Here is a 72,089-nt window from a genome sequence, read left to right on the forward strand (position 1 = left end):
CATCAAAAAATTATCGTTTTTGCCAAAAATCAAGTTTTCACGATTATATCGTAACAGCATCGAAACACCATCGATTTTGCATCGAAAAAGCATCGTTTCGGCCAAAAAATAATTTTTCATGATTGCATCACAAGAACATCTAAACACCATCGATTTTGCATCGAAATTGCATCGAAAAAGCATTGTTTTGGCCAAAAATCAAGTTTTCATGATTACATTTGTTGACAATGAGAACTCGTCTACGATGTTAGGTCGGAAAACTCGAAGTTCAGTAAGAAGATAAGTAAATAAGAACTTAGAATATACTTGAGGAAAACTTAATGCAGATCAACAATGGTATAAACATTAGTATATTGCTTAATAGCCTGAGTATACAATCAATTTTTCCAACCCTCTTATCTGAGTGGTGGAGGTTTATTTATAGCTAGGCTCTAATGGCCCCTGATACATGGTGGTCCCTAAGGACAAAATAGTACACGGGTACACTGTCAGGGTAGTGCCACAGGTCGTGGTGGAGCAGGTGGTTGTGGTGTCGATGTAGGTACGTGGTCAGAGACATGCAGGTCATGCCACCACTTCTCGTACTAACTCGTACCACCACTACTTGTTGGATACGGATATGAAAGTCACGCCTTTGTCCTCCTCAAGGTCGTACATCTCGTACCTGTATACATACCCGTATGCGTGCCTCATATCTAATGGTCCTTCTTACATTTCCAAGATACGTCTTTTCTCCATGCTTCCTTGTTGTAACGCCCTGGTTACCCCATGACAGTTACAGTGAACGGTGAACCGGAAATTTGACCCGCTACCCGAGTCCTTTGGTTAAAAACGTGTTCTAAGTGTTATTAACATGTTAAGGTTGAAAACAATAAAAAGGACAGGATATGTTTCATTAAGTATATAAACTGCTCATGAGCTATTCAAAACATTTACAAGTTGTTTACAGTACAAAATGGTCACTACTGTTTCAAATTTACAACCCCGTCGACCTAAGCGGCAAAAATTAGGGTAAACCCCTTAGTTCCTCTGAGAACTCCTTGGCCGTGGTGGTCAAGCGGCCGCATATGTACACAACACAACCTAAGCTCTCCACTCAAGGTTGGGTGAGCTTCTCTTTCCCTTTACCTGCACCACATAGCACCCATGAGCCAAGGCCCAGCAAGAAAACACAATATAGCATGATATAATATCAACGATGATCATAATAACCAATCAGGATGATCGGTCCAAAACAAATAGGTGACAGTCGCAAAAGTCACTAAAATGGGGATAGTTCCCTTTAGCCATGTGGCGATAGGATCACCAGGGCTTAAGAGATAAGTAAATATTTCACTAGCTTAAACAGGATAGATGCATGGTGATTAGTCACCAACATAACCCTCCTCATGACTTTAGAGTCATAACTATGGAACATCGTTCCCTAGCCATGTGACAAACGGTCATCTAGGCCTTTGGCCCTAGCTCTCAGTAACTAGTCCTAGACTAGCCAAGCGCTTATAAGTTCATCGACCTTAGGGTCGGTCCAGTGCTAATGCCATAGAGTCATCCAACACTGATATCAATTAGATCTAATCTTCATTCGGCCCTGCGTTCAGAACGCTTATGCCGTTTCTGACTCTTAGGTCAGTGCCCCTGACTAGTCAGTACCATATACAAGTAAACAACATTCACTAGCATTTATTATGCAATCCATGTCCACATTTATCAACCAGCATGCCTCAACAACTATCATACATGGCACATACACGAGGTGCAGTTTTCTTACCTCTGGTTCGAGTGAAAATTAATATAAGAACGACCCTTGAGAACGATCAATCTTTTAATTCCTTGACGGTCACCTGGTCATAACCAAAATATAGGATTCATCAACAAAATGAATAACAAAGGTTCCCAAACCAAGACCTAGCCTCCGAGACATCGAATCCTACTAAACCGGGTAGTAGGATCGATCCTGAGGCCTAAGGCTTGAATCCCAAAGCTAAAAACTCATTTCTGGCCAAAATGCCTCTAAGGGCCGCGACCCTCCCTAGCCGCGCCGCAGCTCGCCCCTCAGACAGAGGCAACTCTTCCCATCAACCAGCGCGGGCCGCGGCTCACCATAGCCGTGCCGCGACTCTTTACTGCAAAACAGCAAGAAACCAGCTTTCCTCCCCTGCGTTTTTCTTTGAAACTAACCCTTCAAACCAATCCCAAACATCACCCTAACACCCAATTCAACCCCTAAACTTCATCTACATCTCACCCTCATCAAAACCCAAGCCAAACACCAACCAAACTTCCATTAATTCTAACTATCCACAAAGAAATCACAAGCTGAAAACTTAAACCAAAATAGAGTAAAACCAGAAAACTAATGGCTGAAACTCACCTCAAACTCGAGATTAAACCCTTCTCAATGGATGAACCAAATCTATGAACTCAAATTCTTGATTTCCTAGCTTGATTCCTCAATTTGGACTCAAAAACTCCAAAGGAGAAAGGAGAGAAAATGAGGTATGGGAAAGAGAAACCTTGCTCTGTTTTTGTTTTGTTCTTCTACAGCCAACCAATACCTCATATAACCCAAGCCAAATGACTTTAATGCCCCTAGGTCATTTAAGGTTTCTAAAGTCACCCCAAGGGTACAATTGGTATTTCTCACCTATCTCGTTAATCATAATTAATGCTCTCCAATTCCCGCTAGTTTCCATATTCTCAAATACCAAATAGTCTTATCCCATTACCTTCTAAATCCTGATAACGCTTTAATCACCAAAACACCCCGAGACTCACCCCGAGCACCGAGCTTAAGCCCATTATGACCAAACCAATAATTTATATTTAAAGACCGTCTCATGCCGAATAACTTGAACCAATCCACATTATAATGTGGCCTCACAATATATCATTAACATGCACCCAAAATATACAAATATGCTCTCAATGAGCCAAATTACCAAAATACCCCTGTCATAAAATGTGAACCCACATGCATGCATATAACATCATATTATAATATAATTCACATAAACATGCATATATTCATTTAATGGCATAATTAAATAGTTATGGCCCTCCCGACCCACTAATCCAGCCATTAAAACACATCGGAGAATTCGGGGCATTACAACTATCCCCTCCTTACAGAAATTTCGTCCTCGAAATTTACCTGAACAGCTCGGGATACTGACTCCGCATATCTGACTCCAGCCCCCAGGTCGCTTCCTCGACCTTGTTGTTCCTCCACAATACCTTAACCAAAGGTATCGTCTTATTTCTGAGGACCTTATCCTTTTTGTTAAGAATCTGGATTGGTTGTTCCTCAAAGGAGAGATCTGCCTCAAACTCCACATCTTCATAGCTCAAAATATGACTCTCATCAGATACATACTTCTGAAGAGCTGATACATGGAATACATTATGCACGGCCGACAATGCCGGAGGCAAGGCTAGCCTGTAAGCCACCTGACCAATCCTCTCCAGGATCTCAAATGGACCTACAAACCTAGGACTCAACTTGCCTTTCTTCCCAAACCTTCTCACCCCTTTCCATGGCGAGACTCTAAGGAAGACATAGTCTCCCACCTCGAACTCCACGTTCCTGCGCTTAGGATCTGCGTAGCTCTTCTGCTTACTCTGAGAAGTGAGCATCCTAGCTCTAATCTTCTCAATGGCCTCACTGGTCCTCTGAACTGCCTCAGGACCTAAGTATCTATTTTCACCTGTCTCATCCCAATGAATGGGAGATCTACACTTCCTACCATACAACATCTCATAAGGTGCAACTCCAATGGTAGACTGATAACTGTTATTGTAGGAAAACTCTATCAAAGGCAGATACTTATTCCAAGATCCACCAAAGTCCAACACACATGCCCGCAGCATGTATTCCAATATCTGGATCGTCCTTTCAGATTGCCCATCTGTCTGAGGATGATAAGCAGTACTGAACTTTAGTCGTATACCCATGGCCTTCTGTAAACTCCCCTAGAACTTGGAAGTAAAAGTAGGGTCCCAATCTGACACGACCGACCTAGGCGCTCCATGGAGGTGCACGATCTCTCTCACATAGAGATCCGCATACTAGTCAACTGTATAAGTAGTCCACACTGGCAAGAAGTGAGCTGACTTGGTGTAGCGATCCACTATCACCCAAATAGAATCATGCTGACCAACAGTCCTGGGTAAGCCCACCACAAAATCCATCGTGATGTCTTCCCACTTCCATTATGGGATATCCAGAGGCTGCAATAACCCTGCTGGCCTCTGATGCTCATCCTTGACCTGTTGACATGTCAAGCACTTAGCCACATACTCCACTACATCTCTCTTCATCCCTGGCCACCAATACAATGATCTCACATCCTGATACTGTAACGTCCCAAACTCCAGGGACCGTTACGGTGTGCCTTGTAAACAGTGCTAAACTCGCTAATCGAGTCATTTGGGCAAAATCGTGAACTAAGTATGATTAGCAGTTTAGGGTTTAAAACTTTGGTTAGGATGTAACGTTTCACTAGAACGTTTAATTTATACATTGGGATCCCGGAAATATAATTTCAGAGTTTATTACAGAAAGTATATACAACAGGCCGTTCTAAGCGGCAAAACAGGGTTCAACCCTAGTTCCACTTTAAACCTCGGTCGTGGCGGACGAGCAGCTGCATATGTACACGTCATCACCTAAGCTCTCCAGCTCAAGGATGGTCCAGCTTCCTCTTGCCTTTCCCTGCACCACGTAGCACCCGTGAGCCGAAGCCCAGCAAGAAAACACAATAAAGCATGATATAATATCAACAACGATCATAATAACCATTCAGGACTATCAGTCCAAGCAAATAGGTGACAATAGCCAAGAGTCACAATAATGAGCATCGCTCCTTCTAACCATATGACGATAGGGTCACCAGGGCTTAACTGACAAGTGATCCTTTCATAAGTTGGATTAGGACAGGTGCATGGTGAATGGTCACCAACATAACCTTCCTCCCGACTCTAGAGTCGTGCAATGGACAACGTCCCTTGGCCATGTGACAACAGTCACCGGGGTCATATACCTTGGCCATAAACATCTGGTCGTAGACCAGGCAAGCGCTTAATAGTTCTTCGACCTTAGGGTCGGCCTGGCATTAATGCCATAGAGCCATTCAATGCGTGATTCTCGACTTAAGCTTGATTAGGACAGGTGCAAGGTGATTAGTCACCAACATAACCTTCCTCACGACTCTAGAGTCGAAACTATGGACAACGTCCCTTAGCCATGTGACAAACAGTCACCGGGGTCATGTACCTTGGCTATATTCATCTGGTTGTAAGCCAGGCAAGCGCTTATAAGTTCCTCGACCTTAGGGTCGGTCTGGCATTAATGCTATAAAGCCATTCAATGCATAATCATCGACCTTAGGGTCGGTCTAGCATTAATGCCATAGAGCCATTCAATGCGAAATTCTCGACTTTAGAGTCGGTCCCTGACTGGTCAGTGTCAATCACAAGTAAGACATGCCACCAATCACATATTTCATGTTCCATATCCATAAACGAGGCATTTAGCATGCTTACTAAACAGGTATTAGTGCTATTAGGGCCATGCATAAACACAGAGGCTCAAGCTCTGTACAATATCATACTCAGTATATACAGCATGTCCCAACCACATGTTTCTCATGCATCATACGCCATATATCCAGCAATCCAACATGCACCAATAACAGCCATGCATGTCACGTTTCATAGTCAACCAACATGCATCAAGTATAGCCATGCATGTCATACATAATAATCAACCGACATGCATCAATGATAACCACACATGTCATACTCATTAATCAACTAACATGCATCATAATAGCCATGCATGTCACATATACACAGGGTGCAGTTTTCTTACCTCAAAGCCGAGCTAGAACGATTAAAAGAACGACCCTTGAGAACGATCAACTTTTAGTCCTTTAGCGGTCACCTAGTCATAACCAAATATAAGGTATCATTAATAAAAATGATAACTGAGGGTTCCCAACCAAATCCTAGCCCCCGAGACCTCAAATACTACCCAACCGGGTACTAGGTCCAACCCCGAGGCCTATGGTAAGAATCCCTAAGCTAAAAACCACTTTTTAGAAAATTTGGCCTTATGGGCCACGGCCCCCGAAAGTCGTGCCGCGGCACGCCCTCAAGCCCCATCTGCCAGACGCGCATGGGCCGCGGCACACAAAAGCTGTGCCGCGGCACCCAGCCCAATTCAGCCTAAAACCAGCACGCGAACTCAAAATTGCCCCTGCGTTTTCCCTTAGAACCAACCCCTCAAACTAGTCCAAAACCCCTTCCAATCACTTATTCAAACCTCTAGACACCACCCATAACCTCCCCTCATCAAAACCCAATCTAATCACCCATCAAAACCCCTTTGAATCCAACTTCCAACAAGAAATCAAAGCTGCAAACCAAAACTTGAAAACAGAGTATCACCTGAGTTCAAAGGCTAAAACTCACCTCAAACACAGCTTTGAATCCCCTTTGATGGTTGTTACAGGTTCCCTAGCTGCCACCTTTGATTTCCAAGCTTAACTTCTTGATTTGGGCTCTCAAAATTCAAAGAAAAGAGAAGGGAGAAAGCTTGTACGGGATGGAAGAGAGAAAGAGAAGATATACTCTGTTTTACTCTGCCTTCTACAGCCTTCTAATCCCCATGCATATCCAAGCCAAATGACCTAAATGCCCCTAGGTCATTTAAAGGCTTCTAAGCACTCCCAAGGGTAAAATCGTCCTTTTCAACCTATACCGTTAATCATAATTAACGCTCTCCAATTCCCGCTATTCTCAATATCCTCAAACACCAATAAATCATATCCCATTACCCTTAAATTCCCGGTAATGCTCTAATCATTAAATTCACCCCGAGACTCACCCCGAGCCCCGAACTTAAACTCGTTATGACTAGACCGAACACTTACATCTCATGATCGTCTCATGTCGAAAAGCTCGAACCAATCCACCTTATAATGTGGCTGTATTAATTAATCACATTCATGCACCCAAAATGTACAATTACGCCCACAGTGGCCAAATTACCAAATTACCCTCATAATTAACATATGAGCCCATATGCATGCATTCACCATCATGTAATAATATAATTCACATAAACATGCATATAATCATTAGATACTATAATAAATCAATTATGGCCCTCCCAGCCTCCTAATCAAGGTCTTAAACCTTATTAAGAAATTTGGGGCATTACAGATACATCTTCGTGGTGCCTGGATGAAAAGAGTAAGGTGTAGTATGAAATTCATCCAGAATCTCTCGCCTTAAAGCAGTGTCTAACGGGACACATATCTGCCTCTTGTATCTCAACAACCCCAAATCAGACACTGTATAATCTCTGGATTCTCCAGCCAGAACATCCTCTCTGATCTTGATCAGCTATGGATCACTCAACTGACCCTCCTTGATTATCTCTAACAGTGTAGACTGTAGCGTAATATTGGCCAACTGGCCCACCAGCAACTCTATACCAGCTCTGGTCATCTCATCTGCTAACTCCCTGGCTATCAGCCTCATACCATGAATCTGTCCCGGACCCTTCCGGCTTAAAGCATCAGCTACCACGTTGGCTTTTCCTGGGTGATACAAAATCTCACAATCATAATCTTTTACTAACTCCAGCCAACGCCTTTGTCTCATATTCACGTCTTTCTGGGTGAAGAAGTATTTCAGGCTCTTGTGATCTATATAAATCTCACACTTCTCTCCATAGAGATAATGCCTCGATATCTTTAAAGCAAAAACCACAGCCGCTAACTCTAAATCATGAGTAGGATATCTCTTTTCATACTCCTTCAACTTACGAGAAGCATAGGCAATTACCTTCTCTGATTGCATCAGAACACAACCTAAACCTTGATGATAAGCATCGCAATAAATCACAAACTTCTCCTGATTTTTCGGAAGACTCAGAATTAGAGTTGTAATCAATCTCTGCTTCAGTTCCTGGAAGCTGTTCTCACACTTATCTAACCACACAAATTTCTAGCTCTTGCGTGTTAGCTCAGTCAACGAAGTAGCAATCTTTGAGAACCCTTCCACGAAACGCCTATAATAACCTGCCAATCCAAGGAAACTTCTAACCTTAGAAGCATTCTTTGGCCTTGGCCAATCTCTGACCACTTCAATCTTTGCTGGATCTACCTTAATCCCTTCCTTACTGACAATGTGCCCAAGAAAGGATACCTGAGATAACCAGAACTCACACTTCTTGAACTTTGCAAACAGCCTGTGTTCCCTCAATCTCTGTAGAACCAACCTCAGATGCTGCTCATGTTCTGACTCAGACTGAGAATATACCAAAATATCATCGATGAAGACGATCACAAACTGGTCCAAATAATCCTTGAACACTCTATTCATCATATCCATGAAAGCAGCAGGGGCATTAGTTAATCCAAATGACATAACTAAGAACTCATAATTCCCATACCTGGTACGAAAAGCAGTCTTCAGTATGTCTCCCTCCTTGATCCTCAACTGATGATAACCAGAACGAAGGTCGATCTTAGAGAATACCGTCTTACCTTGCAACTGATCAAACAGATCATCTATCCTTGGCAAAGGATACCAGTTCTTAATTGTCAACTTATTCAGTTCTCTGTAATCAATACACATCCTCAGAGAACCATCCTTCTTCTTTACAAACAGAACTGGCGCACCCCAAGGTGAGAAAATAGGTCTGATAAAACCCAAATCTAGCAGCTCTTGCAATTGTACTTTTAATTCTTTCAACTCAGCTGGGGCCATTCTGTATGGTGCTTTAGACACTGGCTCCGTCCCTGGTGTCAGTTCTATAACGAACTCAATTTCTCTGTGTGGTGGCAACCCTGGAAAATCTTCTGGAAACACATCTAGAAACTCACAAACAAGTTTGGTCTCTTCTAGTCTCACTGGCACGACCTGAGTGGTATCAACCACACTGGATAAGAATCCAATGCAACCTCCTTGCAATAAATCCATAGCCCTCAATACAGAAATCAATGGTATGCGAGGTCCATGCACAACACCAACAAACACAAAAGGATCCTTACCTTCAGGCTCAAAGGTGACCATCTTCATTCTGCAGTCAATGGTTGCCCCATACTTTGCCAACCAATCCATACCCAATATCATATCGAAGTCAGTCATAACCAACTCTATCAAATCCACTGACAACTCTCTGCCCTCTACTGTCATTGGCAAAGATTTGACCCATCTCCTAGATACCACTAACTCTCCGGTGGGTAGCAAAGTACCAAACCCCACAACATAGAAATCACAGGGTCTACACAGTCTATCAATAACACTACTAGCAACAAAAGAATGTGTAGCACCAGAATCAATCAATACATTATAAGCGGTTCTAGCACTAAGAAGCTGACCTGTAACAACTGAGGGAGAAGCCTCAGCTTCTGCTTGTGTCAATGCGAACACTCGAGCTAGGGCCGAGCTGTTCGCCTTCCTGGGTTCTTCTCTTCTTGCCTTAGGGCAATCCTTTTTAAGATGACCCACTGCTCCACATGAGAAGCAGACCCTTGCCCTACACTCTCCCAAATGATGCCTCTTGCATCTAGGGCATTCAGGATAAGACTTCCAAGCTTCACTACCACCTGGACGACCCATTGAGATACCACGGGGCCGCCTATCAGGACCTGGAACTGGGAAGGTGTCAGGAACCTTCCTCTTCTGCTCACTGGGGCCTCCACCCCTACCAGAACCCACAAATGGAGGACATGGCCTCCTGAATTCCTTTCTGGCGGCACTGTCACGCCAGATCTTGTTCTCTGCACTCTCAGTTGTGAGTGCCTTCTCAACCACCTGTGCATAGGTAGTAACCCTAGCCACAGTGGTGATACGTACATCACGGGCTAATCTGGGCTGTAGCCCTTGCAAGAATCTCTCTCTCCTGGTCCCATCAGTGGGCACCAGCTCCATGGCAAACTTTGCCAAACGATCAAATTTCAAGGCATACTCAGTGACTGATAAACCTCCCTGAAGTAGCCTGATAAATTCCTCAGCTTTTGTCGCCCTGATAGCATCATTGTAGTATTTCTCATTAAACAGAGTCTGAAACTCTTCCCAACTCAGGGCATTTACATTTCTGGTCTGGGTAATAACTTCCCACCAAATTCGGGCATCCTCCCGAAACATATAAGTGGCACAGGCCACCCTCTCATTACCAACCACCCTCATGAAGTCAAGGATAGTGGTAATCATGCTCATCCATTGTTCAGCCTTGGCAGGATCTGCACTGCCCTTAAATACTGGAGGTTGCTGCTTCCTGAACCTTTCATAAAGAGGCTCCTATTTGTTCCCAACCTCAGGCAGCTGCTGGCACCAACACAGGAGGTGCCTCTGATACACTGGCCACTACAGGCACTTGCTGTTAGGGGTGAGCATCTAAACCGACCGCACCGCACCATACTACACCGCAAACCGCGGTGTCTAAAGTGTAATGGTTCGGTATGGCTTGTATTTTAGCTAAACCGCGCGGTGCGGTGCGCGGTTTGGCGGTGTGAAATTTTGGTTTGCACCGCACCGCACCGCATACTTACAAATATATTTAAAAAAAATAATCTTTACATATATACCATTTTTTATAGTTACCCAATATGAGAGACTTGTATATTTTTTTTGTGTTTCACTGAACTTAATTGATAACTTGTGATGTTGTTTAGAACTTATTAAGGATTTGTTATGAACTAAGGATTTAGTATTTTTTACAAAATTTAAATTTTGTTATGACATATTTTTTTACACAAACCGTGGAAAACCGCCCAAACCACACCGCAAAAAATGGTTTGGTTTGGTCGGTTTGGTGCAACCAAATCACACCGCATGGTGTGTTCTAGTTACTAAAACGCACTTGTGGCGTGGTGTATTAAAAAGTGTTCAAACCGCCCAAACCACACCGTGCTCACCCCTACTTGCTATTGCTTAAGGAGACGAAGCTCTTCTCCCTGTCTCAACACTGTTGCCTGCAAATCACTGATTATCTGCTGCCAGTTTACAGGAGCTGGCTGTGGAATCTGTGACTGGTCATTCTCTTGACCCTGATTATTATTATTCTGGCTTAGATCACTCTGGCCAGCTGACATGTCTGTCTGCCCTAGATTCATTCTTATCTGTTACCTTGCTGAAACAATGATTAATACGGCCACTCAGATAGTAATAACTAAACCTCTTGCCGCCATACGGTCCAAGAACAAGTAGACAATTATCATATTCCACAGTCATATAATTCTTCAGGCAGATACATGTTTATAACATTTAGCACTCAGCATGTATCACATAATAACTCATAAACAACCACACTAATAAGTATGTTCCAGCAATCTCAGTACTAATTAGCACACATTTGCTGAGAATATAATATTTCAGGGCACAGGTTTAACATGGTGTCTCATACACACAGGTAAAGCATATATACTATATTTAAGCAGTTATACATATAACCACATAAATAGTTACCAAACCATGAGTCGAGCTTGACTTTAGTGATGTGTGTACATGCCCAGCCAGTCTACAGGAACCTTAACCTTGGCATGCTCTGATACCAAGTTGTAACGCCCTGGTTACCCTAGGACAGTTACGGTGAACGGTGAACCGGAAATTTGACCCGCTACCCGAGTCCTTTGGTTAAAAACGTGTTCTAAGTGTTATTAACATGTTAAGGTTGAAAACAATAAAAAGGAAATGATATGTTTCATTAAGTATATAAACTGCTCATGAGCTATTCAAAACATTTACAAGTTGTTTACAGTATAAAATGGTCACTACTGTTTCAAATTTACAACCCCGCCGACCTAAGCGGCAAAAATTAGGGTAAACCCCCTAGTTCCTCTAAGAACTCCTTGGCCGTGGTGGTCAAGCGGTCGCATATGTACACAACACCACCTAAGCTCTCCACTCAAGGTTGGGTGAGCTTCTCTTTCCCTTTACCTGCACCACATAGCACCCATGAGCCAAGGCCCAGCAAGAAAACACAATATAGCATGATATAATATCAACGATGATCATAATAACCAATCAGGATGATTGGTCCAAAACAAATAGGTGACAGTCGCAAAAGTCACTAAAATGGGGATAGTTCCCTTTAGCCATGTGACGATAGGATCACCAGGGCTTAAGAGATAAGTGAATATTTCACTAGCTTAAACAGGATAGATGCATGGTGATTAGTCACTAACATAACCCTCCTCATGACTTTAGAGTCATAACTATGGAACATCGTTCCCTAGCCATGTGACAAACGGTCACCTAGGCCTTTGGCCCTAGCTCTCAGTAACTAGTCTTAGACTAGCCAAGCGCTTATAAGTTCATCGACCTTAGGGTCGGTCCAGTGCTAATGCCTTAGAGTCATCCAATACTGATATCGATTAGATCTAATCTTCATTCGGCCCTGCGTTCAGGACGCTTATGCCGTTTCTGACTCTTAGGTCAGTGCCCCTGACTAGTCAGTACCATATACAAGTAAACAACATTCACTAGCATTTATTATGCAATCCATGTCCACATTTATCAACCAGCATGCCTCAATAACTATCATACATGGCACATACATGGGGTGCAGTTTTCTTACCTCTGGTTCGAGTGAAAATTAATATAAGAACGACCCTTGAGAACGATCAATCTTTTAATTCCTTGACGGTCACCTGGTCATAACCAAAATATAGGATTCATCAACAAAATGAATAACAAAGGTTCCCAAACCAAAACCTAGCCTCCGAGACATCGAATCCTACTAAACCGGGTAGTAGGATCGATCCTGAGGCCTAAGGCTTAAATCCCTAAGCTAAAAACTCATTTCTGGCCAAAATGCCTCTATGGGCCACGACCCTCCCTAGCCGCGTCGCAGCTCGCCCCTCAGACAGAGGTGGCTCTTCCCATCAACCAGCGTGGGCCGCGGCTCACCATAGCCGTGTCACGGCTCTTTACTGCAAAACAGCAAGAAACCAGCTTTCCTCCCCTGCATTTTTCCTTGAAACTAACCCTTAAACCAATCCCAAACATCACCCTAACACCCAATTCAACCCCTAAACTTCATCTACATCTCACCCTCATCAAAACCCAAGCCAAACACCAACCAAACTTCCATTAATTCTAACTATCCACAAAGAAATCACAAGTTGAAAACTTAAACCAAAATAGAGTAAAACCAGAAAACTAATGGCTGAAACTCACCTCAAACTCGAGATTAAACCCTTCTCAATGGATGAACCAAATCTATGAACTCAAATCCTTGATTTCCTAGCTTGATTCCTCAATTTGGGCTCAAAAACTCCAAAGGAGAAAGGAGAGAAAATGATGTACGGGAAAGAGAAACCTTGCTCTGTTTTTGTTTTGTTCTTCTACAGCCAACCAATACCTCATATAACCCAAGCCAAATGACCTTAATGCCCCTAGGTCATTTAAGGTTTCTAAAGTCACCCCAAGGGTACAATTGGTATTTCTCACCTATCTCGTTAATCATAATTAACGCTCTCCAATTCCCGCTAGTTTCCATATTCTCAAATACCAAATATTCTTATCCCATTACCTTCTAAATCCCGGTAATGCTTTAATCACCAAAACACCCCGAGACTCACTCCGAGCCCCGAGTTTAAGCCCATTATGACCAAACCGATAATTTATATTTAAAGACCGTCTCATGCCGAATAACTCAAACCAATCCACATTATAATGTGGCCTCACAATATATCATTAACATGCACCCAAAATATACAAATATGCTCTCATTAAGCCAAATTATCAAAATACCCCTATCATAAAATGTAGACCCACATGCATGCATATAACATCATATTATAATATAATTCACATAAACATGCATATTTCATTTAATGGCATAATTAAATAGTTATGGCCCTCCCGGCCCACTAATCCAGCCATTAAAACACATCGGAGAATTCGGGGCATTACACTTGTATTTTGCTAAGTGTGGGAAAGCTTGCGAGTTATCGTGAGTGACATTTTCAGTTGTCTTCACCGCTTATGACTTGGCACCATATGATGATTAGGTATTTTACTGGTGTTCCTCGTACATACATCCGAGGGGTTTTGTACGTTCATGTTGTAAGAAGTTGAGATGTGTGGGTGCCTCGCTGGTGGCACCTACTTCAGGAAGGGAAGTAGTGTCTCTTCAACAAGGTATGGAGTGCTTTAGACAAGGCAAGGTTTCTTGTGTGGATGCTAGGCTGAGGACCGCGACTTGCACATGAGACCTAGTGAGGGCCTCACTATACCAAAGGCCTTCTGGCATGAGACCCTCGCGCAGGGGCGAGCGTAAGTCTTGGGTGCCCTTGACAACTCTTGGCATCAAGGCAGGGAGGGCCTCGCTATGCGAGGCTCCCTTTGCACGGTGGTGGTCGTAAGTCTCGGGTGCCCTCGACAACTCTTGGCGTCAAGGCATGTAGGGCCTCACTATGCGAGGCTCCCCTTGCACGGAGGTGGGCATAAGTCTCGGGTGTCCTCGACAACTCTTGGCATCAAGGCATGTAGGGCCCCGCTATGCGTGGCTCCCCTTGCACGGAGGTGGGCGTAAGTCTCGGGTGCCTTTGACAACCCTTGGCGTCAAGGCATTGCACGGAGGTGGGCGTAAGTCTCGGGTGCCTTTGACAACCCTTGGCGTCAAGGCATATAGGGCTTCGCTATGCGAGGCTCCCTTTGCACGGAGGTGGCCGTAAGTCATATGTATCGAGGCCCCTTATCCATGTGAATGCATCTCGACCCTTGGGCACGTCAACCTCGCGTAGGCATGTCGGACCTCGCTATGCGAGGGCCTTGTGCACCCGTCCTCTTGCAACATTTTGTTGGCCCCTAAGCTTAGCAAGGCCAAACTTCATGGCTCATAATGTGATGTTTTTCTAGGGACAATTTCCTGTATTCACAGCATCACAAGAGCATCGAAACACCATCAATTCTGCATCGAAATCGCATCGAAAAAGCATCGTTTTGGCTAAAAATCAAGTTTTCATGACTGCATCGCACTAGCATTGAAATACCATAAACTTTGCATTAAAACACTATTGATTTTCCATTGATAAATCATCGTTTTGGCCAAAACGATGCTTTTTCGATGCAAATCGATGGTGGTTTAATGCAAAATCGATGGTGTTTCGATGCTGGTGCAATGCAATCATGAAAACTTTTGTTTTGGCCAAAACGATGCTTTTTCGATGCAAAATCGATGGTGTTTTGATGCAAAGTCAATGGTATTTCGATGCTATCATGAAAACTTGATTTTTTGGCCACAATGATGCTTTTTTGATGCAATTTCAATACAATTTCGATGCTCTACACTGAAATTTGACGAAAATTTTGGAGATTCATATTTTTTCACTTAAATGTCTATTTCAAATGCTTTTTTTTAAGTTTTGGTATTTTTTCGAGATCTACAATATTAGAATGAAAGAGAGTGTAAAAGAATGAGAGATGTTAGAAACAGAGAATTCAGATTGAAAGAGAAAATAAATGTTTGAATATTAGAGATATTTTTGTCTAAAAATTAAAATTATCATATATTTAATATTAAATTTTTGTACTAAGCTATAAGGATATAAAATCAAATTTCCCAAATGTTATTTATTATAAAAAAAATCAGGGTGTAAAGTGTTATTAACCCACAATTCATTTTCTTCCCGCCGTTTCCAAAACTAATAAAAAGAAAAATTTGACCTTCATCTCTTCTAAAGTTATCCCGCCGGAAATTCCCAAAGATGGTTACTGCGATTCCGTCCACAGCAAACCCTAACCTCAAAGCAGCCAAGAATGTGTACCACATCGGAGGCGTTCCAGTCGAGTTTCCGTACAAGCCATACGGAACGCAGCTTGCCTTCATGGGTAGGGTCATCTCAACTCTCGATCGGGCTCAGAGGGAAGGCCATTGCCATGCGCTCCTCGAATCTCCTACCGGAACTGGTAAATCTCTTTCTCTTCTTTGCTCCACACTTGCTTGGCAGCAAAGTTGTAAGCTCAAGTATCAGAATGAGTCGAAACCTGACCCGCAAGCTATGGCTGATCCTTTGGCTCATGGCGGTGGATTTGTTCCCGATGATGAACCTTCAAGTAAGAAAATCCAGAATTCGATTTTTTTTCTTAACATTCTCTATTCCTTATTGTGATTTTGATATATATATATATATGTGTGTGTGTGTGTGTGTGTGTGTGTATAAGGTGGGATAGAATCAGAAGAGTCAGGACCAGCACAGTCCACTGCAAATAAAAAGAACAAGAAGAAAAAGGCACCAACCATTTATTACACATCGTAAGTTCTATACATTAGTATATTCATTTCAATCATATATTCGCTGTGTATTTGTACAGCTGTTCGATTCACTAGTATTTGATTTTATTTTTGCTTGAAAAGGAGGACACATTCACAAATTTCTCAAGTGATCCGTGAATACAAGAAAACTGGTTACCGAGTACCAATGGCTGTTTTGGTAAGCTCTTTGCTTTCTTCTAGTATTTACTCTTAGTTTTAGATGTTTTTCTAATAATTTGTCGAGAAATAAAAAATATATAGAAGAGTTCGTCTAACTGGCATTCACAATCAGATTTTATATACCTACGGCAAACCAAAAACATATTGCCTAAATCTACACGTAGCTTATAGTGGGAAAAATAAATAATTAAAAGCTACTGAATTGTGCTGAACATTTGCTTAGTTATCAAATGGTTATTATTTGTTCAATGTACTCTTTAGTATCTTGATTATTGTAGTTCTTGATGGTAACATCTTTAATTGCTTGATTTCCTCATTGATGGCACAGGCATCACGAAAGCATTACTGCACTAATCCATATATGCGTGGGAAGGATAATCTTGATGAAGAATGGTGTCTTTTTTACACCCACAAGTCCTTTCATTTCTTTTTACTACCTCCCTTTTCTAATGTTTGGTTTGTTAATTTGAATTTCCAGCAAGCTGCTTTTGGGAAAAGGAGGCACAGGATGCCCAGAATTTGAGTGAGTTGATTTTTTGCTTGTTCAGTTCTAATCATCTTATTTCTATATTTAGTAAGCAAGCATAAACAATTAGTTTATCTTGTATACAGAAATGAAAGGAAAGTACAATTCCATCCATCCCTTCAAAAAGGAGGTTGTCATGAGGCTCATGACATTGAAGATCTTGTCAAAGTTGGGCAGGTTGTGAAAGGTTTGCATTCAGTTGTAGTTCACCCTCTTTCTCTGACTAGTTTTAAATCTATCATCCACCTACTTTTGCTATTCAATTGTTTTGCTCTGATTTTCATCTTTTTATTTCCTAGGTTGCTCCTATTATGCAGCACGTGCCATGGCAGTTTCTGCAGAGCTGGTTTTTTGTCCGTATAATTACATTATCAATCCGGTCATTCGAGGTGCAATGGACGTAGATATTAAAGGAGCTATTTTAGTTCTTGATGAGGCTCAGTATGTTTACATAGCTTCATCTGTTTTTCATTTTTAATTCAAAATTGTGTACTTTATAATTTCATTTTCTTACTAACATGTGAAGTTCTTGTTTTAAAATTAAAATACGACTTCAATATCTTTTGGAAGATGCTCAGTTTAATACTTTAATTTCCTTTTAATGCGAGAATCAAAGTGAGGGATCAATGAAGTATGTTCTCAAAACTTCTTTTCTCATATAAAACACTGTACATGACATGAGCACAAAAAGTTGTTATATGCATAAAAGATTTTACTGAAGAGATTTCTTTTCCTTTCAAGATTATGTTATTAAAATTTCTTGCACTTGTTTGCAGCAATATGGAGGATATTGCCCGTGATGCTGGTAGTGTGGATATTGATGAAGAAGCTTTGCATAGTAAGTTACTAGATACTGATTCTGCTTTTCAGTTAAATTTTATGATTCTTACAGTCACTCTACTTCTATAAAGAATTGAAAGCAGAATTGGGAGACCTCTGCCAAGCTAATGCCTTGGTGTACCAACCTTTGTATGAAGTGACGCAGGTATTGTTTCACAGATTTTAAGCACTATTATCTACTGTAAAATGTATATATCATTAAATGATGCAAATATTACATAGGACCTCCTAAGTTGGATCGGCCACAAGAAAGATACATTGGAAAAGCGTGAATTTCAACATTATTTCTCCTGGTTAGTTGGAGATTTTCAACCATCATTAGTTGGATTTATAAATTATGAGTATATGCAGTCAATTCATGATACTATTGTTTGTTCTTATTAGAAATGATCATGGGCATTCCCTTGCTGAAGTTGAATTGTTTCTTTTAAGTATTTAAAGCTTCTTATTTTCAGAAATAATAAGCTCTCTCTCTCACACACACATACACACATACTGATGTCAATCTATATGAAACTGGTATGTAGTCTTTAATTATGTTGAAACTCATGAACTGTTGTTTGCTGCTCTTCAAGCTGCAAAACACAACTGCAGGCAAATATAATGTGTCCAAATATGTAGTCTTGGATGTCTTGATTAAACTACTTGAATTGTCGTGGATTGGTTACTTTCTCTTTTTCATTTCGCGTATAAGCTCAATATTCCCGTTATTCTCTTAAGCATCAAGATAATATCAATAGTTTTTTGGTGTCCGTCGCTCAAAGTAAGATTTTTTGTGACTCATCTATTTTTTTGTTTCTAAATGATACATCCTGAAGACATTAATGTTATTTTACTTAAGAGAATTTGTAGTGGGAAAACTGTAGCACATTGTATTCTCAATCCTTTCCTTTTCATTTTTTTCTCTCCTGGCTGGAATCGGCGGTCCTTACCTGCAATAGTTGGACTGGTGACAAGGCATTGAGAGAGCTTCAAGAAGCTAATATTTCTCAGCAATCTTTTCCAACCTTGCTTGAATTTGCCACAAAGGTATTTTTAGTATAGAATTTTTAGATATATTTTTTCTTCCCAATGGCATGGTGTCAATCTCTATATTTTTTTGCAGGCAATCAGAGACGCATCAGATACAAAAAGTGATGTAGAACATTTATCTGGCATGTCTGTGATTACTTTAGAAGGTAAAAAGGGTCTTATTTTAATGAGTTCAGTGACCTTATTTTTCTTTGATGTTCCAATCTAATATCATTCTTATGCCATACATACAGGATTGTTTTCTTCTTTGACTTATTTTTTCTCAAGATCCGGGTCTCATATGTCAGATTTTCAACTTGCCTTACAAAAATATGTGAAAAGAGATGCTGGTAAGCAATCAATAAAGTTTTTTTTTGTCATGTTATGCTATTTATAATTGTTTTATTGTAGTTATTTCATTTGTTTTACATTATTGTGTTAATCCTGACCCATGTCAATGAAATTTTGGTAAAACCTTTTTCAAGTTTTAGAATTTCTGTCGTGGTATTTTTACTATAGATAATAGACATTGAGGTTTAATCTTCTCTCTCTAGTTTCCCATGTAATTTAGTAGTAAGTGCAACTGTGCAAGTAGACAACTAATTAATGATCATAAAAAGTTTCAACTGCATTATGTTTATTTCTTTGCTGTTTTACTCATTGCCACTGTGTGCTTGGTTGTGCAAATATTTTAAAGCTGTTTGTTAAATTCTCTATGGAATGATTGTCTTGCTGGTGTTTCTTAGGAAAAGCTTTTGGTGACTGGACACATACATTAAGTTTATGGTGCTTGAATCCAGCCGTTGTTTTCAGAGACATTACTGATCTTTCTTTATCTGTCATCTTGACATCAGGGTAAGTATAGCACGCTGATATGTTAAAACTACTAGTTGTGCATCCAACTTTGCTTATTATTTTTTTTAATTTCCTTCATTTTTGCTTGTATCTTTTGTGTTTAGGACACTGTCACCAATGAATTCATTTTCATCTGAGCTTGGACTTCAGTTTGGAGCTAGTCTAGAAGCTCCACATGTAGTTAATATTGAATCACAGGTACAGTGCTGTTTTTTCTTTGTTTACATTTTTTACTTGTTATTTAGCTGTTCTACTTACACAAGTTATCAACTCTATCGCTTAGGTATGGTCTGCTATAATAGCTAGTGGTCAAAGTAATTTCCCATTGAATGCAAGTTATAAAACAGCAGATGGATGTATATTCCAGGTAATTCTTTATTTTTTTCTTTTGCTAAATAGTGGGATTGTATCTTTCGTGTATTAACTTTGGTACGATATTTTAAAGGATGAACTTGGTAAATCCTTGGAGGAAATTTTTAAAATTGTGCCGGGCGGCTGTCTTGTGTTTTTCCCGAGTTATAAGCTTTTGGAGAAACTACGTAAGCGTTGGTGTGAAACGGGGCAATGGTCTCAATTAAATGCAAAAAAGACTCTCTTTATGGGTAATGTTTCCCCCCCTACTTATGCTAAATCATATGGGAGAGTGTTCCTTTGAGAAGTTTTCATTGAGGAACTTAAACTTATGCTAGCCTAAATGAGTGTTGGATATTTTGCTTTTTGTAAAAGGGATAAAACCCAGTTTCAACTTTTTTTTTATCATGATTAGAGGATTTTAATTCGTTCACAATTATTTACGTCTAACTTGATTTTGCATTATTGGCTAGTGCAGAGCCAAGAGGAGGAAGCCAAGAGGATTTTGACTCTGTCTTGAAAGGTTATTATGATGCAATTCATGGTGCATCTAAACCTATTTCTGGGAGAAAGAAAAGACCTAAGAAATTGGATTCTAAAAGCTTCACTGCAATCCAGAGTGCAGACAATGCTAATAGGGAAGGAGCTGCTCTTTTGGCTGTGTGCCGTGGAAAGGTCTATTTTTTATCCTAAAATCCTTAGACAGTTTTAAAAACAAACATGCATATGGCACTCTTGTTAAGTGAACTATGATGCAGTCAACATAGTGTCAAACATGTTTTTAGGTGAAATTTTGACTCACTAAATTGGAGTTCCATAGCCTCCCTCACTAGAGTGGAGAAAGGGAAAAAAGTAAATAAGAATAAAGTGGAAATGGCTTACTATTTTGTTACTGGAAAAATAAGGCCTTATGTGAGCATTTTCTCAAGTGCTTTAACATCGATGCAGGTTTCAGAAGGAATTGATTTCTCAGATGACAATGCTCGAGCTGTTGTATCCTTATTTGTTGCTATTGCTTTTTTTTTTGTTGCATTCTCTTATGTTGCTGTTAGTATTATTTTTATGCTTTTGGGGTAGGAGTTCAATTATGTTTTTGACAGAAGTCTAGTATTGAAAATAGCATTTTTGGTATTGATCTCATTTGCAAAATGCAGTGGATATTTTTGTCATTTCAAAATATAGAGGGATAAGATGGTAATTTTGTTAAAACCAGTTGGTATTTATGTTGTTTTCTCATTTAAGTAAGCTTATAAATGTATGGAATTCAATTTAGAATTGCCTATTTTGGAACTTTAAATAAGATGATCTCTGACTAAGTAATTAACTTAACTAATCTTTAGATAATTGTGGGCATTCCATTTCCTAACATGTAAGAATTTTTTTTCTTGTCTTTTTTGGAAAGATTATTTATGCAAAATACATTTGCTGATTGTTATCATTTTTTGTCAGCAATGATATTCAAGTTGGGCTAAAAATGAAATATAATGATGCATATAAATCATCCAAAAACCTTCTGAGTGGTAGTGACTGGTACAGCCACCAAGCATTCAGAGCTTTAAATCAAGCCGCGGGTACACCACACTATCATAGCATTTTATTTCACTTTCTTTTTAAATCCAGTGAATGCATTACAGGATTAACAGAAGTTTACAGCAATGTGATAATTTTTTTTCTTTTTGTGAAATGGCTGATAAAGTTTGTGATGTTAACTCTCCATCTTGTTTATTTTTTCTTTTATTTAGGACGTTGTATCCGACACCGGTTTGATTATGGTGCCATTATCTTCTTAGGTAAATGTTTCAAACCTGACATTATTTTCCTGAATAATTAAGAGTTCTTTTTACAAGTTTCTCCATTGTGAAATAATATTACCGGGGCGTTTGGGGGATATTATTGATGAGAAACATAGGAAGATTTCTTCTAAAATGGTCTTTTATTAACTCCTTAGGCCATACATTTGTGAAATAGCAACTTTGGTAACCCATTTTACCAGCTTCATATTCAAGTTCAGAATATCTTTTCAACTCTTGACGTCATATAAGATATTATTTATGCTGTCATTTTTATGTAGCTATACACTACTAAATGTCTAAACATTTTGCTTCGAAATTTTGTACTTTGGAATCTTGACGTTGTTTGAATTCTGTATGCTTCACATCTTTGATCAAGCAATTTCTTCACTGTGTAACTAGATGAGCGTTATCAGAGAGAAAGGAATACAGCATCCATGTCAAAATGGCTGAAGAAATCTTTTAGAGAGTATGACAATTTTGGCTCGTCATTAGAAGGATTAAGATCCTTTTTCAGTGATGCCAAGGTTGATACATGTTCCCATTTTTTAGCCTTATTATAACTTTGTTTCTTTTTTCTTTTACAATGGATGAGAATATTAAAAACTGATTTACTTCTTTGCAGGAACGAGTGAGCAAGAGTATGGTCAATGTTGCGGAGAATTCTGATACTAATTTGGAAAATACACCTACTGCAGTTCAAAGTAAAGGCTCTACAAGGAAGCAAGATCAGAAATCAGACAAATTTGATCACTTAAATCAGAAAAAGACTAATTTGACAAAGTTCAGTACTTTTTTTCCCTCTCTGAAGTCTAAGGATGACGTTGAACCTCAGGCATCTGCACGAATGGATGAAGATGCTGACAACAGCTTGGAAGTTATTGATCTCTCTAGTCCTCAGAAAGAGTCAAGGTAAATTTGAATGTCTTTGACTCTTTGTTGTGTTTAGGCATTGGGCCTAATGATGGAGGTATTTGCATTTGGACAAAAAAATTTCAAATTGGTTTGACAGCATTCTGTTGAAAGGGGTTTTTGATGGTTAAGCATTTTATGGAACTACTTGAATTCAGTAAACTTGTAGAATACCAAGTTGGTCGGTTACAGGAAGGTGGAATGATAGGTCTTAGAATATGATTAGTCTTAGATTAGAGCTTTATCCATTAACTAGTATTTACTCTATTTCAGTTGCTAGGGATTTGTAGTCTTTTATTTGTTTCAGCTTGTGTACAAATACCTTGCATTCGTTTCTATTAAATATACAGCAAAAAGGAGAATGTTCCTTCACTCTAGCTTCAAAACTGATATAACTTATACTAAAAGTTGAGAGCTAACTTGCAGGCACTCTACAGCTTTATCCATGGAATTTCTTCATGATGATCCAGAATTATCAATTGTCAAGGAAACCCCATGTTTGGATGGAAGTACTATAACACAAAGTCCATGGTCATTTTCCAAGTACGAGACTTCAGCTTCAACTGTATATCATGACTCTTCTGGTATTCAAGGTCAATTATCTTCTCATCCCTTGTCCTTGACTAATCATAACAAATATTCTTCGAAAGCAAAGTGTTTCACTATAAATATACCTCAGAAGAACGCTTATATGAACACAAGCAGCTCAATGCTGGAAATGGAATCGTCTCTCAATTTGAGTGTCAATTCTTGCTGTTTAAAACGGAGAAAGTCCATTTGCTCTTCACCTGTGATTTGCCTCATTGAAGAAGAGCATGATTCGGTTGATGCCAACACTTCTGATTGTACTACTACCTTTAATGAAAGTTCTATAGCCAATGGAGATACAATTCGAAGAATTGATTTCGCTGTTGAGACTCCTAATTCAATAGAAGGACATTCTGAGTCAAGTGTTCCCCAACTGCTCACAATGAATAATTCTACCGAGACTTCTGAACTCATAGTAATGAACAAGAGGCTGCTTGTCTATTGCTCACACTGCAAAAATGCTTTGGGTCTTCCTGAGAATCATCAACATGTCACCTGCTGTTTAACTTTATTGTCAAAAATTCAGTTGGAATCTCTTCACAGAAAGACAATGAAAATTGAGTCTGCAAGTAAATCAAAAGGTGTACATGTTCTTGTAACTGACACATCATCAGTTCATCAACTCTGCAATAGTAGTATTGAAGGTGGTTCTGAGCAGCAGGGTGTATGGTGTGAAAAAGATGGATGTGTATTCAAAACCATCTTCTGCCCCTTGTGTAGTACGGACAACAATTGCCTTGGTGTACAGGTCCTGGCAACAAATGAATCTAATATTCATCTACTTAACAAGGTAGGCCTTCTATACATCTTTATACTTGCCTATATAGGCATCTCTTTACTATATGTTGCTCCCAATTATAACCATGTGGTAGATCCCATTTTTGGTTCTGTATTATAAAAATAAATAAAAAGCAAACATGGAAATAAAATTAAAGAAAATAAATGGATCCAATATTTGTTTAGCGCATAGTTAGTTTTCTTAAAATATATTTCACCCCTTGTTATAATGAAAGAGAACTGTCATAAATGAGAGCATACTTCCATCATTGAGAAGGTGATGACTCTCTAAGCAATTAGGAACAAAAGAACTAAGAGAATGTATGAGCTCTTTCAATTTTGGTGCTATTTTCCCAGCTAATTTGTTTCTTTGGTGGCCTATGATTCTTGCAGGTCTTGCTTTATGTTGATCAGTTAGAAATTAAAATCTTTGAAGCATCCATGCACAAGGATTCAAATGCCAAGGTAAATTATTTGTATGGTGGTTCATGAGATGATTAAATTTTTAATATGAGTAATTTATGACTCTCGAAGAGTTTTTGACTTTTTTCAGCATATTTTGTAGGATGCGTCGCCCATTAGAGGCTCGAGCATGGAGAAAGGTGCAACTCAGAACTCTTTCGACAAATTCGCATATATTCCTAATTCATCAGGAGGGTGGAGAACCACCAAATCCAAGGTCAGAAGTTAATCAAACATATATATAAAACTCTTTTGAAGAGTAGTACCATAGACTTCTTTGTTTCATTCATGTAATTAGTTTTTGACAAGCAAAGTGCTTTTGGTGCAGTTGAAACTTCCAAGGAAAAGGACATCCTCTAATGCAGATGATGAGGATTCATGATAGCTTTAGCTTATTGTTTCATTCATGTAATGTGTTGAAATGTAATAATTTATAATGTATATATAGAGCACATGACCCGATAGGCAAGATCTTGGCTTTATTGTCTTCTTGCTTAGTCAGCAAGCAACTGTTCTTTGTTTCATTCTTGCTTATTAGTCAGCAATAGCGCCATTATTTTGGTAGTGTTTGTACATTAATAATCAATTACTTTTGAGTTTTGATTATTGTGTAGAAAGTGACAGCAGACCAGTCAACACTAGTCATTGATTTTACAAGGAAAACAATTAAGATATACTATAGGGCATGGATAATGTGTTAGGGATGGAAATAGGGCGGGTGATTAGTGGGGCTTCTTCCGCCCTCATACACATTAGCCATTTTAATTCCTGTCCCTAACCTCATCTTGCATATTCTCTGTCGGGGTGGGGCGGAGAATCTCTATAGGTATCCATTTATTAAAAAGTAAACTAAAAAAAAAGTTAGTTACCTAAAATTAATATATATTATACTATATTAATAGCTCAAAGTATTAAATATTGTCAAAAATAAATTTAAAATATTTGAAAATTTTCAATATGCTACAAAATTACATTAATAAATATGTAAAATAAATAATAAATATTATAAAATAAATAAAAAATTAATGGGGTTCTGTTGGGGCGGGGAGTTTTATCCCCTTCCCCACCTTATTTAATATTCGAGAATAGAAAATGGCTCTCGTCCCCACCCCATTACCCGTATAAGTGGGGAATCCTTGCCCCATCCTCGCGGGAAAAATTTCCATCTCTACTCTTTGTAGCCATCACACCCATTCTTCTTGTAATCTTGATTTCCCATTAATTTGATAATACACAAAATATTAAAAAAAAAAAAAAGGTGCATTTATAGCCATTAATGGCTATGGCGACACCCATCCCGCCTTCGTACAGTGCAAGATGGAATTAATTCCCTATACTATATCGTTTATATATTATATATATGAGAGTTAGGTCACAATAGAGCAAAAAGTAAGAGTATTACTATAAGATACTATGGTATCCAATACTACTTTAATGTGAATGATGCAATTTGTGTTGGATTTCACACATTTTAATTTAAATTATAATGTGTGAATCCATATTAAATTACACAAATAACATTATGTTACGTCAAGTAGTATTGAATACCATAGAATACCTCATAGCAATAATTTGTCGATAAATGTTGAGTACTTGAGAATAATTACATTTCGACAGAGTTGAACTAAAATCTAATAACAACTTGTAACTATATCTTACTAACTAATAACAACCTTACTTAACTAATTGCTTTATAGTATTCATTGTATTTTAATACATTTGGCGTCAAAATCCATTCCAGAATCCAAACAATAATTCCATATATATAAACCACCACTATTCACTTCTCTCTACCTCATATTCTCTAGGTTTTTCTTATCATAGTTTCTTGAATTACATACAAACAAGTATGGAGAATTAGTGCGTGGCATTCGTGACTTCGATCTTCTCTTAAAAGTTCTTAATAATGATTTTCTGACCAATATATGAATTACCATAATCTGATTGACCGGAAACAACCATGAAGACATTATGACTTTTCCTCCTCTACCACAACTTCATCTTCTTTGTTAGTCGTTTCTGTGTGTAGTATAGAACTTAACTAGGCCAATATTACTATTGGACTTAAACTGACCAAAGAAATGATTAGAATCATTTAGACTAATTAATCATCAAAATATTAAGAGTCGTGGTTTTGAGATTGAAGTGCTTGACTTGTTACTTCAGTTTCCCTCTTACATGCCCTTGTTGTTGTTGTTGTCTATCGGCGATAGTGTGTACTTGATACTAGTGTCGGTTCATTTCTAATCGTTACCTTTTCCACTACTACAAAAAGGAGAATTTGCGTCACTCCTTAGCATAGGTCAAAGAAATTGACCGATGCTTTATATATGAGGAAATTTTAGGTATAGACTCAGTCAATCATAGACTGTCGCCTATTGTCAATAATTTTTTTAAGCCCATCTTTTCCTAACATCTCCTTAACCCCAACATCATTTTTTATTCTCTCTCATGCCCTCCACCCCTACCCCCAAACTCACCATCTCTGTCGTTCTACTTCTCTTCTTATTCTTCTTCTTCACTTATATTTGCTTTTATAATTTTTTAATCTTATGGTACTACTTTTGTTATTTTGAATTCGTTGTGGTCAGCGACCTAGGGATGGGGACGATAGGTTGTGGACGAGGATGGCTGGCTGTATTTTTGGGTTTTTGTTTTATGTGATCTTGGTTAGGAGGGTTGAAGACATTATAAGTTGTTGTGTTATTCTTGTAATGATAGCGTGGTTTATTATGTATATGGATTCGTTCCATTTATTTTTCTTTAAATACACATGTTCTATTAAAGGCGGGCCTCTAAGTGAGTTAAAATTCGATACTCTACTAGTCTACAAATCTTGTTTAAAAGGTAAAATGACTAAAAAAAAAAAAATTCTCCAAAAGTGTTAGAGCCAAATAATCTCTCACACAAACTTATGCAGTCCAATAAACGTACAAGCTCGATGAGGTTTTAAGGATTATGTTGCTTTTATTAATGGCCACTCTAGATACGATTATGTATATATGATGTAAAAGATACCAGAATCCTTTGAAAAGTTAATAGAATTCCGAACTAAAGTTGAAAATCAATTAGGCTGAACCCTAAAAACTCTACGACCAGATCGAGGTGGAGAATACCTCGACAATGAATTCGAGGATTTCTTAGTTAAGCATGGTATTGTATTTGAGCTCACTGCACCAAGTCCTCCACATCAAAATGTTGTTGCAGGGAAGAGGAAAAGAATGTTATTAGGAATGATGAGCTCAATGTTCTGCTACTTTTCGTCTTCTCTATCCTTTTGTAGATATGCATTGCAAACAACAACATACATCTTTAGCCTTGTTCCATATTAGTATGTAGCAAAGATACCCATGGAGTTGTGGATAACACGCAAACCTAGTTTAAGGCATATATGCATACGGGGTGTCTAGATCTGAAAGCTAAGACCAGAAATGTAATGTCCTACTACTCAGGGACCGTTACACTGTGTATTTTAAATAGTGCTAAACTCGCTAAACGAGTCATTTGGCATAATCGTGTAACTAAACGTGATTAGCAGTTTAGGGTTAAAATTATTGGTCAAATGTACAACCGTTTCACTAAAACGTTTACTTCCATACATGGGATCCCAAAAATACATTTAAAAAGGTTAACTACAATTGAAAAGTTACAACCAGCCGACCTAAGCGGCAAAATAGGGTTTGACCCTAGTTCCTCTTCAAAACCTCGGTCGTGGTGGTCGAGCAGCCACATATGTACACATCGTCACCTAAGCTCTCCAACTCATGGATGGTCCAGATTTCTTTTCCTCTTACTTGCACCACATAGCACCCGTGAGCCAAGGCTCAGCAAGAAAACTTAAACATGCTCATAAGTAGTTAATAACATGTTACCAAATCATAATAAGCATGCCTAGCAGTAATAACTCTATTCCTGCATGCATACCATTCATATAAATGACTACAGCGTCATATGAGGCCAATAACCCAAAATAAATGATTAATGAGCCATACCGGGGCCCAATGCCCAAAATACATGATTAATGAATCATACTGGAGCTTAGCGCCCTAATACATGATTAATAAATTATACTGGGGCTTAACGCCCTAGGATATGGGACTAATGAGTCACCCTGGGGCCCTTTGCCCTATCCTCTGTATAATCAGCCTTGGAGTTGGCCCATCGTACTTGGCGCTTTAGTTTTCCACGACCAATAGGTCGGTCAAGCGTATGTCACGCTCTTGATTAGGCATAACCATATCGACCAGCACTCAGCACGCTATTGCCGCCCCTGACTCATAAGTCAATGCTTTCGACCGACACTTAGCATGCTAATGTCGTCCTTGACTCATAAGTCAATGCTTTTCGACCAACGCTCAACACTATTGTCATCCTTGACTTATAAGTCAGTGCTTTCGACCAACACTCAATGTGCTAATGTCGTTCTTGACTCATAAGTCAAGTTTGTGGCCTAGCCCTAGGATATGGGACTAATAAGTCACCCCGGGCCCCATTGCCCTATCCTTTGTATAACCAGCCTTGGAGCTGGCCCAGCGTACTTGGTACTGAATTTTCTACGACCACTAGGTCAGACAAGCGCATGATGCGCTCTTGGTTAGCCTAACCAAAACGACCAGCGCTCAACGCGCTACTACTGCCCTTGACTTATAAGTCAATGCTTTTCGACCGGTGCCTAGCGCGCTATTGCTATCCTTGACTCATAAGTCATGCCTTTTTCAATTAGATAATGCAGACAGACATATATTATATATCAAATATCCAAATACAAAGCATTCAACATGCTTAATCAATAATCACAAGCATAATCATAATCATGCACATTCTCAGGCATTCATGTCCTATCCATATTCCTGTTCAATAATTCGGGCCAAGCCATAATCACATGTATCACATACCAGGTGCAGTTTTCTTACCTTTGGTCCAAGTACAGGTTACAAATGAATGACCCCCGAGCACGATCCCGGTTTCGAGCCCCTAGCAATAACCTAGTCACAACAAAGTATAAAATCCCGTCGAAAATGAGTAAATAAAGGCTTCCGGGCCGAGTCCTAGCCTCCGGGTTTAGGGGTTGAATTGGGTGTGCATTGAGGAATTAGGCTGAGGAAAACGTAGTGAAAGTATGCAAGTTTTTCTAGGTTTTGGGCTCGAGCTGCAGCCCTGTTCTTCAGGCATCGTGACCCGTGTGTGCGAAAAGGCTGGGAGCCTCTGAATTTTTGCCCAGGTGCCGTGGCGCAGGTTGAGGCGCGCCACGGCCCGCGTTCCCCAGAAGAGAGCCTCGGGGCTCCCTGAATTGTAGCGGGCTGTGGCCCTAGCGGGTGGGCCGCGACTCAAATAGGGGATATTGGCCAATTAAGGATTTTAGGCTTCGGAACTCAAACCTAAGTACTCGGGAAGGATTCTACTACCCGGTTTAGTATAATTCGAGGTTCCGGAGGCTAGTATGTTATTATGGGGTTTTTAATTGGTTTAAGTTTTAATGGTTATCCATTATCGCTTTGTGACTAGGGTTACCGTTAAGGATCAGGATTGAGGATCATGCTCGGGACTGTCTTACATCTTCAGCTCAGAACTCGAGGTAAGAAAACTGCACCCAGGTTGTGGATGGGGCTTAGACCCCTATTAACGAACATATTATGATTGTGAACATATTTGTATATGAGAATATCTGGATAGGCATGCTTGTATATGCTGCCTTCGACTGCTTGTTGTGCAACGTGTATTTGTGACTATATCTGCTTAAAGGCTAGCGTAAGGGTGTCGGGGGGCCGATAGCAAGCGTGTGGAATGCAACCCGGCCTAAGGGTGTCGGGGTCGGCTATAAGACCAAAGGACTCGGCCTAAGAGCGCTGGGCCTGAACATTATACAATAAACAGAAATGTTGTTTGCACTTAGCTAATTGTATTGATTGAAATGATTAGGATATGGGACTAATAAGTCATCCCAGGGCCCATTGCCCTATCCTCTGTATAACCAGCCTTGGAGCTGGCCCAGCGTACCTGGTGCTGAATTTTCCACGACCATTCAATTAGGCCGGACAAGTGTATGATGCGCTCCTGGTTAGCCTAACCAAAACGACCAGCGCTCAATGCGCTATTGCTACCCTTGACTTATAAGTCAATGCTTTTTGACCGGTGCCCAACGCGCTATTGCTATCCTTGACTCATAAGTCATGCCTTTTTCAATTAGATAATGCAGACATACATATATCATATATCAAATATCCAAATACAAAGCATTCAACATGCTTAATCAATAATCACAAGCATAATCATAATCATTCACATTCTCAGGAATTCATGCCCTATCCATATTCATGTTCAATAATTCGGGCCAAGCCATAATCACATGTATCACATACCGGGTGCAGTTTTCTTACCTTTGGTCTAAGTACAGGTTATGAATGAATGACCCCCGAGCACGATCCCGGTTTCGAGCCCCTAGTGATAACGTAGTCACAACAAAGTATAGAATCCCGTCGAAAACGAGTAAATAAAGGCTTCCGGGCCGAGTCAAAGCCTCTAGGACATTGAATTCTACTAAACTGAGTAGTAGGATCGATCCCGAGCCCTTAGGTTTGAGTTCTCGCACTCAAAACCTCCCTAAGGACCAAAATCCCTTAAGCGCCGAGGCCCCCAAGCATTTGAGCAGCGACCCACTCAAGTCAGAGGCCTAAGCCTCATCCCTGCCTGCACCTGTGCCGCGATGCGCCCTAACAGGTGCTGCGACGCCAATAGCCTAGAGGCACTTGCTTCTCCTTCGTCTAATTTGAGCCGCGACGCCCCAAGAAAAGGTCATGGCTAGACATGAAAACTATGTTTTATCTCCATTTTCCTCAAGCCAAATCCCTCCAAAAACCTATCCCAACAGTACCCAATGTAATGCCCCAAATTTCCTAATAAGGTTTAGGACCTTGGTTAGGAGGCCGGGAGGGCCATAATTGATTTATTATGATATTTAATGATTATATGCATGTTTATGTGAATTATATTATTATATGATGGTGAATGCATGCATATGGGCTCATATTTTAAATGCAAGGGCATTTTGGTAATTTGGTCATTGTGGGCGTAATTGTATATTTTGGGTGCATGGTTGAGATTAATTAATATAGCCACATTATAGGGTGGATTGGTTCGAGCTTTTCGACATGAGACGATCATGAGATGTAAGTGTTCGGTCTAGTCATAACGGGTTTAAGTTCGGGGCTCGGGGTGAGTCTTGGGGTGAATTTAATGATTAGAGCATTACCAGGAATTAAAGGGTAATGGGTTATGATTTATTGGTATTTGAGAATGTTGAGATTAGTGGGAATTGGAGAGCGTTAATTATAATTAACGGTATAGGTTGGAAATGACGGATTTACCCTTGAGAGTGTTTAGAAGCCTTTAAATTGGCCTAGGGGCATTATGGTCTTTTGACCTTAAGGATTTATATCAGCCTATGAAGTTTAGAAGGCTGTGGAGATATATTAAAAATAGAGCCCATCCTCATCTCCTCCTTTCTCTCCCGTACAAGATTTCCCCTTCACTTTTCTTTGATTTTTGAGAGCCCAAATCAAGGAGTTAAGCTAGGAGATCAAAGGTGGGAGCTAGGGAACTTGATTCAGACATTTAAGGGGATTCAAAATCGTTTTTAAGGTGAGTTCTAGCCATTGAATTCAGGTTATGCTCTGTTTTTAAGCTTTGGTTTTCAGCTTGTGATTTTGATGTGTTAGTTAGGAATTAATGGGAGTTTAATTGATGTTTAACTTGGGTTTTGATGAGGGGGAGTTATGGGTGATGTTTAGAGGATTCATTGTGTGTTTGGAGAAGGTTTGGAACTGGTTTGAAGGCTTGGTTCTTGGGGAAAATGCAGGGGAGGTCGAGCTGGTGCGTTGCTGATTTTTGGCTGATCTGGGTAATGAGCCGCGGCCTGGCTTTTGTGTGCCGTGGCCTAAGGTGCTTTCTAAGGCAAAAATGCCTCTGTCAGGGAGATGAGCCGTGGCATGGCTCTGGTGAGCCGCGGCCCATCAGGGAAGATTTGACCAAAATTGTGTTTTTAGCCTAGGGATGCTTACCATAGGCCTCGGGGTTGATCCTAGTACCCGGTTAAGTGTGGAGTGATGTCCCGGAGGCTAGATATTGGTTTGGGAACCTATGTTGGTCATTTTTATTAATGGAATCCTATATGTTTGGTTATGACTAGGTGACCGCTAAAGGACTAAAAGCTGATCGTTCTCAAATGTCGTTTCTTTTATTAATTCTCGCTCGAACCCAAGGTAAGAAAACTGCACCCCATGTGTGACATGCATGGTTTTGTTTGATGCATGTTGGATGTTTAAATGTAAACATTGATAGCATAATGAATGCTTGGCAATCTTGCCCATTTGCATATGATTATTATTGAGGCATGCTGGATGATTAAGTGTGATGCATGTGATGCACGAGAAACATATGATTAGGGCATGCCATGAATGATGAATATGAGATTGGCCAGAGCTTGAGTCTCTGAATTTGTGCATGATCATGATTATGCTAGTAACTGTTTAGTAAGCATGCTGAATGCCCTATTCTTGGATAACTGGCATATGAAACATATTGATAGCATTGCTTACTTGTGCATGGTACTGACTAATTAGTCAGATTTGGCAAAGGTGCTAGTATCAGCTGTGAAGTTGTGACTCATTAGTCAAGTTCGGCAGTGGTACTGGGCACTGGTCACGTTGCACTGACTCGTTAGTCAGAATTGGCAAAGGTGTTAGTATCAGCTGTGAAGCTGTGACTTATTAGTCAGGTTCGGCAGTGATACTGGACACTGGTCACGCGCTGACTTATTAGTCAGAATGGTCTTAGCGTGGTTCACGCAAGCCAACGGAGATTAGATCTAATCGACCATCAGCATTGAATGACTCAAAGAGCATTAATGCCAGACCGACCTCGAGGGTCGATGAATGAAATATGTGCTTGGAGGATAGTGGCTTACCTAGCAGCCACTCTCCCTCTTGAATCATGCGATGTTCACTCATTGGTTTGAAAGTTTTACGCTCAGTGTGATTATAATGATAATCATTTGATAATGTTTATGTAAAGTGTTATGTTTTCTTGCTGGGCTTCGGCTCACGGGTGCTATGTGGTGCAGGTAAAGGCAAGAGGAAGCTAGACCATCCTTGAGTTGGAGAGCTTATGTGATGACGTGTACATATGCAGCTGCTCGTCCGCCACGACCGAGGTTTAAAGTGGAACTAGGGTTGAACCCTGTTTTGCTGCTTAGAACGACCTGTTGTAAATATTTTCTGTAATAAACTCTGAAATTTATGTTTTTGGGATCCCAATGTATATATTAAACGTTCTAGTGAAACGTTACATCCTAACCAAAGTTTTTAATCCCTAAACTGCTAATCATACTTAGTTCACGATTTTGGCCAAATGACTCGATTAGCGAGTTTAGCACTGTTTACAAGGCACACCGTAACGGTCCCAGGAGTTGGGGCGTTACACCCAAGCTCGTAATTCAATCCCAGAACATCATCAGTACATCCCCGACAAAAAAACCCGAATTACAAATGAATAAAAAACTCATTAAAACACAAAAATCCAAGCAAACTTAAGAAATTCAAAACTCAAAACTTAAAGCTTGGATTACCTTTGATTAAGTAGTTTTCAAGCTAAATCCTCTGGCTATCAAGCTTATAATCTTCCCTAGAATCGTTATGACTCTAACCTTGCTTGAACCTGAACCCTAAAACTCAAGTTTCTTTCAAAAATGCTAACAACGTCAAATGAGCGAACGGGAGAGAGAGAGAGAGAGAGAGAGAGAGAGAGAGAGAGAGAGAGAGTACTGAATGTATTTTGTTTATGTCAGGTTACTTCGAGCTTAAGTAACCTTAAGAAAATCCCAAGGCTCGGGGTACCCCAAAAATGTCCCTGAGGATAAAATAGTCAAAATTCCCATAATTCCATCCTGATCTCACTAACTCCAAATATATCCTCAAGTATTTATTCTTATTACCTAATAACCCGGTAATGTACTAAATACCCGAAATACCCCTTGACTCTCCCCGAGTTAAGTATTGATCCTGTTGTGACTTTTCTGCTAACTTGCTCCCTAGGATCGCCTCGTGTCGAGTAACCCAAATATATCCACATAATGATGTGGTCTCACACATATATCACATATATGCTAAATATACCCATAACGGGCCAAATTACGAAAATTGTCCTTTTAATCAGAAATGGGCACACATGCATATTTAATACACCTAACACATGCATATCAAGTCATATTATAATATAACTCACATTGTAACGTCCCAAAAATGCTAATAAGGCTTAGTGCCTTGATTAGCATGCCGGAAGGGCATAATTGGATATATGTGTGAAATTGATTGATTAAATGTGTGAGTATGTGACATACACGAATTATATGATAATATGAATATAAATGCATGCTTATGTGTATTAAATATGCATGTGGGCCCGTTCTTGTTAATAAGGGCATATTTGTAATTTTGGCCCGTTGAGGGCATAAATGTGATTATATATGTTAAATGATTGGGCCCACATTATTATGTGGATATATTTGCAGTATTCAGCTCGAGGCGATCCTAGTGAGCAGATTAGCAGAATAATCACAATGGGGTCTAATACCCGGCTTGGGGAGAGCCTAGGGGTATTTCGGGGACTTAGTGCGTATTTGAGATTTATTGGTTAATGGACAGTTATTTGGTGATTGGTTGGGCACGTCAGGATTAATTAGGAACTTATAGGACCACTTGAGGATTAGCGGGAAATGCGGTAAAATGACGAGTTTGCCCTTAAGGGCAATAAAGGGCTGAGATGACACTAGGGGTATTTTGGTCTTTGTACTAGAGGATATACTTAGGAAAACTTCAGGAATTAGATAGAAACATCAAGACAACCTCTCTCTCTCCATCACTCTCGTTTCTCTCTCTCTCTCTCTCTCTCCAAGCCTTGGAAAATATTTGGAGTTTTGGTGAATTTAAGGGGAAGGATTGAGTTTTTCTGAAGAATTGGAGATAGGATCACTGGAGGATAAGCTCAGGGTCGGAATCATCATCAAGGTAAGGTCTAAGTTTTGATTTTATGATGAAATTCTGCTGTTAAGATAGATTTTGAGCTGGGTTTGGTTTTAGCTTGAATTGAGAATTGGGATAGGATTCTTGGCTAGATGTTGGGATAATTATGATGTTTATGAGGTGTGAGTGAGATTTCTGGAAACAATTCTGGGTTTAAGGGTTGAATTGGGTGTGAATTGAGGAATTAGGTTGAGGAAAACGTAGTGAAAATATGCAAGTTTTTCTGGGTTTTGGGCTCGAGCTGCGGCCCTGTTCTTCAGGCGCCGCGACCCGTGTGTGCGAAAAGGCTGAGAGCCTCTGAATTTTTGCCCAGGTGTTGAGGCGCACCGCGACCCGCGTTCCCCAGAAGAGAGCCTCGGGGCTCTCTGAATTGTAGCGCGTCGTGGCCCTAGCGGGTGGGCCGTGGCTCAAATATGGGGTATTGGGCATAGGGGTGTACACGGTTTGGTTTGGTGCGGTTTAGAAGAATTTTGAAACCAAACCGCTCATGCGGTTTTTTCAAAATGAAAAACCAAACCAAACCATTAAAATAAAAAAACCAAACCAAACCATAAATAAACGGTTTGGTGCGGTTTGGTTTGGTTTTAACCATATAACTAAATTATTAAAATTTTAAACTTTTTTTATTATAAAATAATTAACTAAATAATTGTATTTAAATAATAATAATTTTAGCTTTACTTTTAAGACCATAAAAGTCTACAAGAAGCTTATTTTCTTTGTTGTTGTAAGTGTAAGTATTTTGAATCATTTTATAGAAGTGGGAAAAAGAAATGTTTACTTTCTAAACAATGTGGGACTTTACATTTCTCTTTTTTTAGTTTTGGAAACTTGTGCATGTATTAAATAATACTAAAAACATATCCTAAACAATTAAATTGTGTTGGCTTGGATGGTTTGGTAGATTTTATATTAACTTAAGTGTAGGGGTTCAAATCTTTGAACCATCATTTCTAAAAACAATTTTTTTAGAAAAAATCACGGTCCGGTCCGGTTTAATTGGTTTTAAAAAATTAGAAACTGTGACCAAACCATTAAAGTTGAGCGGTCCGGTTAAAACCGAACCATAAAAAACGGTTTCACCGGTTATGGTTTTTGGCGGTTTGGTGCGGTGCGGTTTATATGAACACCCCTAATTGGGCAATTAAGGGTTTTAGGCTTCAGAACTTAAACCTAAGTACTCGGGAAGGATTCTACTACCCGGTTTAGTAGAATTCGAGGTTCCAGATGCTAGTATGTTATTATGGGGTTTTTAATTGGTTTAAGTTTTAATGGTTATCCATTATCGCTTTGTGACTAGGGTTACCGTTAAGGCTAAGGATTGAGGATTGCGCTCAGGACCGTCTTACATCTTTAGCTCGGAAATCGAGGTAAGAAAATTGCATCCGGGTTGTGGATGGGGCTTCGACCCCTGTTAACGAACATATTATGATTGTGAACATATTTGTATATGAGAATATTTGGATAGGCATGCTTGTATATGCTACCTTCAACTGCTTGTTGTGCAACGTGTATTTGTGACTATATTTGCTTAAAAGCTAGCCTAAGGGTGCTGGGGGGTCGATAGCAAGCGTGCGGAACGCAACCCGGCCTAAGGGTGCTGGGGTCGGCTATAAGACCAGAGGACTCGGCCTAAGGGCATTGGGTGTGAACATTATACAATAAACAGAAGTGTTGTTTGCACTTAACTAATTGTATAGATTGAAGTGATTGGTTTATGTGTTTGTTGAGTTGAATAATTATTGTTAAGCTTATTGCTTACATCCTGCTATTGATTGAGCTTATTGGTCTAAGTTTTACTGTGCATATATTGTTGCTTATTTGTGCTTGTTGAATTAAGTTTTCTTGCTGAGCCTTGGCTCACAGGTGCTATGTAGTGCATGTAAGGGAAAGAGAAAGTTGGACCAGCCGTGAGTTGGAGAGCTTTAGGGGCAGTGTGTACATCAGCAGCTGCTCGACCACCACGGCTGAGGGTTACATAGGAACTATAACCAAATTGTATTTTTCCACTTAGGTTGGCTTCTGTTGTAATCGTTTTGAGGGTTGTAATTGCCTTGTAAACAACATTTTTGGGATCCCATGTACCAACTCTTATTTTTAATGAAACTCAACTATTTAATGATCAAAATCTTTTTACCTTAATCCAATAATTACCTTAGTAACATGTTTATGTCCAAACGACTTGATTAGCATGTCCTGCACTATTTAAAATATACAGTGTAATGGTCTTGGCTATCCAAGGAATACACACATAATCATACAATGACACACACACACACACACACACACACACACACATATATATATATATCACATAATCACATAATTTTTCATCCTAGCCCCCTAATCAAGGCCCTAAGCCTTATTAATTTGAGTTGTTACAAGAAAGTTGGAATTTCGTTCGGAATTATGTATGTTTATGTAAGATTCACAAAAGGTACAAGAGGATGATACTTTTATAGTAGACAAAAAAGAAAATATTAGTGTCAAATAATGCTACTTTTATGGAAGAAGACTTATATTAGAGACTTGAAACCTTGGAGTAAAGTAGTTTTCGAGAACTTACTTCTTGGTAAGATTGCACCACAACAAACTCTAGAAGAGTTGTGAGACAACTTTTTTGCTGCACTAGATTCATGGAAGCACAAGTTGTTGTATCTATTGACTTTTAGTTAAGCGATGAATGATCTTGACAAAGAACGATGGTTCAAAGCCATTAAACACGAGATGGAGTCTATGTACTCTAACTAAGTCTGAGTTCTTGTTGATCAATGTAAGATGTAAGACCAATTGGGTGCAAATGAATATAAAAAAGAAAATATGAGTGAATGGGAAAGTGTAGGCTTTCAAAGCAAGACATGTAGCCAAAAACTACACACAAAGATAAGGTATTTACTATGAAGAAACATTTTCTCCTGTGACTATGCTGAAATCCATTCCCATCCTTTTATCCATTGCCAACTTTCTTGATTATGAGATTTAGCAAATGGACATCAAAACAGTTTTTCTGAATGGTCATCTTGACGAAAGTATCCTTATGATACAATCAGAAGGCACCCAAACCGCACCCAACCAAACCGCAAACAACCGTGACCGGTGAAGCTGTTTCTAATGGTTCAGTTTAACTGGATTGTTCAACTTTAAATGGTTCGGTCACAATTTCTAACTCTCCAAGACTAATTAAACCAAATCGGACTGTGAGTTTTTCTAAAAATAATTTTTTTGAAATGATGGTGCAAGAGTTTGAACCCTTACTCTTGAGTTAATAGAAAGTCTATTCAACCATCTAAGCCAAGTAATTTAATTGTTAAGAATATGTTTTCAATAGTATTTAATACATGCACAAGTTTCCAAATTAAAAAAGAGAATTGTTAAGTCCCACATTGTTTAGAAAGTAAAATTTTATATTCCATCTTCTATAAGACGATTCAAAATTCTTACACTTTTAACAACAAAGATACTAAGCTTCTTGTAGACTTTTTGTGGTCTTAAAAGTAAAGATAAAATTATTATTATTAAATATAATTATTAAGTTAATTATTTTATAGTATATAAAAAGTTTAAAATTTTAATATTTTGGTTATATGGTTATAACCGAACCAAACCACACAAAACCGTTTATTTATGGTTTGATTTTTATTTTTAATGGTTTGGTTTGGTTTGGTTATTCATTTTGACAAAACTACATGAGCGGTTTGGTTTCAAAATTCTTCTAAACCGCACCAAACCAAACTATGCACACCCCTACCAGAAGGTTTCGTGGAACAGGGCCAAAAACAAAAGGTTTGCAAACTTTAAAAGTCCATTTACGGACTTAATAAGACATCCAGGTGATGGAATATAAGATTTGGCCAAACTATTAAATCTTATGGTTTTGACCAAAATATCAATAAATCTTATGCATTCAAGTGCATTAACAATGACAAAGTGGTCTTCCTAGTGCTATAAGTAGATGACATATTACTTATTAGAATGATGTGAATAAGTTGTCTAATGTAAAATATGGTTAGCCAACCAATTCCAAATAAAATATTTGGGAGTGACGAGCTATGTTATTGGAATAGAATTAATTCGTGATCGGAACAATAAGCTATTGTCATTGTCTCAAACATCTTATATTGATAAGATACTTACAAAGTATACGATGTAGAACTCCAAGAATGGAAGTTTACCTTCCTATTGTGGAGTCTACCTCTCTAAAGACTAGAGTCCTAAAACTCCCCACGAGGAAGAGTAAATGAGATGGATACTCGATGCTTTCACAACTTTAATGTATACAATGATAAGTACTAGACCAAAAATTAGCTATGCAATAGGTATTGTTACTAGATACCATTCTAATCTAGGATTTAATCACTTGATAACATTTAAACATATTCTCAAGTACCTTAGCAGAACGAGAGACTATATACTATTATATTCCACAAAGAATATGATTCCCTTTGGATATACAGATTCTGAGTTCTAGTCCGACAAAGATTCTCGTAAATCTATGTCTGGATCAGATTTCACACTTGATGGTGGAGTAGTATTTTGGAGGAGCATCAAGTAATCTTTTGCATTGATGACTCCACCATAAAAGTCAAATATGTAATTGCTAGTGAAGCAGCTAAGGAAGTTATATGGCTTAATAAGTTCTTGAGTGATATGGAAGTAATTCTGAATATGGATAAAACAATGACACTTTACAATGACAACAGTGGAGCAGTTATCAACTGAAGAAAACAAAGAATTCATAAGAGAGTCAAGCATATAGAGTGTAGGGACCACCTCATCAGAGAAATAGTACACAACAGAGATTTGATCGTTCAGAAGATTGAATCGAAAAACAACCATGTTGATCTCTTTACAAAGATGTTGCATGCTGCTAGTTTTGCGAGACACTACTTTGGCTTAGGATTATGTGACATGTCTTACATGCTTTATTGAAAGTGGAAGATTGTTGGGTTGTGTGCCATTAAAGCGTATAATTGTGTAAAACAATTAATATTAATTTAATAAATATAATATTTTTTCACTTATACTTGTATTTTTTTTTATATAAATGCCATAGATCATGAAGATGTAATATTATTAATTTAATATTGAATAAGTAAATGCATACCGATGTAGTCACACAAAAAATATTAATGTTATGTGCACGATCTATCTTTTGTTTTAGACATTACAGCTAATCTGAACTATTTATTGAAGTGACACAAAAAATAAAGGTCACACACAATATAGATTGTATAGAATTGGGATATACTAAAAGTATAAACTTTTAATAATCTCCGTTAGACTATAAATTTTTTACATTCATCACTCAATGATCATTTAGGATTTGACCTCGATCTTGAATTAAGTGATGGAATCCTATTTGTAGTCATATGACTTTTGACTTATCGAGTAACGTTTATAGAAGATCATAGACTAAGTTCCATCTTGGAGTCATATGGTTGTAGGTGGCTGGGAACATACTTATATGGAATCTACTCCACTTAAAGTAGATTAGTTTTTTCTCTCTGTATTGATACAAGACTTGGACATAGAGCACTCAATTTATATCGATAACAAGATCTGTAAGAAATTTAGAGAAATATCCAGTAAAGTATCAATGACACTAACTTATAAAAATATAATTAGACGGGTTAACAAACATTAGACCTAGCTCTAATTATGAACAACTAGTGGATGGTCATAACTCATACAATGACTACATTAATGTACGACTTTATGAGTTACAACTTATAGTAATATAAAGCTATAGTTTTGAGAGTGCACATTAGAATTTCTATTGGAATAACTCATAGTTAGTAAATTAATTTATTAAGTTGATAGTTACTGAAATAATTAATTTATTGGAGCTTAAAACTAGGGGTGGGCATCCAATCCAATCCAATCCAATTAGTAATTGGACTTTAAAAATCACCATCCAATCTAATTTAAATAAGCTTCAAATTCCAATCCAATCCAATTAATTCATTGATTCGGTTTTTTAATTGGATTTCGATTTGGAACTTGATTTTTATTATTAACTTAAAATCATAAAAAAATCACATAAAAACTAAGGTTCAATTAGGTTATGCGTTTCTTTTAGGATTTAATTCTCTAATAAAGTGTAGTAGGGTGTAGGGAAAACAAGTAGACACTAATGATAATGCAATATATATTATTTTATTATATAAAATAAATATATATTTATGCAATTAGATTGGATCGGTTTTTAATTAGATTTTTATAGCGTCATCCAATAACTGATCCAATCCAATTAAAGTCTAATTTTTCAAATCCAATCCAATCCAATTGTAATTCGATTGGATTGGATCAATTTGGTATAATTGGACTGAATTGGATTGGATTGGATCTTGCCCACCCCTATTTAAAACTACATGTCCACATTAAAAGGAAATTTGACATTAAAAGGACTATTAGAAATAATATTTATTATTTGATGTAATAATTTGAGAAATAATAATTTTCTTTTACTTTATTATGTCTGAAATAATAAAATTTGGGAAAGAAGAAATATGGTGATATTTTTAAAAGAAATAATTTTTTTGAAAATTAATTCTACTAAGCATTACACATAGTGACGTGCCAATTTTTGTTAACCAATCACATTTATCTAAATTGAGACCCACTGTTTTAAAAAATATTACCATGTCACTGTGTGTAATATTCAGGTGCATATTTTGGGGTGCACATATCATTAATCATAATTTATAGTGTATAAATAAAATATGCAAGTTCTAAAATGGTATAACATCACATGGGCCTAAGGCCTTTTTATAGGTGTAGACCACATTCCAAAATGGATTGAGAAATGGTGGGGGTGAGCTCTTCATCTTTTGATGTAGGCTCTGTATATCCGTACTTGTCATTTTCTCCCTGACCTAAAACAAGCTTCGTAAGAGCATCTCTTAAGTTCTTACAAAGTTTATACCCTTTTATGTGTTGAGACACCAAGTGTATCTCAAATACTCTTACTAATAGCATATAAATCTACCTTTCTACCTCTCTTGTGTGATTTATAGTTTGAAATAGGATGGTTGAGGAGGCTTGCTAACTTTTGGTGCATAGTACTTGGCACTTGCACTTAAAAACTCTTTTTTAGTTTTTATTTAATATCTTTAAATCCATGTGTATGAAAAAGCCATATTCTAGTCATGATAGCTATGATAGCTAGAGTGTGATCTTTGTCATGCATCATAATTATTATTGGGAAATTTGACTTTTAATGTATTAAGTGGGACTGCATTTAAAAAATACCCTATCACTATACGAGTCTCATTTTGGTCCTATTATTTACCTTAGTTCCCAAAATACCCCTGCCATTTGTTCCCAGTCTCTCTCTCTCTTCTCTCTCGGTCTCTCTGTATTCATTCTCACTCTTGGTCACGAACCAAAAAAACTCTCAAAACCCACATATGAATCCGTCGCAGCCCAACGAAATCGGATAAGAGAAGCATTTTCGGAGAAGGTCTTTAGTCGTTCAGTCGGAACCAACACTTGACCATCGGACCGGAAACATCCAGAGGCAATGAAACAACTCCAAAGTAGGCGAAACAACTCCCAAGTACGCGAAGGTGAGGGTTTTCTTTTCAATCTGCAATGTCTGGTTTTTTGTTGATGTTTTGTTCATAAGATAGATCGGGGCTGGGTAACTGAGAAATCTTAGTTTTTTTTAAAAAAAATTTGACCCACCTCGATAGATCTCGATAGAACTCGATAGTATATGTTAGGTTCTATTTTTGAATGTGCCTAGATTGACCTCGATAAAACAAAAATGGCTGATTTAGCACCTGCCTCGATAGGCCTCGATATACATCGATATGACTCGATGATATTAGATATATTCAATTTTAGTGTGCCTTGATAGGCCTCGGTATGCCTCGTTAGGCGTCGATAGAATAAGACATATGGCTGGTTTAGCACCTGCCTCGATAAGCCTTGATAGAATAAGACTTATGGCTGATTTAGCACCTGCCTCGATAGGCCTCGATAGAGGTAGATATATTATGATTTTATATTGCCTTTATAGGCCTCGATAAAACTATGCATTTTCTGATTTTACATGGGCCTCGATAGGCCTCGATAGTTACCAGATTGTTTAAAATTGTATTTTTAACATTTTTTTTGTTTTTTTTCCAGATGCCTGAATTGATTGTGCCATTGGAGAAGCACTTTCCTGGTTATGTCACCTATAGGGGTAATGCTTACTTGGAAACCCTTATAGGGAAGTTTAAGAGGCATGGGCTAATTGAATGGGCACAGGCATGCCCGTTGGGATAGTTCTTCTAGGCTAAGCCGTTTAGTATTTCTGGGGTTTTGGTGCATCAACTTATGTTGCGGAAGGTGGAAAGCAAGAAGGATGAAGAGGGCCAATTCTACTTGGGCAACAGTCTTTGCAAATTTGGGATTGCAGAGTTTGCCCTAGTCACCAGACTGAATTTCGGGAACACCCCGTCCCCAGACGAGTTGAGAGAGCATCTTTCAAGTGATCGGATCATCTAAGAATAATTTAGTGGTGATTCGCAGGTTAGTTTCGGCCAGTTGGAAGATGCTTTGAAGGCATCGAAAAACCCAGAAGATGCATTAAAGCTGGGTTTGTGCTATTTGATAAAGGGGGTAGTGAATGCCCTAGAGAAGACAATGATGATATGGGGTGGTTCCCTGAAGATGGTTGGGGATCTTGACTACTTTTTAAAGTATCCGTGGGGGAAGCTGTCCTTCAAGAAGGTTATTAGAGGAGTTCACAAGGACATGCATAAGCAATTGAAGCATTACGAGGAGAAGAAGAAAGAGGGTTCGAGCAAAAAACAGAAGGAGTCGAAGTATAGTTTCTATGGCTATGCCCCTGCACTTCTGTATTGGGATTTTGAGGCCATGCTAGCTATCGGGAGTAAGTTCGGTGAGAACAGTGGGAACCAGATTCCCAGGATGCTTAGCTGGGCTATAAAGACCGATATCACTATTTCGACAGCTGAGTTGGTTCCTATGCTCGCCAAGCGTCGAGTAAGTTTCACTTTATCTTGTTAAATGTCACAAATTAATTGATTAACGATTTATTTTATTAAATTTTTTTTGACACATGTTATTCGACCATGCAGTTAGTGGTGTTTTCCATGCTGAAGCCACGTCCTGGTGAGGTAGTCTACTACAATAGCCTCCCAGACGTTGATTCCAGTTTATTCCCTGAGTTGGAATCAACTATAGTGGAGGCTGGGACTACAGCGGAGGAAGTAGTGCCTGAGAAGGAGGCAGAGAAGCTGGCAAAGGTTGCAAAGGAAGCTTCCATTTTTTATGAGGATGTCCTGGGGGTTGAGGAGGGCACTTCACAGGCCTTTGCACCTTCCTCTAGTCAGGTTGCCCAGCCTGATTATGAGCAGTTGATGCAGAGGCTCAAGAGGGTTGAGGAGGGCCAGGCAACCTTACTACAGAATTAGACTACAATCATGACTCAATTGGCGCAGCTGCTTTTAGTGGTCTCAGGTCGATCCACCCACTTAAAATCAGATACAGAGTCTGATATCTTTCCTGAGGACTACGAGCCCGGTGATCCACCCTCCACTCCACAGGCCCAGACATCTGTAGTTGCCAATGACGCCGACAGTCCCAGTGTACAAGTACTTTAGCCTGAGGAGGCAGCTGGCCTTGAAGTTGTCAGGAAGAAACACAGGCCCAAGCGTTTTGATGACTTCACCGACCCAACAAAGAGGATGAGAGTAGATAAACAGGGGCTAGTTACTGAACCTTTGAGGAAGTGTGATCCGCAGCAGGAGAAGAGCTTCCATAAGTGGATCATCGGGAGGATCGACAACAAGAGAGATCGGAACGTCCATACTGGGACGCACGGTGTGGCATGGTTCTTGCAGTTGCACACAGTCCAGACTTGGCTTTGGGATTCGGTATGTAAATTACATTTATGTTTTCAATTCAATCTTAAAATATATTGATGGTACTAATGAATTTTCATGTTTTTTCAGCATATTGATGTCGCTCTGCACGTGCTACGCCACCAACGCCACTTTTATCATGTCGCATTTCAGAAAGATGCTGCATGTAATGCCCTAAACTCCAGGGACCGTTACGGTGTGCCTTATAAACAGTGTTAAATTCGCTAATTGAGTCATTTGGCCAAAATCGTGCAACTAAGTATGATTCGCAGTTTAGGGATTAAAAATTTCGGTTAAGATATAACGTTTCATTAGAATGTTTACTGTATATATTGGGATCCCAAAAATATAATTTAAAGGTCTATTACAAAAAAATATTTACAACCAGCCATTCTAAGCGGCAAAACAGGGTTTACCCATAGTTCCTCTTTCAACCCTCGGCCGTGGCAGTCGAGCAGCCGCATATGTACACATCACCACCTAAGCTTTCCAACTCAAGGATGGTCCAGCTTTCTTTTGCCTTTACCTGCACCATATAGCACCCGTGAGCCGAAGCCCATCAAGAAAACTCAATATGCTCATGAACAGTAATAACATGTCATCAAATCATAAGGCGCATGCCTAGCAAATACAGCCCTATTCAAGCAGGCAAATAAGTTCAAACAATGAACGAGTGACTAATCAACAAGTCACTATCAGGGGGTCTGTACCTTTAAACGAGTGACTAACTATCAAGTCATTAATAGGGGGTCTGTACCTTTAAACGAGTGACTAACCATCAAGTCACTATCATAGGGTCAGTACCTTTAAACGAGTGACTAATCATCAAGTCACTAACATGGGATTCCGCTCCCTCAGCCGTGTGACAAAACAGTCACCTAGACCATTGGCCCTAACTCTGAGTAACTAGTCCTAGACTAGTCAAGCGCTTATAATTTTCATCGAACTTAGGGTTGGTCCAGCATTAATACCCCATATGAGTCATTCAATGCTGATGTCGATTAGATCTAATCTTTTATCGGCTCTGCGTTCTTGACGCTTATGCCGTTTCTGACTCTCAGGTCAGTAATATGCGATCAGTGCCGAATCTGAATAGTCAGTGCCATACGCAAGAAAGCAATGCTACCAAACATACATCATACGTCAAATGTCCGAATATAGGGCATTCAGCATGCTTACCTAACAATTGCTAGCATAATTAGGATCATGCATAAACACAAAGGCTCAAGCTCTGAACAATCTCATATTCAACACTCATAGCATGCCCTAATCACATGTTTCTCATGCATCACATTTAATCACTTGACATGCCTCAACAACAACCACGCATGCCACATTTATACATCCAACATGCATCAAGAACAACCATGCATGTCATATATATAGGGTGCAGTTTTCTTACCTTTGGTCTAAGCACAGGTTACCAATAAATGAGCCACAAACATGATCCTAATTCCAAGCCCCTAGTGATAACCTAGTCACAACCATAACATAAAACCTTATCAAAATGAGTAAATAAATATTCCAAACCCAACCCAAGCTTCCGGGATGTCGAATCCCACTCAACTAGGTAGTAGAATCGATCTCATGCTCTTAGAGTTAAGTTCCCATCACAAAAACTCATTTCTGGAAATTTTTCCCTTAAGGGCCACGACCCTCCATGGAAAATGTCGCGACCTGACCCCCTGGCAGAGCCTCCTCCACCTTCAGCAAGCTAGGGCCGCGACGCCCTAGAACAAGGCCGCGGCCCAACCTTGCACCAGCCACTTTTCCTCGTTTTTCCACTTTTAAAACCTTCCAAAAACCTATCCAAACATCTCCAAATCCCAAAATAAAAGTTCTCAAACATCCCCATGATCCAAAACCCATAAAACCCAAGTCTCAAATCTAACAAAAACTTATCAAAACACAAAGTCCAATTCAAGCTTAAAAACTTTAAAAAACTTAGAACTTCAAAATTGAATTACCTCCGATTAAGTTGTTTCCCAACTAAATCCTTCGGCTAATAAGCTTTTAATATTTCGTAGGATCGCTTTGCCTCGATCCTCTCTTGAATCTGAGTCCTAGAACTCAAGTTACCTTCGAAAATGCAATCGGGGAACGAAAATGGAACTTTGAGGGATTGAGAACGTTCCTGAACGTTCTTTTTATTTCTTAAAAGCTTACTTCAAGCTTAAATAACCTCAAACAAATCCTAACGCTCGATGTCCCGAAAACACCCCCGGGGACAAAATAGTCAAAACCTCCAGAATTTCTCCCTGATCTTACTAACTCCCAATTTATCATCAAATTCTTATTCCCATTACCCAATAACCCGGTAATGCTTTAAATACCCCTTGACTTACTCCGAATCAAGAACAAATCTCGTTGTGACTTTCCAACTAGCTTACCTCATAGGATCGTCTCATGCTGGGTAACCCTGGCATAACCAAATAATAATAAAGCACCACGCACATATCACATGTATGCCAAATATGCCAGAAATGGCCAAAATATGAAAATCACCCAATTAATCAGAAATGGATTCACATGCATATTTAATACACCTGAACATGTAATCATTATATAACATAATAATCAATTATGGCTCTCCCGACCTCCTAATCAAGGTCCTAGACCTTATTAGGAAATTTGGGGCAGTACACTGCGATCATGAACACCACCTTCCCCCAAGTGTGCCTAGGTCATTGGAATCATTTCAGAGAGACCGACACTAAGTACACATGGGACGATGATGTGCTGAAGATGCTGAAGGGCGATGATAATCAATTCCTCGTATCCTGGCAAAATGTGAGTGAAGTATATTTTGCCTTGCACGTCGAGAAAGCCGCACATTGGATCGCCATTGAAGTCTCCATTCCAACGTGGTGCATCAACATTTATGATTCCAACCATAGCGTGCTTAGTCCGACTCTGTTGGAGGAAGTGATCAAGCCTTGGTGCTTATTGTTGCCTTCGTTGTTGTGGTGTTCTGGCATGTTTGATGACCATGACGACCTCCAGACATATCTGAGTAGAACGCAAAGCCTTTTTCTTATTGTCGTATTTCTCCTGAGGAGTGTCCTCAGACTAAGATAAGGTATTCCCCTATTTGATTAGTATATTTTGAAATCTGAATTTTAAAGTTATTTTTATCTTGTATTGACACAAAATCGATTATATGTAGTGGGGATTGTGGTTTTTTTTCCATCACACATATCGAGCATTTGGTTTCCAGGATACCACTGTTGGGGTTTTATGCCCTAATTAAAACCCAAATTCTTTGTAATCTCATTTTATTATCAATAAAAGAATAGAAATCATTTTTTGACTTGGTTAATCACTTTGCTCACATGTTTTATTTTCATGATTATTTGTTTAATATAAACTTCTATTAAATCCCGAGCATATAGCTAATCTTATTTATAGTGGCGTAATCACTATGGAATATAAATATGATTATATGTTCAAAATAAGTTAGTCCTAAGATTAGTCAGTGCACCGGATTTACACTGACTTGCCAATCTACGATATGATCTACTTACACATTACAATGTTATGTTCTTTCCAGAACATTAGCAAAGTAGATAAGATTGGATGTATTTGTTACATCGGACTGGACCGATATTGATAGTTGATAAGATAAGTAAACATACCGTTATTATCTATTCTAGTCATATCATATAGTTGACCATAGGTCAATTCAATCTCAATTCTGAGTGGTTAGTATTCTAACTGATTGTATTATTTGAGTTCTTTGACTTGTTCGTTACTAGCTTACCCTATGGACTAGCCTATACTTACATCTTGGGAACTTGATAGTATAATTGAGTGGGAGTGTTAATCATAGATATGAACATCTATAGCTTCTGATGAAGAAGTGAAACGATGGTTTCCTTTTAGTTTGGTTCAATGTGTTAAATGATAGAGATCTCATTTCAGTAATTAAATTAGTTTACTGAAATATCATTTACAAGGAACTAAGTGTTTTAAGGATAAAATACAATGAGGGGTAAAACAGTATTTTAGTCCTATCTCATTGTAGACCGTCCATAGATGATTGAGTGACAATTATGGTCGTAACAATGGATAATTAATAGTGTATCTATATTTGTTATAGAGCGTTCTATGAATTCAAGAGTGCAATTCCGAGTCTATAGTGGAGTCACGAGGAATTAATAAGTTAGTAAATTTATTTGTTAGATTTATGATAACTTATTGGAGCTTGATTTCATAGGCCCATGGTCCCCATTGTACCTTGGATAAAATCATCTAGATAGTCTCAATTAATTGATTTAATCATCAATTAGAATTATCAAAGTTGACCAGGTCAATTTTGGATAGTTTCACAGAGTTGTGTAATTTTGAGAAGAAAAGAGAAATTTTGGCAGATTTATTAATTAAGATAAATTGATATCTAAATTAATAAATAAGTTTAAATCAAGGTTCAAATTATAAATAATTAATTTGATAAATGATTTAAATAATTATTTAATTAAATAAATAAATAAATAATAATACAGGCATTGATTTTAAGTCCAATGGGTTTATAATCAAATGAGAAATTTCACGGACCTATAGCCCATGATAATTTTGACCTAGGGCTTCAAAATGACTATTATTTTATTGATTTTTTAATTAAATTAAATTTCCTAATTGAGTCTATAAAAGGAGTGCTTAGAGAGAAGTCAAAACATAAGTTTGATAAGTCACAAGTCAGATTTTCTGATAGTTTTAGATTCTCTCTAAACACAAGTCATTTTCTAAGCCTCTTTGCTATTTTCTCTTCTTCTCTCTATATCTATCTCATGTGTTGAGAATTGCCCACACTAGTCTAGGTGGTTCTAAGGATACATTGGAAGATTGTGAAGAAAATAGAAGATCGGTTCAGTTTCTTGATAATACTCTGCGACAGAGATGATACAAGAGTTAGAGAAACTGAAGGAATGACTATTTAATTCCGGTGCGTATACTGTAAGTATTCTATTCTTTGTTTCTCTTTGAATTCAATTTTAGAAACATGTTTTAGGCTATCTCGTATTAATTTGTTTAATATTAGATATACATGAAAATAAATAAAGATCATGTATAAGCTAATCCAATAACCACTCGATACCGTTATCGATGAGAACATCCAGCATTTCAGGACCAAGTGGTGTGTGGACCTATTCTATCAGAATTTGTCACCGTGATGCTCTTTACATTTTCTTGATACACCTCTTGTATAGTATAGTATATAGTTAGTTTTGTATATTATTTTTTATCAAACATTATTTTTTGAAAAAATTATTAAATAAAAAACTACTAAATTCACATAATGTGTCTGCCTCGACAAAACTCGATGGGTCAAACGAACTGCCTCGATAAGCCTCGATTGGTAAAAAACAATACTAACCAAATTAGTGATGCACACGGGGTGGGGAATTGGCGGGGAGTGCTCCCCCCATCCCCGTCCCCATTTATATTTCTAATCCCCATCCTCGCCCCATCCCCGCTTATTCCCCATCAGGGACGGGGTGAGGAATCCCCTGTTGGGGCGGGGAATCCTCACGGGGAACCCATTTATTTAAAAAATAAATTTTAAATTAAAATTTTAAAATAAAAATCGTAAATTATATGTAAATTAAAATATTGCACAATATTTATTATTTAAAATATTAAACACTATCCTAAATAAAATTTAAAATATTAAAAGAGTTACTACTATACTACAAAAACACATAAAGAAATATGACAAAAATATAAAAAAATTTAAACGAGGCCTCGTCGGGGCGGGGAGTGTTATCCCCGTCTCCGCTCCATTTAACATTCGAGGATTGAAAGTTATCCCCGTCCCCGGTCCGTTCCCCATTTAGACGGGGATTCCCCACCCCATTAGGGGCGGGTCCCTGTGGGGCCCCGTCCCCATGGGGAAAATGTGCATCCCTAAACCAAATATACCTCGATAGACATCGATAGGGCTCGATTGGCCTCAATAGGTAAAATAACACTTAAACAAATATGCCTCGATAGGTTCATAATAATACATAACGATATATGCATCGATATGCCTCGATAGGACTCAATAGACCTCGATAGGTCCAGATGAAGGCCTATCGAGGCAGACAGGAAATTTTTTGTGAAGAGCTATTTATTTAGATCAAAACCAACAAAGTAATAGAAGAGGTACTGAATATAATAAATGCAGTGAAATCAATTGAATAATTACAGAACACAAATTTTTAAAGCCTAGCCTTACATGACTTTCTATTGTGCCCACTACCACCACATCTGCTACACTTACGTGGCTTGACGATCTTTTCCCCGCGTGAAGCATAGCGGTTTGTCTTTCACCTACCCACTTTCTGCTTCCTGGGCCTTCCTACAGGGGTTTTCTCAATAGGGATGCCGACAACCATATCTCTGATGTGATCAAGGATTACCCATTCATCCTCGTTCCCAATAGGGTAAATAGTTTCTTTATAAGTAACCCTCAATGCCTCGATTCTATAGTAAGGGGAACACAATGAGTAAATGTTTATGCTTCTTTTTCTAGCTGCAGCAAAAGCATGTACACAGGGTATCCCAATGGTTTGGAACATGCAACAAGAGCATGATTTTGTGGCCAAGTTCACCTCACCATCACCATTACCATCGACCACAAGAAATTCATGATGATCAAGGACTTAGACATCCAGGAAAATTTCTTTCTCACCTATATGCTTCAAATCCTTTTCCATCTCAGGTGATAACATAGTTGTTGCTGTTACAACTCTTTCATGTCTATCTGCAAACCAAGATTGAAGAGTGAATCTTATGAATTCAAGAAAAGTGGCGACTAGAAAGCTCCTTGCCTCCTTGGTTTTATTGTTAAAGCTTTCTGCGTAGTTACTCGTCATGATATTGTATCGGTTACTAGGAAAATAAGGGCTACTCCACCTCTCAAAACCAATTCCCTCAAGATATTGAGCAATGGGCGGATCAATTACCTTGATCTTGTCAAAGAACTTGTGAAATTCTGTTCTTTGAAACGCGTACGCTGCACATCCCATGAAGTCTTGACAATGGTCAGTTTTGAATTTTGCCACCACATTCATACAGATGTCGTGGTATCATGCACCGTGATAGGCATCTGGGAACACAAGCTCCAAAGCATGATTAATGCTTTTATGCCTGTCCGATACAAAAGCTAGGTTCTCAACGTCCCCTATGGCTTCCTTCAATTTTCTCATGAAATAAGTCCAAGAGTTATGGTTCTCACTGTCAACCAATGCAAACGTAATTGGAAACAACTGGTTGTTTGCATCCAACGCAACAACACAAAGCATGTGGCCACCATACTTATTCTTCAAGAATGTGTCATCCACACAAATTACAGGACGACAATACTGGAAACCATGCCTAGAAACACCGAGGGAAAAGAAGCAATACAAGAAATGACCATCTTCTTCTACAAAATTAGTAATTGTACCTGGGTTCTTATGCTCCAATTGACACAGGTCTCCAGGTAACTTGGAGTATGATTCCTCAGGTGTCCCTTTGACATACATAAGAGCCTTTTCTCTGCATATCCACGCCTTCTCATAGCTCATTTCGACCCCAAAATGGTGCTTCATGTCCTCCCTTATGTTGTTTGCCATGTACCGAGTGCCATCGGTAGCAAATTTCCTCTTGATTAGGTGCCCAACAACCCATGGTGATGCTTGACAGTGGTCCTTATCTCAAATTTCTTGTGAGCAAGTGTGTACTTCGTTGTATACAGTAGTCTCGAACATATCAGATCACATTTTTTTCTTACCCCTCAATCTCCAACCACAATCAGGATCCTTGTAGGTAATGTACCACACATCAGTCCCAAATTTCTTCACCATAAACTTAAAATTATTGTTCATCGCAAATATGGATGCTTTGGTTTTCAATTCAAGCTTATTCTGAAAGAACTTGCCAAGGTGCAATTCTCCTGAAGCTTTGTTGGTTGAGGAATGATGTTGATGTGAGGCCTCTATATCCTCTTTGGTGAACATGGGAGAACTCCATGTTCTACGATCTTCACCTAAGTCCAATGGATTACTCCATCTAAAACTATCATCGGTTCTACTTGGACTTGGACGACTACTGGTGGTCCTAGGTGTTTGCCGATCTTCTATTCTGCGCTCCTCAGCTACCATAACATTTGAACTTTTTGTTGGAAAATTTGCCCTATTATTTGGCCCACCAAGATCTGTTGCATTAGCAATACGATCGTCGTTGACATAAGGATCGTATCCATAGGGATCGTACTCCGCTGTGTCATGCAAATATGGAGGATCTCTAACAGGGATATCATCATAGACTATAACGTCTGGATTTTTCTCGGGAACAAATGTCCCAACCTCACTTTGAGTTCCTTTGAAACCATGACATGGGGGAGAAATGTTCTCTTTAAATCGAACTTCTTTATTAACGCTGGGAGAGGCCGATGCATTTCTTATACCTCCCTTCTTAACCAATGTCACAGATAGAGGAATCAACTTCTCTACAGATTTCGATGCTAACCCAATGAATGCACGCATATGCCTATCATTGTTTATAACGGTAGGTTTGACGGATTGTGATAGGCATGTGTAAGGGACCTCGATTTTTAAGTCATGCACACATTCATCCACTTCAAGCTCATCGTAAAGAATGTCAAGTAGTTGCTCATACATCACACCCTTCTCCAAAGGCAGGACTTGATTTTCAGCATCCCTGAAAATCCAATCTTTATTTTCCAGTTCCCAAACACCATTGAATGCAACAAATATAGAAACAGACGAATCTGTATAAAAAAAATAGGTCAAAAATTAAAACTATAACATAAAACAACAAAATATCAATTTACATCGAGGTCAACCTATTAAGGTCAAACCGTCGAGGTCAAACTATCGAGTACAATCAAGGTACATCGAGGTAGACTGCTCAATAAATTTCTTATGAACCCATCGAGGTCCATCGAGTCCCATCAAGGCATATACTACATACATTAAGTTCTATGCCTCTATCGAGGTCCATCGAGGACCATCGAGTCTCATCGAGGTACCCATTTTTCCTAAAAGTGTGAGGTTTTTATTGAGGTTCATCGATTCTCATCGAGGTAGACATTTTCCCTAAATGTGTAAGGGTTTTATCGAGGTCTATTGAGGACCATTGGGTCTTAATGAGGTAGTCATTTTCCCTAAATGCGTGAGAGTTTTATCGAGGACCATCGAGTCTCATTAAGGCATATCGAGGTAGACAAATAATATAAACATATGAGGGTTTTATCGAGGTCCATTGAGTCTCATCGAGGCAGGCAAAATACCCAGAAAAAAAACCAAGAAAGGAACGAAAATCTATTCCGACAGTGAAAAATTACAATAAAACATGAAGGCATACACAGATCTGTTCAAAATAACAAAAGATGTTAATAAACAAGTTTCCTCACTACATATAACAAATATGTGCTTACCCATACAATTTTTATCCGAAATCCAAAATGAAGTTCTTGCCTTGAAAGGATTCACAACTTGCCCCTGAAATCCAAGCTCGAAAATTAGTATAGATTAAGATAATGGTGACTGCCTTGTTTTTTTTTTTTTTTTTTTTTTTGTGTATGAGAGCTTGAGAGATAGGGAGGGAAAACGTGAGAGATACAAAGGGAGAAAAAGAGATGGAAATTTATGATAGGAGCAATTTTGGGAATCCAAGAAATATTAGAATAAAAATGTGATATTTTTTTTAGCTTGGTATCATTTTGTTATACAGTCTCACTTAATGCATTAAAAGTCAAATTTCCCTTATTATTTTGCTTGGTAAAATATGTATCTTGCTTCTGCTGCATTCACACATATTAACATCAAAACCAACAATTACACCACCACATATTTGTAGACCACCCTAAACCTCAAACCACCAAAATTGAATCTTTTGCCTTCCAACCAGAATCAGCGACATGATGATCATTGTTGCAGTTAGAGTGGAGGCTCTGCGACTAAACCTTATTAATGGGCATTTGAGAGGTTGACAACTAAACCAAATGAGCAATTTTAACTTCCATCTTTTTACACTTAACTAATAAGAACAACGTGGAACTGCTTGTTCTTAGTTAAGTATAAAAAGCTTAGCTTAATTGTGTGCACACGTAGTTTATATAATATATATATAAAGCACAACATTGGTCTGCTTGTTCTCAGTTTTCAAGTAAAATTGTCAATTCAAGTTCCTGTGATGAAACTTTCATTTGTTATCGATGTGGTGGGGTTACGGCGAGTATATTCTATTTGCTTTATGTTGCGTTCATCTCTCATACAAACACTCGGATAGTGGACATTTCAATTTATGAAAACCATAATAACATTTTCTCTAAAACTTTTCAATTTATGTAAACTGGATTTTTCAAGTAGTACTTGTGGCTTTGTTTATCACATAAAAGTTTCGATCCCAATTTTAAGGAATCTATCCATGTTAAAACAATGAGTCATCTATAAATCCTTGATTAAAAGAAAATTAATCAAGCCAAAAGTATTCCTTCCATCACAGTAAATGCTTTTCCTCGCAAAATCACTCTCTGGTTTTGCTCATCCAAATGAATATTCAACACCCCTCCTCTTGGTGATGCCTGAATAGGATAATCAATAATAGCACAATATGATCAAACGTTGGAGATCAAGAGAGGTAGAGTAAGCTAAGTGGGAACACAGAGTATAAAACAAGAACCTGATATGCAACAAAATCACACTTTCCCAGTTCTTTACTCCAGTATGACGCCAAGGAACAATGAGCACTCCCTGTAACAGGATCCTAAAAGCCATGGAAAACAAAAGAACTAACTTAATTCTGGATAACCATGGACAAACCGAATCGAATCACCTTCTCTAATTCTAGCTAGGAGAAGGTTGAGATATTGGTAATGAAGACTAGGGTTCCAACTTCAAATCCCATGAGGATAGCCATAACTCCAGCCTCATATATGAAGAACAAGTGATGAGCAAATGTTTAACAAAACAGACTCAAGCAATATTATCTAAAAATTACAAATAGCTTAAAGAAACACCCTGAGGCTTGAAGACAAGAAAAGCAAGCTGATTATTACCTCATTGATTCCATATTGTGGAGAGAAGGACCTACTGTAAAAATCGAATTCAGACTCAGGAGGAGCCAACCCGGTCACTATTGTCGCCTTAACGGGAAATTTTCCTATGACATCAAAGTTTGGCTGAATATCTGTAACAGATTTTGCTGATGGGACCACAACCTTGAAGAAATTAACAAGCCTGACTTAGAAAATTTACACACACATATGAAGTTCGAACAAGAGGTGAACATAATATAAAGATTAAACATGTCCAGAATAAGTAGGTATTACAATGAGATAATCCAAAGTAGTTGTTCTTCTTATATTAATAACTGAAGCACCACCCAACGCCTTAGATATCATTGAAACCTCGACAGAATTGAATTCCGCATTTGGATCGCTAGGAAAGTTCAATTCGATAAAGAAGCCTTTGCGTGCTTCATCATCAGATGCCTTGTTATTTTGACCAACTTTCTTAGCTGTTAGAAATCCAGACAAGGTGACAAACTCAATAACATCAGAATCTATTTTTCCAGATGAAAATAGCGTATGTGCAGCTGCTAATGTCGCGTGTCCGCAAAGAACAACCTGCACAAAAGAATGCAAGGGAAATGTTGGTACAAGTCATTAGTTCAAAGAAAACTATTTAATCCTTTTTTTTTTTTTGAGATTTTAACTTGCAAAGTTGAAGCTAGCACGTACCAAATTTTATTATATTTATTCCTTATTACTCAACTTAGTAAAATGATAGTAAGGGTCGAACCCACGAGCACTATTATTCAATTTATCATTCAAAATACGAGATTTTTTCAAGATTTAATATCATAAAATAAAGTAATAAACAAAGAACAATAAATAATACAATTTTAAAGAAACAGCTAAGAATTATTCTCCACATTGGACAATCAATTTGTCCCGCAGGCCGCGACCACTACATTCTATCCCTTATGCCACGGCCATAGCAATTTTTTGTTTTTTTTTTCAGTTTTCTTCAGCTGCAGCCACTAACGGTATTTTAACCATAACTTTGTTGATATAACCGAATTGTACAATTAAAAAAGTTGTGGAAAGCTAAGAAAAATATCTTAAACTTGTATTTCTAAAAATATTTCCAAAAGAGTATTGAAAAATTGTCAAAATCAAATATGAAATTTCAGACTTCTAACTCTGAGCTTAACCATTGTTTGTAAAACATCTTTATTTTAATGTTTTGAAAATTCTTAAAACACAAAATAAACTAATTAAAAATATATAAATAAATAATCAAGTTCATGTTTGTAGAAGAATAATGAATTAAAAATAAATAAATTTGACACTTATCAAAAATCAACACCAAAGTTTCAATATCTATGTGGTATTAGTAATCCACATAAAAATGAAGTGTTGGTAAAAACTTTCTATTTACAGAAAATCAATTAATTTTGTTATTTACCGACCTTCCTTTTTTAGAAAGTCTTGTTACTTTGTCATGCCTATAAATATAATTCTGCTCTTCAGTTTCTGACACACGGTTTTGGTAAACACTTTTGAGAGAATTTGTAAGGGTTGAGAGAACAAGTGAGTTTGTGAGTTAAGTCTTGTTTTGCTGTTTCAAGACTTAAGTCGAGAGAAGGTATTGTAGCTTGGTTTTGCAAAGTTCAGGGAGTGACTTTTGTATAGAATTGAGTGTTGTTTCTAGGTTGTAACAGAACCATTTTTCCCATATGGAAGAGTGGAAGACCATTATATTTCGTCGAACCAGTATAAGTGGCTTTGTTATTTTTTACTGTTTTATTGCTCATTTTATTTCCTGTTTTTCTGGTTTTGCTTAGGTCTTGCTGGTGTTTTTTTATTATCTTAATCTAGATTGTGTTTTGAGTCTTGTATTGTTAGTATTTACAACAATCTACTTCTATAAAAGATGCAAATAGAAATCATGATGAGTTGAGCCACAACACAAGCAAAGATAACTAAAGAAATAAGCAATTGATCTTAGTTGAATTATTCAAGACAGAACAAGGTATACCTATATATAATTGAAAATTAGTACATATACTCTTATTAAGTCATAGTCACAAACAAATAACAAGCATTAAAATCTGTGAAAGTGAGCAATTGGAGGTGTGAAACAGTGAACAGAAAAATGGAAGTAAAGTGGAGAGTGAATTTTGTGTGAAAGAGCTTAACACTTCTCAATGAGTTAGCTGCTATTTATACTGAACAACAACTGAAGTGATACAGGAAAAAGTAGCTAATTACAATGCTATTAGAGCCGACTACAACAGAAAGATGAAAAAGGCTAACAGAAAATCTGTTAGTAATACTAACTAACAATCTAACTGTATATTGTTTCAAACAAAATCAATGTTATGGGTTTTCAAATCAACTAATTTTTCACCAAAAAGCAAAAACCAAGAAAATAAATTGTAAAATATGTATTTCCTTTTTGTAATTTTATAAAGTAAATGAAAGTGTAACTAAAAGAAAGGTTGAAAAACAAAGTGTTTTCCATTTGAATTGAGGGAATGGCACAGTTGACACTTGACAGACCTCAAGAACAGGAGTGAACCATCTAAGACGGAACCTTGGAGTTGAAGATCCCTCAGATTCCGACTCAGTGAGCAGCCGAGTCAGGTAACAAGTCACGGGCATATTGAACTCGGTGGCCACCGATTGCAACCAGTGGTCGTCTCTGTCCTCCTCCAGCAAGCAAACAACTGCTGGGTTTCCCTTGAAGGCTGAGTCTGTGAACGCATCTACCTGTTTGACATCAACTCAGTACACAAATATATATATATATATATATTAATATTATATGGAGTTATGAGAGTACCACAGTGTAGTTGACGGGTTTCATCGCCATTAAATTTGGGAGACTACTAAGGCAAATGAACAAGTATATAGAGATTGAGTTAGAGTGAATGTTTTTCTTCTTTTCGTTTCAGGTGAGCTTTTCTGTGTCGTTCGTTCGTATATTACTATATTAGTATGAGAACTCTTTATCCAATTACAAGGTTCAAGTCTCATCTTATAAATTTGTATATCTTTTTAAATGTATATAATTTATTATTGATATTTTCTTCTTTTAGTTTAAGTGGAAAAACAAAAGGTTTATATTAAACAAAACAAAAGTTGATCAAAAAAAAAAAAAGAGTACATTTTATTAGGTTTTAAAAGCATGCATATATATATATATATATTTTACTTTAGGTTCAACGAAAAGAAAAGTCAAGGTCAATTATAATAAACATTTTTTAGATGAGTGAGTTTTCTTGATAGCCAGCCAAGATTGACAAAACTAGTTCAAGCTACCTACCTGAGGAATAAAAATATGAGAGAAGAGAAGAAATTCCTACTTTCCTTGATACGACCATTCTTTTAATTGATATATTAAATTATTATTATATATATATATAAGTACGTAGAATCCACTTGTGAAGCACTAAAACATTTTTTTCAAGAAAAAAACATAACTAATAGTAAATTAAGAAAATAAATGAATTAAGAATTAATCTGTCATTGAGCCTACACTTCTAACCAACTTTCTTTGTTGACAAAAGAGGCACTATAACTAGCACTACAAATACAATACAAGTAGGGCTGACAATTTTCGATACGACACACTGATACGACTAAAAAACGACACGAAATAAATGAGTTTGGGTGACACATTTAATTTTCGTGTCATAATCGTGTCGACACATTTAACATGTTTATTAAACGTGTCATTTTCAGGTCAACCCGCTTAACCCGAAAATGACACGCTTAAGATACGTTTAAGATTATATAAACATTTTAATTTATTTATATTATGTTAATTGTGTCAATTTCATGTCAATTTCGTGTCGTGTTATTACACGTTTAATTGTGTATTAATCGTGTCAGTTTTAGATTTGTGTCAAATGACAAATTTATTAAACGTGTTATCGTGTCGGTCGTGTGACCCGCTAAGATAATCGTGTCGTGTACGGGTTTGGATTTCTGATACGAATAATAATCGTATCGTATACGGGTTTACTCTAATTGTGTCGTGTCATAATCGTGTCGACACGATTATGACACGATAACACAAATTGCCACCCCTAAATACAAGCACATATCTATCCATACATTGAAACTTTCAAATCTAAACCTAAAAATAAATGAACCATGATGGCAGCCTAATACATTATTTTACATTTAGATGTATAGATAAATTATGAGCATCCACATCTTTTATTCAAAGTACACTGTGATAGGGATGCCCCTGCCCAATAAATTACCAAGCACTTTATTTTGACATTCTTAGACAATGTGAAAGATGAATACTTGGGATTTCAACATGACCCTTTTCTTCTTTCTTATCCAAGTTATATTACACATATTATTATCATTTTAATTAAAATATAATTCACAAATAGAAATTTTTTAGTATTATTAATGTCAAATTATCAGGCTTAATTTTTTTTTGGGAAAAAAGAGACTGAGGTCAAAGAAAGACTGATCCCCTCTCAATAAAATTGAGAGCCCTCACTTATGGCAGAGGAATACCGTGGTTACAAAACTAGAACAAAATCAAAACCCCACAACAAGCACTACACACAAAAGTTCAAACCAGAAATTGCCCCAATCTCTAATAAGATCAAAGAAGGCAACCCCCGCAAAACACTTGGTTCTATACACCCAAGTAGCCACCCAAAATTTTATCTTATCCCAAATAGTCTCTGCTGAATTAAAAATATCTTCGAAGATTCTGTTATTTCTTTCTAGCCATAGGCCCAAAAAGTGGCTAACAATGTAGTTTGCCATAAACGAGAAACCTGCTTGCCGCCCCCTAACCGAGTAAAAAACAATTGAGAACAGTTAGAGGGCATACACCAAAGAATACCAAGACTTTTCTCCACACCTCTCTAGAAAAATGACACTCCATGAATAAATGGCTAGTAGATTCCTCTGCCTGCTTACAGCAAATGCACCAACCAAGGGATAAACAATGGTAGGGTCTCCTTCTTTGCAAGTTTTCATGAACATTTAGTCTATTATTGAAGACCAACCAACCAAACACTTTAACTTTCGAAGGAGAAACACTTTTCCACAAAGACTTTGCCCACTCCTCTATTGAACCCAAATGAGCATAACTTAACCTCCAAAAGGCCGACCTGCAAGAGAAAATTTCATTAACGTCAGGGGTCCACGCCCTCCGGTCTTCTAAAATTGCTGGCAAAGCCACCCTCTCTAACAATTGTAATAATTGAGTGAGACTGGTAACCTCCCTATCAAATAGATTCCTTCTAAAATGCAAATCCCACCCCAGAATTTCCAAACCCACCTCACCTCCAGAAACCACCATATCCCTAACCAAACAATTATTGGACGTGGAAATAAAAAATAGGTCTGGGAATTGAAGCTTTAAAGGAGCATCGTTAATCCAAATATCTTCTCAAAATCGAATTCGGTCCCCCTTCCTAACCTTGAAACTTACCAACTGAAGATACTCCTCATAAAGAGAAGAAATATTTTTCCACGGACCACGAACAGACAACCTCCCCCCTCTACCACTGTCCCAAAAACCTCCACCCCCCCAATACCTACTCATCACCACTCTATGCCACAAGGTGTTCTTTTCCAGCAGAAATCGCCACAGCCATTTCAAGAGCAAAGCCTTATTTCTCGAGTCCAAATTTCCAATACCAAGACCCCCGTGATCCCGAGATTTACAAAATTCTTTCCAAGAGACTAGATGATCGGACTTAGAATGATCCGCACCTTCCCAAAGAAAATCCCGCATCAATTTTTCCAAAACTTCTACCACACCTTTAGGAATAAGAAAAAGCGACATATAATACACCAGAATAGAAGAAAGAATCGATTGAATAAGTGTCAATCTACCACCCCTAGACAAGAAAGCACACTTCCACCCATCCAAACACTTAGCACAGCTCGAAACCACGGGCTCCCAAAAACCTTTGTTGCGAGGGGAGGCCCCCAGAGGTAAACCCAAATACTTCGTAGGCCACTAACCCACCTCACACCCAATTTCCCTCGCACGAAGCTCCACTATATCCTCATCCAAACTAATCCCTAACAACTGACATTTCTGCAAATTAATAGAAAGTCCAGAAACAACACTAAAGGCTTTCAGAATATCCAAAAGCACTGACAAAGACTCATTATCATCCACAAAGAAGATCGTATCGTCTGCGAACTAAAGATGGCTGACTTCCACTAAATCTTTTCCTACTTTGAAACCTCTTAATGCCGAAACGCTCTTGGCCTTATCCACCATCCTACCCAAAACATCAACAACCAAGGTAAACAAGAAAGGTGACAGGGAGTCCCCTTGGAGAAGACCTCTAGAACCCTTAAATTTCCCCCTAGGTCTCCCATTTAAAATCACAGAGAATGATGTAGAAGACAAACATCCCAGCATCCACTTCCTCCAAACTTCACCAAAACCTTTCTTATCCAAAACAAAGCCCAGAAAATCTCAATCTACACAATCGTAAGCTTTAGCAAAATCAATTTTAAACACCCAACCCTTCTTACCTTTACTCCGATACTCCTCCACTGCCTCATTAGCCACCAACACTGTATCCAAAATCTGCCTACCCTCCACAAAAGCTTCATGTGTGTCTGCTATCGTATCAGAAAGAACTCCTCTAAGACGACCAGCCAGCACCTTTGAAATAATTTTATACAGACTAGTAACCAAACTAATAGGCCTGAAATCCCGCACCCGACAACTGTCCAACTTCTTCAGGATTAGGCATATGTAGGTTTCATTAGTCCTCCGGTGAATAACCCCATCCTTAAAGAAACCATCGAACACTGCTTGAAGATCATTCTTAACTGTATCCCAATTATCTTGGTAGAAAGCCATAGAGAAACCATCCGGACCCGGAGCCTTAGACCCATAACAATCAAAAACTGAACGACGAATTTCCTCTTCCATGAAAGGCCTCTCAATGAGAGAGGCCAAAAAGGAAGGAATAGGCTCCCAAGATATACCTTCCACACCAATCCACCTCCTGTGGACCGAAGAATACAACGAAGAGTAAAAACCAACAATTTCCTTTTCAATATCAACATCTTTATCAAGGATAGTTCCATCCTCTTGCTCAATTCTAGAAATGAAATTCCTAGCTTTACGAGCGCTGAGGATACTATGAAAGAGCTTGGAATTAGAATCTCCTTGTTTAGCCCATTGACATTTCGACTTAAAACAAACTCCTCTCTCCTCTTCAAAAACAACTTATTGCTACCATTCTTTCTTAATCTTCCCTCGCTCCAAAAGAAGTTGATCATTCCACTGTCCACCTTCCTCTAATTTGTCCAACTCGAACATCCTTCTTTTCAAGGAATCTTTAAGCAAAGTTCTTGACCCAAAATCCTTCCGACTCCACCCCTTAACTTTGTCTTTAACCAAAGAAAGTTTTTCCATGAAACCATATCCCGGCCACCCCATCAACTTAGACGAATTCCACCACTTCTGACAAAGGACCGGGAAATCTTTATGCTCAAGCCAGGAATTATTAAATCTGAACGGACTGGGACCCCACGAAGGTGGATTAGAATCCAACACAATAGGGCAATGTTCTGAAACAATACGAACTATCACTTCCTGACGAATGAAAGGATAAAACTCTGTCCATAAGGCCGAAAATAAAAATCTATTGAGCCTACTGCAAATTGGCCTTTGTTTGAAATTAGACCACGTGAATCGACCATTATGGAGCTTAGGATCCACCAAACTCATCTCTCTGATCAACGCATCAAATTTCTTCATACTTCTAGTATTAGACACACTGTTCAGTTTCTCATCTCCTCTCCTTACCACATTAAAATCTCCCCTCAGACACCAATGACATGTAAACCAGCTAACTCATCCCAAAAACTATCCCGTTTACCATAAACCACCGGACCGTAAACACCTGAGAACCACCAAGGATTCTTGCCTTTGACTTCAATACAAACGAAAATGGAGAACTCCCCTACCAAAGAATCCGTAACAGTGACACTACGAGTATCCCAAACCACTAAAATCCCTCCTGATCTTCCTATTGCCTGCTGAAAAATCCAAGCTTTAAATCTGGATCTCCAAATACTCCCTACAAAACTCCTGTCAACTTTAACCTTTTTCACCTCTTGAAGCACAATTAGGTCTAGATTAACCTTACAAATGGTTTCTTTAATCGCCTTTTGCTTTTCTTTATTGCCGCTACCCCTCACATTCCAGGATAAAATCTTCATGAGAATTTTCGACACCCAATCTCTCTCCTATTCTCATAATTAACATTAAACTCAAGTTTCTTAAGTTCACGAATACTCTTTTTAGACAGATAAGAAGAGCTTCCATTCTCTTCCTCCCCTTGATTACTAATGCGTAATGAAATTTCCATCGATTCCATGACCGAAAATAGCCTTGAAGAATCATCTGGGCTATCCACCTCTTCCACAAGATTTTCCTCTGAACCCACGTCCTCTTTCCCAATTCCAGGAACCTGGTTAACCTTAAATCCTTCCTCTTCATCTCCGTCATACCACAATCTTCTAGCTTGGACTATGAAATCTTCAATATCCTCCCCATCAGCTTCAGAGTCCAAGTCTATATCCTCTTCCTCTGAGCTGCACGTTTCTGAAAGACCATCTTCCACAGGATAGATGAACTCATCCTCTTCCAAATCTTGTCCTGTAGACATCGATCTCTCTTCCTGTTCTTCTAAAAGAAAATTACTCTCTGAAATTAAAGCTTTTGGCTTGCGATGATACACTTTCAGACTTTTAGTCGAAAACTCAAGGCTCGACTCTTCCTTTTCTGAGTTGTAAAGAGAAACTACCCGACGTCTAGGAGCATAATCTGTTTGGTCTGTCTAAAGAAGGACGCTACCCCTGCCGAAAGCCTCACGATCCTTGGGGCAACCAACCCTTTGAATAGGCCTAGTCATATTAGAATTGACTTTAAAAAACTTCAAGGGCCGACAACCCACTTCTAAATCCTTGAAAATTGGATTGAAGAGAGCCCTAATATAGAATAAGTCTACCTTTAAAGAAACAACCCTGTTTTCTAAGGCCCAGCCCAAACTTCCACTAGCAAAAGCAATTTGATACTTCAGCTTTGGGCACGTGGCCTTTTTTAAAAAAGGAAGACAATTGCACGTGCCCTCCTTTTTCCTTTCTGCAATAGATAAGTCTGAAAACAGCCTTTTAAAAATAGTCTTTAAAGAGGAGCAAAAATCACGTGTAACAATCCCTCTAGATCCGCGACTGGCACCCTGAAAATTCGGACCCAAATTAATGCCCCCGTACGACTGGAAAATGCCTTTGTTGACCTCCGGTGACAAATCAATCGCTGCAACACCTGTGACCGAATCAAATTCACTTGAAATCTTCTCCTTCTGATCCTCCCTTGGCGGCTCCATCACCTCTGAATCATCCTTCGGACCCTGGGTACTTTTTCTGACCCAAACCTTCCTACCACTTCTACTTGAATATTCAGACGACCCTCTCAGCTTTCCCAACTTGAACAGTCTTAAAGAGATAAAAGTACCCTCATATGGCAAGGTGATAATTTCAGGAATGAAGCCTTTCGGTTGTCCCAACACCTTCAAACGAGCGACAGACACATCTTCCAACTCTAAAGTACGTTTATCCACATCCATCAAACCCCCCACACAAGTCTCCTATCACCTTAAAAACATGCATATTCCATATGTTCAATGATATTCCATCCACTCCAATCTAGTTTTGTGAGCATAAAAATTTCTTCTCGTACAATTGAGATCTCCAAGTCCAAGAAGAAACAGAGACCTTAAAGTTATTCGAAAATTTTATCTCCCCTTTAGAGATCAGATACTGTTGCAAGGAGGCAGAGGGACACCAAAGAATGACTCTATCATCAGACATAAAAGACAATTCAACTTGTTTCCCTAACAGCTTTTGGATATTTCTTAGAACAAAATCCCAGGCAATCGGATTTCCAGATTGAATCAACATCACAGCATAACCTTTCCTATTTGACAAAACATGAGTAATAGGATTCTTTAGGTTGTCCAAGCAAACATCTGCACCCTTCGCTGACACCACTTCCGCCCAAGATTGCTGGGAGATCCTTGGATTTGGAAATATTTTCCTCCTTGACTCCTTTTCCTGTTTTCCAACCACCCCAATGAAGCACTTATTCATCTCCATCCAGCTTGACTCCCATCCTTCATCAGGTATGATAACGTTTCTGACCACCATATTCCTTAACGTGGAAACTTTGAGAAAAACGCCTCTAATGTTCTTTAAGCACTCGACAAAAACATTCAAAGAGTTGTTTCTAAAGGAACTCTTGAACCCCACCCTATCCTCAACCTTCAAATACACTATCCTCCGAATCTCTCCGATCAGCCACCTTGCTCCATCTAATGGCACCAAAATCTCGTAGCCTGAAATTCTTCTTTCACACAAACGAACAGCCACGCCATCAGCTGTGAGTGTAATCATGAAAACTTTATGTGCTTTCCTGAAGCTCCAATAACGATTATTGGATTTCTCTGGAACAGAACCACCCTTACGCCCAATTCCAGAAGGGAAAAAGGATTTCTTATTCCCATAACCAGTGGGGTCATGGGAAACTCTCCGAACCCTCATCCTAACTCCGTAACTCTAACCTGAGATGTCACTTTTTCTATGTTTGAATAAACGGATCACAATTTTTTCTGATATGAAATCTAGAGAATTTCAAACAAAAACGGTGATCCCATAAAAATCCGGCCTCTAAAATCAAATTTTCATAGGACCATAGTTAACCATTGTTTTGACCTCTAAAATTAAGTTTTCTTGGGACCATCATTAACCATCATTTTAATTAAACATTACATCATTCACTCAATCCATCAACTTACTCATTCCATTATACAATAAAACTCCAAATTGAATTCCATTTTAATTGAATTTTTTTATTGTATTATGCTTTCAGATTGGTCTGTATATGCTTACATGTTATGCCTTCAAATTTATTAGGTTGAATTGTGCCTTCATATTTGACATCTAGGTCTGGTACGGTCCACAACATCGTGTCATATTTGACTTAAGCTCATATTTTTATTACGATACCACGCTCATGCCTCTTGAACTCATGCCAAACTTGGCTGTGTCAAAAGACCCGACCCACATTTACAACTTTAGCGATGAATATGTTCGTTAGCTTTATGTTGTGTCCAAGGATGGTGGACTTTTCAATTTATGAAAAACCAAAATAATATTTTTCACTAAAACTTTTCAATTTATGTAAACTTTAATTTTTCAAGCAATACTTGTTGCTTTGTTTATCGCATAACAGTTTTAACTCCAATTTCAAGGTATCTGCCCATGTTAAAACATGACTCATCTCTCGATTCAGTAGAGAACTGAACCCCTGCCACTCCTACGTACACTTACACAACCAACCACTTGAGAGCTAGCCCCAAGTGTCAAAACATGACTCATCTATAAATCATTGAATTAAAAAAAAAACATATAATTAAGCCAAAAGTATTCCTTCCATCACTGTAAAGGCTTTTCCTCCCAAAACCACTCTCTGGTCATGTTCATCCAAATGAATATTCAACACCCCTCCTCTTGGTGATGCCTGAGTAGGATAATCAACAATAGCACGATATGATCAAATGTTGGAGATCAAGAGAAGTAGAGTTAGCCAACTGTCAACACAGAGTATAAAACAAATACCTGATATGCAACAAAATCACACTTTCCCAGTTCTTTACTCCAATATGATGCCAAGGAACAATATGCACTCCCCGTAACAGGATCCTGGAGCCATGGAAAACAAAAAAGCTAACTTAGTTCTGGACAATTATGGGAAAATCGAACCAAATTGCCTTTTAATTCCGGTTTTGATTCTAGCTAGTAGAAGGTTGAGACATTAAGTAGGGAAACCAAGGCCCAACTTCAAATCGCATGGAGTTGGCCAGCCTGATTTATGAAATAGGTGTATGACAACCGATGATCAAATGATTAATAAAATAGACTCAAGCACTATTATCTAAAGATTATCAGTAGCTTAAAGAAACACCGTGATGCTTGTAGACAAAAAAAAGCTAGCTCATTATTACCTCATTGATTCCATTCTGTGGGAAGAAGCACCTACTGTAGAAATCGAATTCAGACTCAGGAGGAGCTATCCCTGTCACTATCATCCCATTTCCAGGAAATTTTCCTATGGCATCAAAGTTTGGCTGAAGATCTGTAACAGCTTTTGCAGATGGGACCACAACCTTGAAGAAATTAACAAACCTGACTTAGAAAATTTACACACACATATGAAGTTCAAACAAGAGGTGAACATAATATAAAGATTAAACATGTCCAGAATACGTAGGTATTACAATGAGACAATCCAAAGTAGTTGTTCTTCTTATATTAATAACTGAAGCACCACCCAACGCCTTAGATATCATTGAAACCTCGACAGAATTGAATTCGGCATTTGGATCGCTAGGAAAGTTCAATTCGATAAAGAAGCCTTTGCGTGCTTCATCATCAGATGCCTTGTTATTTTGAGCAACTTTCTTAGCGGTTAGAATTCCAGACAAGGTGACAAACTCAATAACATCAGAATCTATTTTTCCAGATGAAAATAGCGTATGTGCAGCTGCTAATGTCGCGTGTCCACAAAGAACAACCTGCACAAAAGAATGCAAGGGCATTGATCTTTGAAGCTTCAGTGACACTTATATATAGGGGAAATGCTGGTACAAGCCAATAGTTCAAAGAAAACTATGTAATCCTCTTTATAGATTTTAACTTGCAAAATCAACACCAAAGTATCAATATCTACTTCCATGAAAGATGCAAATGGAAACCATGATGACTTAATTAGCTTTGAGTTGAGCCACAACACAAGCAAAGATAACTAAAGAAATAAGCAATTGATCTTACTTGAATTCAAGACAGAACAAGGTAGTACATACCTATATATATTGAAAATTAAAACAACGAACTGGGTATTAGTACATATACTCGTATAAAGTTATAGTCAGAAACAAATAACAAGCATTAAAATCAATGTTATGGGTTTTCAAAACAACTAAGTTTTCGCCAAAAAGCAAAACCCAAGAAACAAAATTGTAAAATATGTATTTCTATTTTGTAATTTTGTAAAGTATGTGAAAGTGTAACTAAAAGAAAGGCTGAAAACAAAGTGTTTTGCAGTTGAATTGAGGGAATGACAGACAGACCTCAACGACTGGAGTGAACCATCTAAGACGGAACCTTGGAGTTGAAGACCCATCAGATTCCGACTCAGAGAGCAGCCGAGTCAGGTAACAAGTCTCGGATATATTAAACTCCGCTGCCACCGATTGCAACCACTGGTCGTCTCTGTCCTCCTCTAGCAAGCAAACGGCTGCTGGGTTTCCCTTAAAGGGTGAGTCCGTGAACGCATCCACCTGTTTGACATCAAATCAGTACACAAACATAGATATATATACATATATAGATATTATATGGAGTTCTGAGAGTACCACAGTGTAGTTGACGGGTTTCATCGCCATTAGATTTTGGAGACTAAGGCAAATGAACAAGTATATAGAGATTGAGTTAGAGTGAGTGGTAGTGATTGACTTTGCGTTGTGTGAGTACGAGAAGAGTCCAGTCCCAGCAGTTTATTTAATCAGGGCAGTATGACTTTGTCTTTCTCTTCTTTCCGTTTTAGATTTGCTTTTCTGCGTCCTTCGTTCGTTTTTTTTCTGCGTCGTCGTTCGTTCTTATATTACTTATTAGAAGCGTTTATACTGTTTGGGTGCTCAGTGTAACCTCTGTATTAACAAATATAATTTTGAACTCTATATTTTGTTAAATAGTTAAAAATAATCAATAAATTTAATCTCAGTCGTAATATTGTTCTCAACTTAAAAATGTATGATTTTTAACATGCATCATTTATCAGGCTATATTTGAAACTATTTCAACTAAACTGAGATTTAGAAATTATTGACAAAATACACAATTCAAAAATGTATTTTTTAAAACAAAAGACCATCATAAAATTAAACAAAAATACATAACCTATATTAGAATGAGAACTCTTCATCCAGTTTACAAGGTTCAACTCTTATCTCATAAATTTGTCTTATCTTTTCAAATGTATATATTTTATTATTGATAGTTTATTTTTCGTTTTTCGTGAAAAAAACGCCTATATTATACAAAACAAAAGAGTACATTTTATTAGGTTTTAAAAGCAGGTCTATATTTCGTTTAGGTTCACAGAAAAGAAAAGTAAAAAAGTCAATTATAATCAATATCTTTTAGACGAGGGAGTTTCTTGATAGCCAAGAATGACAAAATGAATTTTTTTTTAAGAATTAACAAGTAACAAGCTACCTACCTTTGGAATAAAAAGAAGGCACATTATGATTTAGAATATTTTGTTTTATTGAAATACAAACTTAGTATTATATGTTATCAATAATGCTGATTTGATACCTCTAATTTGAAATTGTATATACTTAGTATCCTGAATTTAAATTTAATAAGTAAAATTTTATCAATGTACAAAACTGTTCTCAATTGTATGTAATTAAGTAATTAAATTTGAATTTAAAACTTATATAATTGATGACAATTTAATCATATTGATAAAAATTTATCGACTAAATTTGGGCCTAAGGTACCAAGTATGTATGATTTCAAATTCCAGATTATCAAATAAGTATTATTGAAAACATAGGGTTCAAAGTTTAAATTTCGACAAAACACAATGTATCAAATAAGAATTTACCCATAAAAATATATAAGAGGAGTAGAAATTCTCAGCATCATACTTTTATTTCAAACTAAGTTGCTCTGGTAGAAAAGAAACTAATTAAATACAACGACACCTTATTTTACTTGATATGGCTATTATTTAATTGGTATATTAAATTATTTTATATATATCTCTTCTATATAAAAAAAAAGTGTAGATAGAGAAATTTTTTTATTTTACGTATTTGTTTTGTTAATTTTAATAGAATATTAAAGAATATTTAATGAAATATACTTTTAAAATTAATTAAAAATAGATATTTATTAATTATATTAATATAAATTTAAATTCAAATATTATAAATATTATTATTATAATAATATAAATTTAAATGTTATAAAATAAGATTACGATAATAATATATAATCTTAATTTTTTTTAAGAATTATATTATTATGAATTTAAATATTATAAAATATAAGATTATGAATCTTAATTTTTTAAGAATTGTATTAATATAAATTTAAATATTATAAAATATTATTATAATAATAATATTTAATACAAAACTATATATTTAATATACATAATAATATAAATTTAAATTTTATAAAAATTATAATTTATGTTTAAACATATTATTATATTATATATATTTAAAAAATCATAAATAATATTTTAGTTTAATTTTTCATCTAATATGCTTATGTTATTTTTTATATATAATATTATTTATTTATTTGAAATTTATATTACAATGATACAAATTAATAAATTCAATAAACAAAATTAAGCAAAATACGAAAAAAAAATAATTAACAAATTCTATAAATAAAATTAAGTAAACATT

The 72,089-nt window shown here is 37.9% G+C and overlaps 3 protein-coding genes across 5 annotated transcripts in view; 1 reads left to right on the forward strand and 2 right to left on the reverse strand.

Moving 5' to 3' along the window:
- Window positions 1–15,639: 15,639 nt before the first annotated feature.
- On the forward strand, window positions 15,640–25,185 carry LOC133792128 (uncharacterized). 2 transcript variants are annotated; one of them, XM_062230052.1, is made up of 28 exons: window positions 15,640–16,077; window positions 16,186–16,276; window positions 16,379–16,454; window positions 16,785–16,849; window positions 16,935–16,979; window positions 17,069–17,169; window positions 17,282–17,423; window positions 17,759–17,820; window positions 17,894–17,967; window positions 18,045–18,115; window positions 18,764–18,851; window positions 18,928–19,000; window positions 19,088–19,183; window positions 19,580–19,688; window positions 19,793–19,886; window positions 19,972–20,055; window positions 20,134–20,290; window positions 20,518–20,714; window positions 20,988–21,032; window positions 21,380–21,408; window positions 21,489–21,610; window positions 21,782–21,829; window positions 22,232–22,356; window positions 22,455–22,741; window positions 23,168–24,119; window positions 24,500–24,571; window positions 24,672–24,785; window positions 24,897–25,185. In XM_062230052.1, exons 1-28 carry the CDS (start codon window positions 15,729–15,731, stop codon window positions 24,948–24,950), a joined length of 3,822 nt encoding a protein of 1,273 aa, XP_062086036.1. In that variant the 5' UTR covers window positions 15,640–15,728; the 3' UTR covers window positions 24,951–25,185. The 2 variants fall into 2 exon arrangements, with proteins under 2 accessions (XP_062086036.1, XP_062086039.1); XM_062230055.1 differs by lacking the exons at window positions 15,640–16,077; window positions 16,186–16,276; window positions 16,379–16,454; window positions 16,785–16,849; window positions 16,935–16,979 and having other exon boundaries at window positions 17,069–17,159.
- Window positions 25,186–55,832: 30,647 nt separating this feature from the next.
- LOC133792167 (uncharacterized) lies at window positions 55,833–59,730 on the reverse strand. The gene is made up of 6 exons (XM_062230087.1): window positions 59,363–59,730; window positions 59,080–59,289; window positions 56,842–57,138; window positions 56,569–56,730; window positions 56,193–56,276; window positions 55,833–56,094 (listed from the first exon to the last, which is right to left on the reverse strand). Exons 1-6 carry the CDS (start codon window positions 59,390–59,392, stop codon window positions 55,987–55,989), a joined length of 891 nt encoding a protein of 296 aa, XP_062086071.1. The 5' UTR covers window positions 59,393–59,730; the 3' UTR covers window positions 55,833–55,986.
- An 8,018-nt stretch (window positions 59,731–67,748) lies between these two features.
- LOC133792150 (uncharacterized) overlaps window positions 67,749–72,089 on the reverse strand; it is a 7,316-nt gene continuing 2,975 nt past the window's right edge. Inside the window, exons 1-6 of one of the 2 annotated variants that reach the window (XM_062230069.1) lie at window positions 70,014–70,278; window positions 69,729–69,938; window positions 68,877–69,173; window positions 68,604–68,765; window positions 68,218–68,301; window positions 67,749–68,119 (exon numbers count right to left, since the gene is read on the reverse strand). In XM_062230069.1, the coding sequence (XP_062086053.1) occupies window positions 68,012–68,119; window positions 68,218–68,301; window positions 68,604–68,765; window positions 68,877–69,173; window positions 69,729–69,938; window positions 70,014–70,043 (891 nt within the window). In that variant the 5' untranslated portion in view covers window positions 70,044–70,278 and the 3' untranslated portion in view covers window positions 67,749–68,011. Of the gene's footprint in view, window positions 68,120–68,217; window positions 68,302–68,603; window positions 68,766–68,876; window positions 69,174–69,728; window positions 69,939–70,013; window positions 70,279–72,089 lie in introns of those variants that run through there. The other variant, XM_062230078.1, reaches the window with a different exon arrangement.

This window comes from Humulus lupulus, chromosome 1 (genome assembly GCF_963169125.1).
Source record: "Humulus lupulus chromosome 1, drHumLupu1.1, whole genome shotgun sequence".
Classification (NCBI taxonomy): Eukaryota; Viridiplantae; Streptophyta; class Magnoliopsida; order Rosales; family Cannabaceae; genus Humulus; species Humulus lupulus.

Coding starts and splice junctions, on each gene's coding strand:
- LOC133792167 (XM_062230087.1), bottom strand. CDS start 59,392: ATGGCGATGAAACCCGTCAACTACACTGTG. Junction 59,290..59,362: donor AACCCGTCAACTACACTGTG/GTACTCTCATAA, acceptor GATGTCAAACAG/GTAGATGCGTTCACAGACTC. Junction 56,731..56,841: donor CTACTTTGGATTATCTCATT/GTAATACCTACT, acceptor AATTTCTTCAAG/GTTGTGGTCCCATCAGCAAA.
- LOC133792128 (XM_062230052.1), top strand. CDS start 15,729: ATGGTTACTGCGATTCCGTCCACAGCAAACCCTAACCTCAAAGCAGCC. Junction 17,424..17,758: donor TTAGTTCTTGATGAGGCTCA/GTATGTTTACAT, acceptor ACTTGTTTGCAG/CAATATGGAGGATATTGCCC. Junction 17,821..17,893: donor TGATGAAGAAGCTTTGCATA/GTAAGTTACTAG, acceptor ACTTCTATAAAG/AATTGAAAGCAGAATTGGGA.